The sequence below is a fragment of the Macrotis lagotis genome, chromosome X (genome assembly GCF_037893015.1).
Source record: "Macrotis lagotis isolate mMagLag1 chromosome X, bilby.v1.9.chrom.fasta, whole genome shotgun sequence".
NCBI classification, from domain to species: Eukaryota; Metazoa; Chordata; class Mammalia; order Peramelemorphia; family Peramelidae; genus Macrotis; species Macrotis lagotis.
Window position 1 is genome coordinate 5,695,427 of NC_133666.1, and position 72,089 is coordinate 5,767,515.

The 72,089-nt window shown below is 38.9% G+C and overlaps 2 protein-coding genes across 2 annotated transcripts in view; one reads left to right on the forward strand and one right to left on the reverse strand.

Moving 5' to 3' along the window:
• Window positions 1-900: 900 nt before the first annotated feature.
• On the reverse strand, window positions 901-55,078 carry LOC141498588 (uncharacterized; the record flags this gene model as incomplete). Its single annotated transcript, XM_074201794.1, has 10 exons — window positions 54,980-55,078; window positions 7,029-7,265; window positions 6,700-6,810; window positions 6,012-6,093; window positions 5,392-5,760; window positions 4,158-4,298; window positions 3,754-3,801; window positions 2,716-3,381; window positions 2,594-2,637; window positions 901-1,650 (listed from the first exon to the last, which is right to left on the reverse strand). Coding segments are annotated over exons 1-10 (2,547 nt in total), but the record flags the coding sequence as incomplete, so codon positions are not given.
• An 11,748-nt stretch (window positions 55,079-66,826) lies between these two features.
• The window catches only part of LOC141498589 (mediator of DNA damage checkpoint protein 1-like), a 7,182-nt gene continuing 1,919 nt past the window's right edge, over window positions 66,827-72,089 (forward strand). The window contains exons 1-5 of the mRNA XM_074201795.1: window positions 66,827-66,992; window positions 67,549-67,635; window positions 67,857-68,243; window positions 71,244-71,378; window positions 71,970-72,089. The exon at window positions 71,970-72,089 is cut by the window's right edge and continues 1,919 nt beyond it. Of these exons, the coding sequence (XP_074057896.1) occupies window positions 66,827-66,992; window positions 67,549-67,635; window positions 67,857-68,243; window positions 71,244-71,350 (747 nt within the window). The 3' untranslated portion in view covers window positions 71,351-71,378; window positions 71,970-72,089. The remainder of the gene's footprint in view (window positions 66,993-67,548; window positions 67,636-67,856; window positions 68,244-71,243; window positions 71,379-71,969) is intronic.

Sequence of the window (72,089 nt, forward strand, 5' to 3'; positions counted from 1 at the left end):
ATCATGGCAGAATCTTAGACCTAGAGAGGACAAGATCTGGAAAGGATTTAAAATACAAGTAGCTAAACCATAAGACAACCAACAAATAAGCAGAAAAAATTTTCAGTTTTATAAACAATGGTTGATCTTTATTATGTAGATTACTTGTAATGGAAATTTCTTCTCATATTACACTATCTTTTATCATATTCAGAGTACATGGCAAAGGATTTCTCTTTTCTCCACTTCTATTTCCATTTAAAATTTTAAAAAAAATTCACAAAAAACTCACACAAGACCATCCTGTGATTTTAAAGCAAACTGAAGTGCAGGGATGTTAAAGGACATTTTTGTGATTTCCTGTAGGCTTTTCGAGCTGACAAAATTTGTAGAGGCCTAAGAAGACAAGCCCCTATAATGACTATAAAGGGACCTAGTTTAAGCAGTTAGTTGCAATGACAGGCCCACTGTTGACACGTTTCTGAAACTGGGCTCCATGATCATTACTCTATGCCAGGTTCCTTATTCAAGGTCCAAATCCTCTCAATCTGTCACCACGTTGGAAGCTTCTGGCACAGAACTAACCAGACTTCCATCCAGTGCCATCACAGTGTGTTCTCCTTCTGCCTCCACCTGTGAAGAGCACCTGGAGGAAAAGAAGTCATCATTCACTGAAGCCCAGCAAGCCCCCATCTCTCCATGGTCTCCTCTTAAAGGCTTCTACCTTACAAAGGATCTATTCCCATTACTTACAAAAACCCTCTGCTTTTCCTTCCAATTCTTCTCTCTAACCGGAGAGCTTTTTCTTCTTCACTGAGTCTAGGGCGTCCCACACCCCGGCGAGGCTTGCCCCTGACTGCTATATCTGCAACCCGCACAGGGGCCTGTGTGTTGGCCTGGGAGGAAGAAAGATCCCAATGAGTTCTCAGTGTGGTCACCTCCTGCTGAGTTAATGCCAATTTTTCTCCCACATCTTACCTTGAAGTCATTTGGCTTATCTTCCTCTTTCCTGCTGGCTGCTTGTTTTCTGGGCCGCCCCCTCCCCCTTGTCTTGAGGCATGAAAATGGTTCCTTGGAAGTTGGAGCCTGATTCCAGCCTTGGAACTCAGGCTGGGCCTTCCCAGTAGACCCAGTCATACACACTGTCCCTACCCAGGGGTTCCAGGAAGCTCCAGGGGCAGGTGACTCAGCTGTTAGAGAAGCAGAGGGCTCTGGGGTGGTTATGGGGGGCCCCCATTTCCAGCTTTGAAGAAACGGAATTTGGGGATTGCCCATTATGGGCAAATCATTGAGTATGAACTGAGGGGCCAAGTGGGTAGCTGGTACAGAGGAGAAACTGAAAGGCTTCTGTGTGTCCTTTTGGACAGAAGATTCTGATTTGCCTCTAGAATCCTGAGGGAGGAGACATTCCATATTTGGGGCCCTAATGATCCCCTGCTGACTTGCTCTTCCCCTTCCCCTGCCCCTTGGCCTGCCTCTGCCCCTTCCCTTTCCCCTTCCAAAGACAGGTGATGGCTGAGGAGCTGGAGAGGAAGACAAATAGAACGGATTGTATGTTCTCCTCTTTCCACTCTGGGTGATTCTGGAACTCCATTCCGGGGGTGAGGCTTCAGGGACTGCAGCTTTAGGGGCTAAAATAGGTACATCTGAGGAATGCGGATAAAATGGATCCTGCAGAAAAAGGGGATCCTGATTAAGGACAACAGGATTAATGTATTCAAGCTCATACTCTCATAATTTGCATTTGATCCTGTTTGGTCTTTCCCTCATCATACTGACAGCTCTTCAAAGGAAAGAACTACCCAAAGTTGTCAGAGAGAATGTACCCTCCTTCCTCATGACAGAAAGCAAAAACTTGACAACTTGTGTGGCTGCGCTCCCCAAATCATTGTTCCAGGTTCTGCTCTAGCCACGGACTGGAAATTCTGCTTCAGTGGATGAGACTAGACTTCCCAACAATTCCAAATGACCGCTACCCCAGCCAAGCTAACCCTAACCCCACCCCCACAAGAAAGGCAAGCCACCTCTTCTGAAGCAACAAATTAAGTCACCCCTTGAGGGTAAGTTGAGAGACAGACTGGTTTAGTCTGTGAAACCATCAACTCTACTTTGATTGGTACCTCCCATCAGAACTGATGGAGACAGTCAAGCACCCCCAGACCCAAAGAGTCTCAGGAGCAGTAATTCCAGTCTAGTAGCAAATGATTTGCCCTCAGAAACCATTATTTGATCCATGGCAATGATTTTTAAGAAGAGGCATGGCCATCTACCTTTGCTGCTGCCCCCTTAGGACCATAGGAACATTCCATCTGACTGAAAAATGAAATCTTACACATATGACTTTCATTTCCTGAGACAGCCTGAGGTAGAAAGACAGTCATAACCAATGAGACTGTGAAATTGGGGGAGCCCGCTAACTGGAAATTAGAGGATGGGGAATAACCAAAGAGAGTAGGGGAATGGGAATGCCGGAAATGACAAGGGGAAAGAGAGAAATGGATGAAAGGACTATAGAGAGCATCAGGAGCTCAGGGTGGGGACAAATTAAAGATTTTCTAGAAATGCGTGGTGGACAAGAAAGCAGAGGTAGGGAGCAGAGAGGAGGAGCTCTTACCATTGACACGTCCACATGAGGCAGTACTTTTCTGTCATGGAGGCCTGGGGAAGAAGAGTTTATCAGTTTGCGCTCTTGGGAACTTTACAGGCAATGAAATTAAGGTTTCCTCTATCACTCACCTCTCTGATGTCTGCTATCACTGAGGATTTGGGGGTTTCTGGGAAACCCCTGCAGGGCTTCTTCCTCCTGGTCATACTCTTCTGATAGCTGTCCCTCTGCCTCTTGCTGAAGCGTTTTTCTGGGGGCCTTTGTTTCCATGGCCTGTGCTTGGGTCCTTTTTCCTGGCGCCCAAAACTCAAATGTGTCTTCGTCAGTGATTTGTCTCTCCATTCCCTTCTTTTCTGTCTTTGTTTTACCACAGCCTTTTACGATGTTTCTCTCTGGGATAATTTTCTGCTTCTCTCTACCTGCTATCCATATCTGTCCTCTTTCTGGTATCTCTCTGTGTGCCCCTGGACTCACACATTTTCTCTTGGATCTCTTTGCCTCATTTGCCAGTGTCTTTCTCTTCAAGGTCCCCATTTCCCTTTTTCCCCACTCTGGTGCTATTCTAGGTGTTTCTATTTGTATCACCTGGTTCTCCATGTCATTTTTCATACATTGTGCCTGGATCTCTTCATTTCGCTTCTCTGTGTCTCGCCTACTCGAGAATGCTGCTTTTCTGGAGCTCCCAGGCTGTAGATCCAAGGATGTCCAAGGTGGCGAGTGGCAAGCTTCATGGTTTACAATGCAGAAGTCATTGGGTTGAGCTCCTGATGGCTCTGACTGCTCTGAGCAGAAAGGCCCTGAGAGATGTTACAGAAACAAAATATAATAAGCTTTATAGAGTCTTCATTAAAACACAAGATAATGCAGAGGAGGGAGGGGAGAAATTAATGGCTTCAGATTTGGGGAGGCCCAGATACTTGGGTGCACCAGATTCTAAGTGAAGTCTTAAACCCAGGGTAAACTGGAGAGTTCCTGGGCTCCTCTTTCAAATACTACTCTTGTCCAAAGAAAGAGAGCCTTACCATCTCCCAGGAACTAAGGTTCAGCCACAAGAGCCCTACCCTCACCCTGGGGCACTTTCCCTTCCAGGTCATCCCCCCTAGGCATACAATGAGAGATCTCTTATTCCGTATAGGGATCCGGGGACCTGTTTCCAGTGTGGGTCTCACCTTCACGGTTGTAATTCACTCTGACAAGGCACTGGGCATTTTGCAAATCTAGATATGAAGAATTTGAAAAGAAGTTGAAAAAACTCTTAGTCCAGCAACGGCCACTCAATTCCACCTTTTTGTTTTCTAAAGAAGGTTGGGCTTGGAGGGAAAGAGAGGGGAAAACTCCCAATCCCTTTTATTCTGACTGTCTTCAGCACCTCCCACATCTGGATCACAATCCCCTTCCAAATAATTCTGGGGTCCTTCGCAAAGTACAGGGTCTGACATGTCTAATGGTCTTGTTTCCACCACTGTGCTTACTGTGGTATCCTTTGGGAAGGTTGATAAGCTCGTTTCTAGATTGGTTATATGTCCCTTACCCTGGCTATTCATTTTCACAATGGTCAGCTCCATTTGCTCACCTCCTGGGACCCACTCTTGCACACTGTTGGCTTCAGCTGAAAGGTGACTGCTCTTCATCCATGTCAGAGATTCAGTGCCATGTGCACCTGTATCGTGGCTTCCATCTCCATCAATGGGGTGTTGATCCTTCTCAAGATGTACTGTGAAGAGAATAAGGTGGGGGGCTCCTCCTCTTTTAGAGCTGCATTGTTTTTTCCAACTAAGGGTATTACCTCATCTGTCCCCACATTAAATTTAGGTGGTGCCACTGGAATAGATTTCTTCACTGGCGGTAGCACTGCTAGTGGTTTTAGACTGGCACGTGTACAAATGTATTTTAGCCTTTCGCACTAAAAGACTCTCCTCCTTCAAATATGTGCCTGTGTCTTTCCAGGATAAAAGGTTGAGTCCAAAAGAAAGCTGCTACAACTGAGGTCCTATTGAGACCTACAGTCACCTGTTTCACTGATGACTTATATTTCTTCTTCACTTTTGAAGAATAACATGACATCAGGGAGGCAATGCCATGCCATGCAGAAGTAGATTTCAGAGAGTGAAACTCTGCAAAGTGACCAGTCACCCTTTGTCCTCAGAACCATCTGCGACCAGTATTCAGATAGAAATTAGAATGTGTGGAGACAGCCCTGGAGGCAGTGAGAGACCTTAGACTTTTTAAGCGAGGGCTTTTCTAGATCACTTTTGACTGAGGCACTTTCTATTCAGTGCTATACGTGCGGTAAGAGAGAGTTCAGGAAAAGGGGACAAGAAGGACCACGTCCCCTTCTTCCCCACACCCTGAAAAAACTGAAGTTGAGAGCGTAAGATATTTACGCTTTCTCAATGATTAAAGCAGGGAAAAAGAAAAGAACCACGAAGAGACAGTTGCATATTCAAAAAAAATCAATCTATGAGGGGATGACCCATAGGACTTATGGAAACATAGCAAAAACTGACTATTTATCTTCATGTCGAACCAATCAGGGTCAAACATGGACTAAATGACTTTTACCAATAAAAGAGAGTCTGAGTGATTTGGAGGTTTGTAAATGTCAAGATATCTTAGCAGGTGTTTGTATAGCATCCCCTCCCAGCACAAGAAGAAAAGAATAAGAAAGAGCAAGGAAGGAAGGAAGGAAGGAAGGAAGGAAGGAAGGAAGGAAGGAAGGCAGGAAGGAACTTAGGGAGAAATGACCTTTGTTCCTATTATGTAGGCTCTTTTCCCAATCGACCCACTTCGTGCCACCTAATATTTACCTCTTTCCTTGTTTGAATCTTCGTCCAATAAAGTCCCCTGTAACAGAGCCCTTCCCCCCACAGGAACAAGAAGCTTCTCTTGGGGAACTGGAAGGAGGGGAGCATTCAGTTGGTGATACTTGCAAAGCAGGTCAGCAAAGAGTACCAAGTCTCCATCTCTCAACTGGTAGTTCACCTGAGGCCTGAGACGTCTGTGAGGTCTGAAGAGGTATGTACCATTGAGGCTATTACAGTCTCGAAGGACAGGTGCCCCACGTGCAGGGGGAATCTCAATTACTGCATGTAGTCTGGAGATGGATGGGAAAGGCAGCACCACAGTAAACTGTGTTATTCGACTGATCACATTCTCCCCAGGGTACAGCAGGAAACCTGGAGGCACAAATTGGCAGAGTTATCACTTCCAGGTCAGAGATCTGCCCCATTCCTGCTCTTTACTGAGTTTTCTCTTTGTCTTCCTTCATTATGCATTTATGTCTTGTCTGGGAAAACCACTGAGGAAGATCAAGTATTTTCGTTGGAAAAGACAGAGAATGTGCACTCTCTGGGGGAGGGTGGCTATCGGGGCCCACAGAGTCATGAAAAGGAAGGCTGCCCCCCGCCCTGCCTGTGCCGTCACTGACTTGTGTCAGGGCCTCGGTCGTCGTTGAACAGATGCAGCAGTCCCACAGGCTCCTTGTCCACCCATGGTGGGGCCGGCATGACCTGAGTTGGGGGAAGGGGAGGAGAACACAAGGTCAGCACGAGCTGGTCAGACATGGAATGCTCTAGAATGGGGGGGGTGGAACGTGGCGCCTTTCAGAAAGGAGGGCACCTAGCACAGAAGCTGGGCCCGGGATTCCCTCCTTGGGAGATCTGGGCCGAGGCCAGGGAGGAGAGACCCCCGGGGCGGACGGCCCCAGGGCTGGCTCTGCCACCTACACGCCCGTGACCTTGATCCAGTGTGTCGGCTTCTGTGGGTCTGCAGAAGCCCCAGGGCACGAGAGCAGGGCGAGGGGTCGCCCCCAGCCCGCCTCTTCCACGATGTGGGGACCACCCGGTCCTGAGAGGCCGCAGGGGACCCCTCCTCTCCTTGGGGGGTGCAGGGGAAGGGAGCCCCGCGGTGGGGGCGGAGCCAGGCTGTGGCCCCGCCCCCAGCCACACCCTCTCCCGGGACTCCTCTGGGGGGGCACTGCAAGGAGCCTCCGGCCCTCAGAGCCACCACAGGGCCCAGGGGAGGCCCCGAGGGGCTCCCGGAAAGCCCCCCTCGAGGCCCGCGGCCCCTGGTCCTCCCCGGGAGACGAGGGAGCCCAGGAATCCCAGATAACTCACCCGAGGGGTCTGGCCGCGGCTTTCCCGCCCCGAGGAGGGGGAATCCCGGGGCGCCCCTAAGTAGGAGAACGCCACCGCCCCAGGCCTGGATCTGGGCGCATGCGCCCTGCACTGCTCCGGGGAGCGGAGGGGCCCTTGAAAGTCATGCTCTCATTGGCTGCTTCTGCATTCTCGCAAGGCCATGTTACACCATGATTGGCCAGCGTGGGCGCTGGGACCAATCAGGGACAGCCTGGTGTGGGTTCCCGTTGGAGCTTTCTAGAACACAGTGGGGGAGGGTGCTGATGGCGGGAAGGGAAAGCACCGCCCCCCCTGCCCCGGCCTCAGACGGCCCTCTCTGATTGGTGCAGCGTCCGGGCTGTAACCGTGCTGGGGGTCAGCTGACACACGGCCCAGAGCACCCGGGCTCGGACCACCCCCGTGAGCCCCGCTGCTGCTGCCAGAGAAACAGGGCGGACCAGAGACTGTTGTCGGGGGAGAATAAACTCAGAAAGCTCCTCCTCCCTCTGTGACCGTAAGGGAAACTGAGGCCCGGGGCTCTGCAAGGGCTGCTGGGAGCGCACCCACTAGCATTGCACCATTGAGCCAACAGGGTCTTCAGTCATCTGAGAAGCCCCAACACTGCCCCTCACCCCCGCAGTGACTGCAAGGGAAACAGGTCTAGGGAACAGAAGTGACTTGTGGGAGCTCACCCACAATGTTTGAGGAATGGGGTGACAGGACCTTTTCTAATACAAGAACTTCTGATTACTACAGGGGAAACTGAGGCCTAGGGAACTGACAAGACCTGTGGGAAGTCACCCACTCACTCTGAGGTATTGTTCTAACAGGGCCAAGAAAGTGCAGAGACCTGTGTGAGATAAGCCACAGATGCTTGGAGATATGTATACAGAGAGAGAGCTGGAAAGGCTCGCACAAATAGGAGAAGTTGAGTCACCCCTCCCCACTAACTCCATTGTGACTGCAAACTGCGGCCTAGACATGACAACTCCTTCACAGACCTTAGTCTGCAAAACCCTCATCCCTATTAGGACTGCTGGAGAAACTGCGGTTCAATGAACTGACGAGTCCTGTGGGAGATCACCTACAGGCTCTTAGGTAGAGAGGGGACTAGACTGATGTTTTCAGAGGTTTGGAACAAAAAATCCTGATGTTTCCTAAAAGGGACACTGAGGCCTAGGGAACTGAAGAGACCTATGTGAGATCATCAACACTTTCCTAAGTATCTGCCTGAAAAAGGCTCCAGAAGTTTTGGAGTGGTAGTCCTTCTAATTACTACAGGGGACACTGAGTCCTAGGGAGCTGATGTGACTTGCTTGAGGTCACCCATAGGGTCCTAGGCCAAGACCTGAAAAGATCTTCAGAGCCCTTAGAGTCCACGTCTCTTGTGTGACTTTAAGGTAAACACAACCCAAGGTAGCTGAGTGACTATTGTCTCATTACCTCAGGCTTTTAGGTACAGAGTTGACAAAACCTTCAGAGATGGAAAAGGAAATTGAGGCCTAGGAAAGTGAAAAGACCTGAGTGAAGTCACCAATAGGCTTTTAGGCACTGAGCAGAAAAGGCCTTAGGATGTTTTAGCGTCCAAGAGAAACCCTCCTCCTGCACACACACACATTAAGGGAAACTCAGGTCTAGGAAGATGAAGAAACCTGGTGAGATCATTTCAGGCTCCTTGACCTAGAGCTCACAAAACTTCAGAAAGATCTAAAATACAAGTTGCAAAAAAAGCATCTCAACTTTGAAAACAATGGTTGTCTTTATTATATAGATTACTTGACACCGAAATTTATTGTTTTATATTAAATTCTTTCTTATAGTTTTCTGTGGACATGGGAAACTTCTTTCCTCTATGTGCATTTAAGTTAAAATACAATTTTTTTAACAAAAAAAGACAAATCCTTCCTGTGACTTTAAGGTAAACTAAGGCCTAAGAATATTAAAAGACTGGTTAAGATATCACCCATAGACTCTGAGCTATATAACGGACAAGGTTTTCAGAGGTTTTAGAGTCTAAGATACCATCCTCTCAGTCACTAATGGAAACTGAGGGAGCTGAAAGGACCTGGGTGAGTTCACCAACAAGTTCATTAGAACTAGAGCTGACAAAGCCTTACAAGACTTTAATCTACAAGCTGCTATTCTACGGAAAAACCAACAAGCAAGGAAGGCACAAAAAGCTGTTCAGTTGTAAAAACAATGGATAGACATTATTGTATAGATGTCTTGTAACTGAAATTTATTGCTTCCTCTTAAAACCTCTCTTATGTGTGCACATGGTATGTATGTGGCAAAATTTTTTTTCTTTTCAAATTTTTAAGTTTTTATTTTTTCCAATTACATATAAAGCTAGTTTTCAACATTCATTCCTTGTATGATTTTGATCTCCATATTTTCTGCTTCCCTCCTTTCCCTCCTCCTTCTCCTGCACTATGAATAATCTGATATAGTAATACATATACAATCAAGTTAAACATATTTCCATATTAGTTATGTTGTGAAAGCACAATCAGAACAAAAGGAAAAAAAAAACATGAGCAAGGAAACATAAAAACAATTTTAAAAAGTGAAAATAGTATGCTTTGGTCTGCATTCACTCCATAATTCTTTTTGTTTTGTGAAAATATTTTTAATTTAGTATTTTAAAAACAATTTAGTATTTTAAAAACAATTGTAAAAACAATTTAAAAAATTAATTTTACTTTATCCCCCCCAGTTATATGCAAAAACAAGTTTCAAAATTTACTTCTGAAACCTTGAGTTCCAATTTCTCTCCCTTCCTCCCACCCCATTCCTCCTGTTGAGAAAGGACCTTAGTTAGCATAGGTTAACAATGTATAGTGTTTAAAAACATTGTAAAAGTAAACATAACCCACTCCCCCTAAAGAGAAACCTCAAAAAAAATAGAGTAAAAAAGCAAACTATGCTTCAGTATGTATTCAGACACCATCAACTCTGTCTTTGGGATGCATGGTATTCTTTATTATAATTCCAACAGAGAAATTGCTTCAATGTTTTTCCCACATTTGCTATTGCTAGCTGCATTTCCCTCTGTCCCATTCCTCCCCAGCCCCATGTACTCTATTGTCTCTCCTTTCACCCTGTCCCTCCTCAAAACTATGTTGTATCTGACTACCTTCTCCCATGATCTTCCCTTTCTTCTATCACTTACATTCACCCTCCCCTCTTCCTGTCCCCTTTCTCCCATCCCTTTCCTCTCCTCCTTTCCTCTATGTTAAGATAAATTTCTATACCCAATTGAGTGTGTATGTTATTCCCTCTCTGAGCACTTCTGAAGAGAATGAAAGCTCACTCATTCTCTTCACCTACCCTGTCTTTCACTCCATTGCAAAAACTTTTCCTTGCCTCTTTTATGTGAAATAACTTTACTTTCCCTTTCTCCTAGTACATTCCTTTCTCACCCATTAACTCCATCTTTATAATATATTATACCCTCATGTTCAGTTCCCTCTCGTGCCTTGTATGCTCCTTCCAACTTCCCTAATAAATGAGAAGGTTCTTATGAGTTATCAGTATCTTCTTCCCATGCAGGAATATAAGCAGCTCAACATTAAATCTCTCATAATTTGCCCTTCCTGTCTACCTATGCTTCACTTGAGTCCTGTACTTTGAAGATTAAACTCTCTATTCAGCTATGCTCATTTCATCACAAAAGTTGGGAAGAACCCTGTTTCATTGAATATTCATCTTTTCCTCTGAAAGAATATATTCAGTTTTTCTGGGTGTAATCCAAGTTCTTTTGCCTTCTGGAATATCATATTCCAAGCCCTATGATGCCTTAATGTAGAAGCTGCTAAATCTTTTTTTAAGATTTTATTTGAGTCCTTGAGTTTTACAATTTTCCCCCATAATCTTACTTCCCTACACCCACCCACAGAAAGCAATTTGCCAGTCTTTACATTTTTTCCATGTTGTGGATTGATCTAAATTGAGTGTGATGAGAGAGAAATCATATCCTTAAGGAAGAAACAAAAAGAGATAACAACATCAGACTATAAGATATCCGTTTTTTTTCTAAATTAAAGGGAATAGTCCTTGAACTTTGTTCAATTTCCACAGTTGTTTCTCTGATAGAGATGGTATTCTCCATTGCAGAAAGCCCCAAATTGTCCCTGGTTGTTGCACTGATGGAATGGGCGAGTCCATCAAAGTTGATCATCACCCCCATGTTGCTGTTAGAGTGTACAGTGTTTTTCTGGTTCTGCTCATCTCACTCAGCAGCAGTTTATGCAGATCCTTCCAGGCTTCCCTGAATTCCCATCCCTCCTGGTTTCTAATAGAACAATAGTGTTCCATGACATACATATACCACAGTTAGCTAAGCAATTCCCCAATTGAAGGACATTTACTTGATTTCCCATTCTTTGCCACCACAAACAAGGCCACTATGAATATTTTTGTACAAGTGATGTTTTTATCCTTTTTCATCATCTCTTCATGGTATAGACCCAGTAGTGGTGTTGTTGGGTCAAAGGGTATGCTCATTTTTGTTGCCCTTTTGGCATAGTTCCAAATTTCTCTCCAGAAAGGTTGGATGAGTTCACAGCTCCACCAACAATTTAATAGTGTCCCAGATTTCCCACAACCCTTCCAACAATGATCATTATCCTTTTTGGTCATATTGGCCAGTCTGAGAGGTGTGAGGTGGTACCTCAGAGAAGTTTTAAGAGGCTGCTAAATCTTGTGCTATCTTGACTGTAGCTCTACAATATTTGGATTGTTTCTTTCTAGCTGCTTGCTAAATTTTCTCCTTGATTTGGGAGTATTGAAATTTGGCTATAATATTCCTCACAGTTCTCATTTGGGATCTCTTTCATGAGGTGATAGGTGAATTCTCTCAATTTTTATTTCACCCTCTGCTTCAAGGATATCAGGGCAGTTTTCCAGGATAATATTTTGAAAAATGATTTTTTTGGTCATGGCTTTCAGGTTGTCCAATATTTTTAAATTACCTCTCCTAGATTGTTTTCTAGGTCAATTGTTTTTCCAATAAAATATTTCACTTTTTCTTCTATGGTTTTTCTTCTTTTGGTTTTGTTTTGGTGTTTCTTTATTTCTCCCAAAGTCATCAGTCTCCCTTAATTCCATTCTAAGAGCTTTTGAATCTCCTTTTCCATTTGGAAAATTCTGCTTTTTAAGACATTCTTCTCCTTATTGGCCTTTTGGGCCATTTTTCCATTTGATCCAAAATTTTTAAAGATGTTATTGTCTTCATTAATTTTTATATCTGCTTCACCAAGCTGCTGATTCAATTTTCATGATTTTCCCATATAACTCTCCTTTCTCTATTTTCCTCTGGCTCCCTTACTTGATTTTTCAAAATATTTTTTAGCCTCTTCCATAGCCTGAGACCAATTCATATTTTTCTTTGAGGCTTCGGGTGCGGAAACTTGGACTTTGTCATCTTCTGAATGTTATTTGAACTTCCATAGGGCCAAAGTAATTATCTGTGGTCAGATTCTTTTCCTTCTGTTGTTTGCTCATTTCTCTAGCCTATGACTTGATTTACCTCTTTGTTAAGGTGGGGCTCTGCTTCCAGGGAGGAGAACGCATTGTCCCAAACTTTTGAGGATTTTTGCAGTTGTTTTCAGAGCTACTCCCAGGGACCTACAAGTTTTCAATTCCTCCTGGGTTTTATAACTACTCTCCTGGCATGTGCTTTGGTTCTATGGGTGATCACAAGCACTCCCCTCTGCCCTGGAATTGTGAGAAGGGTTCCTGCTCTGCTACAACAGTAAAGTCCATTGTCCTTCTACTCCTTTTCCTGAGACTGGGGCCGCAGATCTGAGTATGGTTAAAGCAACAGAGTTCTGCCTCAGTGATAGCAAAGAGACATCTGCAGTCTTACTGTCCATTCCAATTACATCATGATCATCAATATACTGTGTTTTACATGTAAACATATTGTTCTTTACATAGGGTTTCAAAGGTCCATGGCACATATTAAAAATGATTATATTGACAAGACTCATTGTATAGTGTAATAATATGCAATAAATAACAAAAGTAAAAGACAACAAAAACTTTTATAATGGAGAATGTTGTAGGCTTCAAACAAAATATTTCAGAGATGGCCAATCCTTAGAATATTGAATGTTATGGAGTACTTCCAGTTATCTCTTTTTTTTGGTAAGGCAATGGGATTAAGTGAGTTGCTCAAGGTCATACAGTTACCTCTTAATTGGGAATGTTGTAGCTAGAGCAAAATTTCTCATCTGGGATCTAAATCACACCTTTGAGAGTCCAAGTGTGAAATGAAAATGAATCCAGAAAAATCTCCTTGGGGAAAGAACTTACATTCTAGCATAGCTATACTTGAGTGGAATTTCTAATCCATTGATTTGACCTGCATTGTTCCCACTGTGAGAGACTAGAATAGAGAGTGAGCGAGATGTTTGGGATGAAAATGAAAACAGTCAAAAACTTTTAGAAGTAAACAAGGAAAAGAAAATGAGAGATGGAGAGTACTTAGAAGAAGAGATAGCAGAGTTAAGAGAGCCCTTATAACTGAAAAAGTTAGATCTTGGAATGATATGAAAATCTATGGTTAATGGCTGGGAGGGCTCTGAGAATATAAATCATTTGATCAGGAAACAGCCTGAGAATGGAAAATCTTATAAATGTCAAGGGTTTACATAAATATATATTCTTAGAGGGCCCAAATATTGAATTGTTTTAGGTAATTAAAAGCAAGAAGAAAGTAGATTTTTCCTGTGAGATAAATCATATTATGCATTGGTGATGCTTTTTAAAAAAGTCTCATAATATTTATGCACACAACCAAAAGGCTATGGTGAAAATAGTGGTGTATATTTTTGCCAGTCAAAAAATCCCCTAAACCTGAACACCAAAAGCAATGCAATTGCATGAAGATCTTTCTTTGGTAAAGACTGATATTGATGCTACTATTAATAATACTGAATGTAGTTTATTTTTTGATAAAAAAATGTGGTTTTACGGTATTAGGACTCATAATGGACAGGGAATATGCTTTGTAATCTTTGCATTAGACTTACACGCTCTGTAATAAATCACTAAAAAATACAAACATAAAATATTTTTAATAATAGGAGGGTGTTTTTCAGATTTAAAAATGTCATATGTTGGATGGTCCTGAGAACACTGAGTGTCTAGGCTTCTAGTCATTATTTAAGGATGAGAGTTGGAGATGACTGGGAGCATAGAATACAGAATTTCCTAGCTGGGAAATAAGGCCTGCTTCTGTAAGTCCCATTTGGGAAGGGTGAATCTTGAATTTTAGATCTGTAAAGACATTTAGAAGCTAGAATGTCTGAGCTTGAAGGAAATTTTTTTTCTCATTTCTCATTTATTTATCTATTCTTATTTTGTACAAATAATTTTTTATACATTACTAAAATATTCTTGTTTAAGAGTAAACATAATACCCCCTCCCCCCCAAAAATAGACCTGCATGAGTGATAAAGTAAAAGGGAGAGGAAAAAAATAAAAATAAAAATAAAAAATAATAATGGTAGCTATGGCCAGGTGGTGCAGTGGATGGAGCAACAACCTTGGAACCAGGAGCACCCGAACCCAAATCCAGCCCCAGACACCCAACAATCACCCACTGTGTGACCCTGTGCAAGCCACCCCAATCCCATTGCACTGCAAAAACCGAAAAGAACAAAAGACCCAAAATAAAATAAAACAGTAATAATAATAGTAGGGGCAGCTGGGTGGTGAACAGAGCACTGGCACTTGAGTCAGGAGCACCCAGGTCCAAATCTGGCCTCAGACATCCAACAATCACCCAGCTGTGCAGCCCTAGGCAGGCCACCTAGCCCCATTTGCCCTGTAACTCCCCACCCCCAAATAATAATAATAATAATAATAATACAGAAATGTTGTAGATTTATGAAGGTTTATTTTATATCTTGCTACTTTGCCAAAGTTGCTAATTATTTCTACTAGTTTTTTGGATGCCTTTTTGGAATTCTCTAGGTATACCATCATGCCATCTGCAAAGAGTGAGAGTTTTGTCTCCTCCTTCCCTATTCTAATTCCTTCCATTTCTTTTTCTTCTCTTATTGCTGAGGCTGCCATTTCTAATATGATATTAAATAGTAGTGGTGATAATGGGCACCCTTTTTCATCCCTGATTTCATTAGGAATACCTCAAGCCTATCCCCATTGCATATAATATAGAATATTTTTAATCACAAAAACAGCATTTTGCATATAGAAGACTTGTAAGGTATAGACCTAAGTTTCAAAATCCTTATAATCATAAGACACATGTGTATTGTAATAATCAATAAATCAAAAACTGAGTAAACATGCATTTAGATCACAGTAGTTGTGACCTTCGTACCAAAAACATAGCATCTTGTCCTTAGAAAACTGAATGTCCGTTCTTCCAGGTACCATTCATGGGGGAAAATGGGAGGTGCTTGAGAATATAGGATACAGAATTTTCTATTTTGATTGTATGTCCTGACTATAAAATTCCCAATTTGGTTTAGAAAATGAAACCATAACTTTACATTGGGAAGGACATTTAAAAGTAGAATTTCTGAGATGAAAGAATGTTTGAATCCAGAATTCTGAGCTTGGATGAGTTTATAGATGCTAGCTTGTCAGAGTTGGGGAAGACTCCTAAAGAAGACAGTGGGAGATATACCAAGGATAAATATGTAAATTATCAGAAGCAGTGAGATATTTACAGACAGAACGTCAGACCTGGGAGCAGCAAAGAAGGCATTGTGAGAATTAATAGAGCACTGATAAGAAAGACCATCAGAGCAAGGTGAGTCCTTAAAACATAAAAGGACAGGGGCAGCTAGATGATGCAGTGGATAGAGCACCAGCCCTGCAGTAAGGAGGACCTGATTTCAAATCTGATCTCAGGCACTTGATATTTACTGAGCTGTGTGACTTTGAGCAAACCACTTAACCCCATTGCCTTAAATAATTAAAATATTAAAAAAAACATAAAAGTACACAGTGTCCTATAGACTACAGCATGTGATAGCTAAGAGGGATTTAGGAACATAAATTATCTGCTCTGGGAGTGGTCTTAGAATGCCAAATCTCATACATAGCAAAGATTGGATTCATGTATATATTCTTAGGGGGTCAAAATATTTGCTGATTTTAAGAAAAACACAGTCTCAATCCCACAGTCACAGGTCTTTCTTTAGTGTAGTTTGCTAATGAATATAAATTATTTTTCCATAAAACAAAGTGTTATATACTAAGGATTCATAAAGGAGACAACTTATATTTCAAAATCATTAATTGGTAATTTAAAACCATTATAATAGTCAATATGTTTGTATTTTATTTATAATTTATTAATAAAAACTGAAAAAAATAGATTATAGGAGTATATGATATCAGAATCAAAATGGCCAGACCTGGGAAGGTTCTTACTACACTGGATGTGTGTTGTTCTAGGTACCACATAAGAAAGAGATTTGAGATGAGACTGAGAACTCAAAATATTGAATTTCCTAGCTAAGAGATGAATCTCTCCTTTGAATTTTAGTTTGGAAAATGAGGCACATATACTATTTTGGAGTAGTTACATTGAACCTAGAACATATGAGCCTGAAGCAAATTTCTAATTCAGAATCCTGAGCTGGATGAGACTGTAGAATTTGGAATGTCAGTGTTGAGAGGGACAGAAAGCATGGGAAATCTTCAAGGGCTGAGGGAAATTCTGAGAAGTAGTGGGGTTTTAGGACACAGAATCTCAGACCTGGTACTATCCATGGAGAAAAGAGTGAGACACCTAGATGGAATATCAGATCAAGGAGAACTTTCAGAACACAAAGGGTAAGACCAGGAATGAATGTCCTAGAACCATCTCTACATTATAGCAGGGAGGGCTCTGAAAATATAAATCCTCTCCTCTACATGGGGCCTTAGAGAGGAAAATGTCATAATTGTCAAAGATGTATTCCATATATATTCTTAGTTGTCAAAATATTGACCAGTTTTAGGAAGTTAAAAAAAGCCCAAGATATATATTTTTATAACATCATTCATTTATTTAAATTTAATTTCTAAAAAAAAAGTTGTGAAGCTTTAAAAAATTTCACTTTCACTTGCATGAATTGCTGCTGAGATGAGTAGAAGCAGAAGAACACTGTACACCCTACCAACATGGGATGATGATCAATCATGATGGGCTTTCTTATTCCATCAGTGTAGTAATCAGGGACAAGTTTAGGGGATTTGTGATGGAGAATAACATCCACATCCAGAGAAGGAACTGTGGAGCTTAAATGAAGACCAAAGCTTATTATCTTCAATTTTTAAAAGTTGTCTTATGTAATATGTAATTTTGCTAAATCTAATGTTTTCTTTCATCCTTTTGGATTTGATTCTTTTCTCACCAGTTCAAGTTGGATCTTTGCTTATCTTGGATGCAAATTAAAGCCTATATCAGATTGCCTTCTGTTGGGGGGGGGGAGGAAGGGGGAAGGGAGAGAGGGAGAAAAATTGTAAAACTCAAAACCTCACAAAAAAAATGATTGGTAGAAGCTACCATTGTATGTAATTGGAAAACAAATAAAATATTTATAGAAAATTTTTTTCACTTTCTCAACCACAAACAATTTATTGGGTAATAAAAATGATGTCCCTACAACATAAAAGGCTTCCACATAATCATTATAAAGACATTTTAGCAAAATTATGACGTTCCAATGGAGTATTTAAATCAGACAAAACATCAAAAACATCTTATTAGCAAGACCCATTTGCATTACAATAATATCTAAATCAATGAACACTGACATTCAAATGGAGCTACTTGACCTTGCTTTTAAAACCAAATCAATGTGGCTCTCACTAATTGGTCACTAATAAGTCCCAACCTAAATCTCAACTGGGATAAAGACTAGGTGGACTTGATGGAAACTTTGAATCCAGAATTCTAAGCTTGATTCTGCCTTAGAACCAGGGAGGTCAGTTTTGGGAGGAGGAGATGTTCAGTGTCTGAAGTTAAAAATGCTCACAAGCAGGAAGATTTTAGCTTACAAAATGTCAAACTTGGAAGGAGCCATGGAGAAGAGAGAGTTGAGAGAGCACTTAGAAGAAGGGACCTACAGCAAGTATAGCTCCTAGAACACAAAGGGTCAGACATTGAATGTCCTAAAGACTGCCATAGGTTATTGCTGGGAGACTCTAAGATTAAAAAAAATATCATCTCTCTTCCAGAAGGATCCTTAAAAAGAAAATATCATAAATGTCAAGGAATTATGTTCATTTATATTTTTATTGGGTAAAAATATCAACCCGTTTAGGGTAATTTAAAAGGGTAAGAAGGGGGCAGCTAGGTAGTGCAGTGGATAGAACACTGGCCCTGGAGTCAGATGGACCAGAGTTCAAATCCAGTCTCAGACACTGAATATTTACTTAGCTGTGTGACCTTGGATAAGTCACTTAATCCCATTGCCTTGCAAAAGCCCCTCCAAAAGAGATCTAAATTGTTCTTTTGAGAATAAACATTTATTCAAATCATGCAGCTAGGCAATTATTGAGTGTCTAAGGCCGGATTTGAACTCACACCCTCCTGAGTCCAGGGCTTGTGCTCTATGCACTGTATCACCTAACTGCCCTAATGGATTTTTGATTAGTGCAGTCATGATGCTTTTTTAAAAAAATCTCACATTATCTACCACAAATAATAGAAAATATAAAAACTGATTAATTTTTTGCCAGTTAAAAAATGAGACGCACAAACTCAAAACACTAGCACATTGTAAAAATATACTGCCTTGCATTTATTTCTTTGGTAAAGTCTGCTATTGCTATTAATATTGAGATTGACAAATCCATAGTCTTTTTTCCAAAATTTGAAATTCAGATCATAATAGGGTGTTTCTTTCAATCCAAAAAATGCCATATCTTGGAGGATCTTAGAACTCTGAATTCCAGATAACCATACTAGAGGTAAATTTGGAGTTGACTGGGAGCTTAAAATAAAGATTTTTCATGTTAGGCAGTTATTCCCACATCTAAACATTTTAATTGAGAATGGTAAGTGAAGCCAGAATTTGAGATCTAGGGCAATTAAAATTTAGAATGTCTATGCTTGAAGGAAGAACTGAACCCACAATTCTTAATGATTGAAGAAGTACAAGCTGGAGTGTCAGTGTTTGGAGGGACTAGAACAGAAAGAAATGGAGTTGGTCAGAGGCTGAGACTGAGAATGGAAATTGTCAGAAACAGGAGGATGTGACTGAACTGAACTGATAAGGACTACAAATAACCATGGAGAAGAGAATGAGCTAGGCAGGAATGCGATGAGAAATAAGATATTAGACTGAATAGAGTCTTGGAGTGTCCTAAAAACAACCGCAATCGGATAGCTGGGAGCATCAATCATTCATTCTAGAAAGAAACCAAGAATGAAAAATCTCACAAATAACAAGGATTTATTTTCTCATAAATTCTCAGTGGCTCCAAATATTGGTCATTTTAAAATAGTTTTTTTTAAAAATAAAGAGAATAATTTTTCTTATGAGATTGAAAATTTATTTCAGTTTAATATAAAATAATGCAGTGGTGATTCTTTAAAAACAGAAAAACCTCACAATTTCAAAACATACCTCCAAAAAGATATTGTGAAAGTACTGATTTATTTTTGGCCAGCAAAAACCCACCCAAGAAGGGGGAAAAAAGTGATACAATCATAACAAAGACAATTTCAGGAAGTTCCTTCTTTGATGAAGTCTACAAATGAAATCCTTTTAAAGAAAATGTATAATGAATATTTTGGGACAAAAAACCCAAGGTATTTCATTCTGTGGACTTATAAGAGACATGATTTATATTTCAAAATTGTCATATCAATCAAGACTAGGGACAATGTAGGAAAAATACAAGTTTTAAAACTTGAAGAAACAACTTGATAACTCAAAGGAGGGTAATTCTTTAGATCTAAAACTCTCATGTCTTGGAAATTCCTCAGAATAGTATATGTTTGAGCTTCCAAGTGATATTGAAGATGGAATGTTGGAGGTGGCTGAAACCTTAGAATCTAGAACTTCTGAGCTAGGAAATGGACAGTGGTAGACAATGAAGACTGCATACTACAAGAGGGAGGACACTTAGAACCTAGAATTTATGAGCATGAAGGAAATATCAGATCCTGAAACCAGAACTGAAGGAGGTTTTAGAACCTAGAATGGTAGTGCTTGGAGGGAGTATAACAGAAAGAATAGGAGATGTTGAGAGGTTAGGGTTGTTTTGTTGCTGCTGCTTTTGGTGGTGGTGGTGTTGTTGATAGTACAGGAGGCTTTGGACAGAATATCTGGGAAGAATATCTTCATGAAGAAAAGAATGAGGAGGTAGGAGAGCACTTAGTAGAAAAAGTGGGCATATCAATATAAGGAGCAGTCTCAGACTCCAAAGGTTCAGGACTGGATTGTCCACATAGCAGAGAGGGCTCTGAGCATATGCATCATCTGTTCTGAAGGGACCTTGGAATGGAAGACATCATAAAGGACCAGGATTTATTTTCATATGCATTCTTCATACAAATTTAAAGCCAATTCTAATTGAGATGAAAAATAAAAGGGAAGTTCATATGACTAACAATTTATTCCACTTTTATATAGATTCTCTTAGTGGTGATGGCTTAAAAAAATTCACATCTTCAATCATTCAAAAAGAGTATGGTTAAACCATTTCTGTTTCCTAACTATCTAAAGAATTTTCCCCATATCAAAACAACTGAATTTGAAATTGAGTGCAATTTTATGTAGTTCCTTCTTTGATAATGATAACTACTTACATAACTATAATGATAGCAAATGAAGAGTAATTTTTGAATACAAAAACAAACTGTTACATGCAGATAGATGACTTATAAAATTTTAAGTCATTATATAAGCAATATTCATTTGCTTTTTAATATTAATCCAAAAATTTTTTAATTGGGAAAAAGTCATATACTTTCCAGGAGGGTATAGGTTCTTGGAGGTCCTCAGATGACTGAGTGTCTTAATTTCTAGTGACCAGTCAAGGCAAGACTGGAGATGGATGAGAGTTCAGATTGCTCAGATTACATATTTCTCAACTAAAAGTTAAATCCTGCTTCTGAATGTCCCAATTTGAATTGATAAGCAAAACTGAAATATTGGAATGGATAAGACATATATGGGCAGCCAAGTGGTACAGTGGACAGAGTATAAAACCTGGAGTCAGGAAGACTTACCTTCCTGAGTTGAAATTTGGCTTCAGACACTTGCCAGCTATGTGGCCTTTGGCAAGTCACTTGAAGCTGTTTGCCTCAGTTTCCTCATCTGTAAATTGAAATGGAGAAGGAAATGGTAAACCACTCCAATGTCTCTGTTCAGAAAACCTCAATGAGGTCACTAAGGGTCCAATAGAACTGAAGCCATTGAACAACAACAAAAACAATAGATAGTCTTTGTCTATCTAAGTTTGAAGGAAATTTCAAATCCAGAATCCGGGGATGGCTGGGGATAGAGAGACTGGAATGTCAATTCTGAGAGGGACTATAACAGAGTGGGTGATGTTCAGGAGTTGAGAATGGAAATTGTCAGAAGCAGTGGAATAGAATGACATAGAATGACAGAAATTGTGGTGGTCATGGAAAAGACAATCAAAGAGGTAGGGGAACCTTTAGAAGATGAGATAACAGAGCAAAGATCCCTAAGATCAACAAAAATCAGAACCTGAATTGTCTTAAAAACTACCATTTATACTATACTTGGAAGGGTTCTGAGAACATTAATCATCTGTTCTGTAAGAGGCCTAGATTGGGAAAGATCCTAAATGACAAAGGTTAATTTTTCTATGTCTTCTTTTTTTTGCAAGGCAATGAAGCTAAGTGACTTGCCCAAGGCCACACAGCTAAGTAAGTATTATGTCTGAGGGCAAATTTGAGCTCAGGTCCTCCTGACTCCAGGGCTGGTGCTCTATTCACTGTGCCACCTAGCTGCCCCATATATATTCTTTTTTTTAGGATTTTTCAAGGCAAATGGGGTTAAGTGGCTTGCCCAAAGCCACACAGCTAGGTAATTATTAAGTGTCTGAGCCCAGATTTGAACCCAGGTACTCCTGACTCCAGGGCTGGTGCTTTATCCACTATGCCACCTAGCTGCCCCCCCCCATATATTCTTAATGAACCAAGATATTTGCCTGTTTTAAGTAAATTAAAAATAGGGAGCTAGATTTTTTTTTTATGACAGCAATCATTTATTACACTTAATTTATATGTAACAGTTGTGAAACTTAAAATACCAACCAACAGACAAAAATCCCCCAAATCTCACATCCTGAAGCACACAGGCAACAGGGAATTCTCAAAGGACTGAGTAACTAAAAAATGCTCTAAACCCCCAAAATATTGGTCCATTGAAACAGGTACAATTCCATGCTTTTTCTTCTTTGCTAAAGACTTTTATTGATAATATAATTAATGATAACAAGTGTGAAATCTTTTTGGATGCAGTTCTTTTTCAAAAGCAATATATCAGCAAAACCTAGATATTACTACAATAGTCCAATAAATATAAAAAGTAGGGGGAAAACACATTTAAATCATAGGAAAGTTTGATCGTAGACCCAAGATGCCAGACAGGGAAGCTCAAGGTGTCAAAAAAACTTATAGATGCAATAAAAAAGATAAATGGAGATATAATGTCTTCTTTTAGAAGGTCTTTTAAAAATGAATATTTAGACTTCTAGATTTCAGTGAAGGGGGAAACTTGGAGATGTTGAAGAATTCCCCAGGTAAGTTCTCACCCTCTCCTCTGAAGATTCCAGTTTATAGTAGGAAGTGGGGCTAGAAGGACAGAGAGAATAGGTAGAACTGAGACTATCTATGTTGGATGAAGCTGTAGAATCTGCACTGTCAGACTTGGGAGGGTAGAGAACAGAGAAAGTGAAATAAGTTCAAGGGCTGAGATCAACATAATCAGAGGTGATGGAATTCAAGCACACAAAATGACAGGTTTAGAGAAGAGCCATGGGGAAGAGACTGAGAGGTCAGAAAGCAAAGAAATTCATAACAACACAGAGGTCAGATTTCAGAAGGCCTAAAAAACTAAGATACTGGACAAATTGGAGTCTTTGAAATCACAAATCATGGTTCTAAAGGTGTTATAGGAATGGAAAATTTCACATATGACAAGGATTTATTTTCATGCACACAGACATTTATACATACACTGAATAGTAGATAAGAACATTGACCATTGCTAGGTAATTTAAACAAATTTTTCATATGAGATCCATAGGTTATTCCAATTTATTTATATTGCACATTAGCAATGCTTTAAAAAATGCCCTATCTATAAACACACTGTGAGAAGTGCATACTGAGAGCATTGTCTATTTTTCTTTAACCTAAAGAACTGCCAACAAGGCCCAAAACTTGCACATTGAAACAGATGAAATTCCCTGCATTTGTTTGTTTGGTAAAGGCAGCTATTGATATGACTATTATGTTACTGAATATGGAATATTTTTGGACAATAAAACAAAATTTTACAAAGTGAAGACATGGAAGGGAAAAGGCAAAAGGTTCAAAATCAGATATCAGTTAAGTACAAACATATATAAAGTATAATTGTGTGCATTGTATGGATAATCAAATTAATAAGAAATTTTAAAAATTCAACCATTTTTTCTTAGAATTAGAAACAAAAATCAACTTAGAACCAAAATTTTCAGTTCTTGGTAGCTCCACGGAACACTGATTATCAGGGCTGCTCCTAGGATCTTTCAAGGTTGTATGTTGGAGAGTGGAGAATACAGAACTTTCAAACCTGGCGATCTCTTCCCTCTGAATGTCCAGATTTTGAGTGAAAAGTTTGGAAAGTCTGAGATATGGGGTGTCTTATGGTACACCAAAAGTATAAACTTGAAGGAATCTGGAATGGAGGATCATCAGTTGAAAGAGACTCTTGAATCTACAAGGTCAAAATTGTGAGGGTGAGAGAAGAGAGACTGGGGGTTGGGGGTTGGGAAGAAACATTTTTAGAAAGAGGAGGATGTGAGTATACACAAGTTCCAGGCCTGAGAGTTGCCATGGAAACAAAATGAGAAAGGGAAAAGTGCTCTAAGAAGAGGGAAATGGGAAAAAAAGAGTCTTTTTGTGTAGAAAAGATCTAAAGTGCTGTCTGCTAGAATGGGAAGGATTCAGGCAATAGAAATCATCTGTGGGGGAAAGAAATCTTAGAGATGTAAATCTCATAAATGGTAAGGATTTATTTTCAGATAAATACTGAGTAGGACTAAATATTACCTATTAAGAACTAATTTTTAAGATAAGTCAATATTTCATATAATATTCATAAAATAATTCCGGTTCAAGTTATAATATTATGGCAGTGACATTTATTTATTTTTTCCCCACATTCTCAACCACAGCTCCAAAAGAATAAGGTGAAAGTCCTATTTACTTTTGGTTAGACCTCAAAAAATAAAAAACACTCCCCAATCTGTACTCGAAACAAATACAATTTCATACCATTTCTTCTTTAGTAAAAATTGAGACAGATACTACTATTAATGTTCATGAATATGGAGCAGAGAGGGAGATGCAGAATTAGTAATCTTAACTGTAAATCTGAATGGGATGAGCTCTCCTATTAAAAGGAAACTAATAGTAGAATGGATTAAAAATCAGAATCCTACAATATATTGTTTACAGGAAACATATTTGAAGCAGAGATATACACACACAGGATAAAGGCAAAAGACTAGAGCAAAATACATAATGCTTCAGGTGAAGTAAAAACTATCAGGGATAGTGATCCTGATCTCAGGCAAAGCTGAAGCAAAAATCAATCTCATTAAAAGGAATAAGGAAGGATGTTACATCTTCTTAAAAGGCACCATAAGGAATGAAGCTATAGCATTATTAAAGATGTATGCATCTAGTGGTATAGCATTCAAATTCCTAGAGGAAAAACTGAATGAATTACAAGGACACATAGACAATAAAACTTTAATAATGGGGGACCTCAACCTCCCTCTCTCAGAACTAGATAAATCTAACCACAAAATAAAGAAGTTAAGAAGGTGAATCAAATCTTAAAAAACTTAGTTATGATAGACCTCTGGAGAAAAGACACCTTTCAGAGCAGATGGTTTATTTCTCAGAACTCTTTCAGTCATCAAACAAGGTGATTTTTAAGACACTCCAAGTGCTTCCCTTTTTTTTTTAGATTGTTTTTTGCAAGGCAAATGGGGTTAACTGGCTTGCCCAAGGCCACACGGCTAGGTAATTATTAAGTGTCTGAGACCAGATTTGAACCCAGGTACTCCTGACTCCAGGGCTGGTGCTTTATCCACTGTGCTACCTAGGCACCCCAGGAGCTTCCCTTTTGACTTCTCAGGGCTCTATTTGCTTTGATATCCCTTCTTCTGAGTGCCCTCTGATCCATAGCTATCTTTTCTCCATGGCTACTCCTAAGACTGACATTCCAAGAGCTAAAATCCACTTATTATTGACTTATTATTTCTATTTTCATCACCTGGTCATCTCTAATCCCTAAAACAATTGACATTAACTCTCCTAGAGCCCCATGCAACACTTCCTTCAAACTCAGATATTTTACATTCTCAGCAGCCACACTGATCTAATATTCTGTCTTCAATTTCCACTCCACTTTGGGATATTTAAGGGAAGATGCCCAGGTATGACATTTTGTATTCTGAGCTCATGGACATCTCCCATTTTCTCCACAGAGAGGTTTTTGTTTTGAGGTTTTACTTAAATAGAATATTGATACAATGCTCATAGATTTTACTGGTAGAATGATTTTGAAACATAAGGGAAGTAGTAAAACCTTGTGTTTTTTGGATAGAAAATACTCTATATTCTTTATCATAACATATTTAATAGTAATGGCAATAGCATTTTTAACATGGAAAGACATTCATGGATTTGCATATGTTTTGGTGTGCTGATGTTATGGGCTTTTTAGTTAATAAAACAGTCCTTTGAACCTACCTTTATTGACTGAGTGGTTGAAAAGCTGAATTTTGTTTTTAAACTTCAGGACTGTGTAGCATGAATTCAATTAGGATAGATGACTGGGATAACAGGAAAAATCAAGATTTTTTTTGAAACAAAATGTACCTGGAAGTGGTTGTTATTTTGTCTCCCTAAGCATATCTATGGAAATTAACCTATGCCATTTATGATGATTCCTCCTGTGAGGCACCTTCCAGAATAGGGGTTTATGTTTCCTGAATCCTCCCAGCAATGGATTAGGGAAGGGTGTTGAACACTCCAGGTTTTCCCTTTTGAGTTCTAAGATCTTTATTCTTTCTGATATGCCTTTCTCTAAGCGCTCTCTTTCCTCTCTTGTTCTCTTCTTCAGGGCAGCTCCCAGGTCTGACATCCCTTTCTTTGCTGAATCCTTTCCCTCTAGACAAGTTCCACTCTCAACCTCTGAAGTATCTCCCACTTTCTCTGATACAGTTCCTTTCAACACTGACCTATGTTCTACAGTCAAATAACTCTTTGTGACCCCAATGTGAGGCTTTCATGGCAAAGATACTAAAGTTGTTTGCTATTTCCTTCTCCAGATCATTTTACAGATGAAGAAACTGAGACAAGTAGAGAAAGTGATATGTCCAAGATCACACACCTGGTAAGTGCCTGAGACCATATTTGAATTCCTAATTTCTTCCTGAATTCAGACCCATCACATTATTTTAGCTAACAAATATAATAAAAATAAAGACTGCTGTCAAATTATTCTTTTGGAGCTATGGTTGAGGATGTGACAAAAATGAAACATCACTAACTATATATTATAAATCAATTTGGAATAAATGATTAATCTTATAGGAAAAATCATATTTTAAAAATTAGTTATAAATGGACAATATTTGGATCCAGTCAGTGTGTGTATATGTATGGATTTGTATCCTTGCATAAATATGTATATATGTGTCCTTGTGTATGCATATATACCTCTATATTTATATTTTTCTATTCCTTTGGCATTTCTGAGGTATTCCACAGTGAGCACCTAGCCCAGCAGATAATTTCTATTTTTGAGGGTTCAGAAAAGAGAAATCATCTGCTGGGCAAGGCGCCTTATTGTGGAGTACATTGTAAAATCTGACTTTTTCTGTCTTAAGGGCCCCTCTTTGCTCTCACTCTTCTAAGGACATTGCCAACTCTCTCATTTTCCTTTCCATGGTTTGTTTTGCAATTATATTTATTTCAAATAAAATGTAATTACTCTTTTAAATCCTCGATACTGAACACATTTTTATAAACCAAAAGAATCTATATTGTTCATTAGAAATATAATAACCATTGTGGTCATTACTGAAGAATGAAATGTATGAAATTGACTTTCTTTTGGAATGCAGATTTTTGGTTTCTAGGTATTTTTGGCTAGCCATTAAATAGGCAGTACTTTCATTATATTTTTTTTGAGGTGTGGCTCAGAATGTTTTATATGCATCTAAACACAAACACACACATATGTATCTATTTGTATATATATATATATATATATATATATATATGAATATACGATCTATGAATTCCCACATACATGTATGTGGACACTCCTGTTTCTGATATGTTAGACTTGAAAGACTCTACTTGTTTTAATTTCTTTTTCTAAGGCCTCTCCTCAATCTCTCACATTCCCTTCTCCAAGGCTAGACTAGAGCTCACATGTTATGCGCCACGATTCTGCTGCTTCTGACAATTTTCATTCTTAGTCTCTGGACATCTCTCAGGCTCTGTGTTCTAGATCCTCCCAACATTGACATTCTACCTTCTACAACCTCATCCAGCTCTGGATATTAAATTCCAAATTGACTTCAAGCTTAGAAGTAAATTCTAAGTGCCCTCCCTGATCCAATACTATGACTTCACTTTCCACTGCTCTTTGGCACAGTCAGAGGCAGGATGAACTTCTAGCTAGGAAAATCTGTGTTCTAAGATTGAGGCTACCTCCAATGTATCTCTTTGAAGGGCATCTGAAAATCTACGCATTTGGTGTTCTAGAGACCATCTAATTGACATTTTTGTTCCTAAAGGATCAGTTTTCAATCATCAATAAGAGTTTAACAATTTTTTTAATAGTTCATTAACATAATGTGTGGATCTTATTGATATGATTTCACAACCTATGTTATATGCTTTATAAGTCCTCAAAATATAACACCTTGTTTTTAAGTGTTAAAAATACTTGATAGGCATCATTATTAATAGTAATATCAATACCAGTGTGAATCAAAATACAGCAGGGTATTTGTTTCATTGTGCAGGGTTTATTTTGTTTTTTGTTTTTAGGTTTTTGCAAGGCAAATGGAGTTAAGTGGCTTGCCCAAGGCCACACAGCTAGGTAATTATTAAGTGTCTGAGGTTGGATTTGAACTCAGGTCCTCCTGACTCCAGGGCTGGTGCTCTATCCACTGCGCCACCTAGCTGCCCCCATTGTGCAGGTTTTTGAGAATTCTGGGAACCCCTTTGGGCAAACAAAAAATAGTCAGCCCTTTCGTCAAACTCTTCTAGCTCTGTTGGTAAAGATGTAAGTTTTTGTCTTATTAAGCTTTACCACTGTATAATATTAATTATATTGGAATAAATGACTGAAATGACCTAGATTCTTCCAGTTTCTAATTTACCTAGAACTAGTCAATAGGGTGACTCAACCAAATATACAAGAACATTGAACTGGCCATTTGGTTTTTTTTTTTCTATTCTAAGGCCCCTTCCAAAAAATTAAAATTCTCAGAGTCCTCTTTGCAATGGCATCTGGAAGTCTTCAGGATGCCCCATGTCTGACATTCCTTGTTCTAAGAGTACTCCTTGTCCTAACATCCTTCTTTGGAAAGGCTTGACTTAATTCTGTATACTTTTTTTCCATGACACTCCCAAGTCAGAACTTATCTGTGTTAAAATCCTCCAGCTTCTGACAATTTCCATTTTTAACCTCTTATCATTTCCTATTGTCCTGGATCCAGTCTCTCCCCAACACTGTCAATATTCTATAGCCTCCTCCAGCTCCAAGTTCAAGATTAGAAATTTCCATCTAGATCAGATATTCTATGTTCTAGGTGCCTTCCCCATTTAATTAGGAAAGATTCATTTTACATTTCAAATGGGGATATTTAAAGGCAGAACTTCCCACTTTGGGGGAAATTTTGGTAGTCTGTTCAGAGCAACCAACTCTTCCCCCTTAAATGGTCCTTGGAAGGCCAAGATATTCCTTTATTCCAAAGATGTTTCCAGCTTAGAGGTTTCTGGTTCTAAAACCACGCTCATCTAGGATCTAAAAGGGGTTTTTGTCAGTTTATTTTTAAATTAGATTATAATCATGACACATATGTCTCTTTCTGAACTAATGATTTCAAAACCAAAACCTTCGCCCTTATTCATCCTCACTACTTAACTTCTTGGAGTTTTGGGGGGTTTTCTTTTGGTCAAACTGTTGATATTCATTATGATTAAAATTAGTATCAATATCAATTCATTACAAAGGAAGTTAAATTTTTTATTTGGATATTATTATAATGGTTTGAAATATAAGTTGCATCCCTTTACAATCCTCTGTACTGGATACAATGATTATTTGCCAAAAAGAATCCCTCCAGGGCATAATGAATAGTAATAACAATAAATCTATTTGTCAAAACATAAGGCATTACATGGATTTGCATGGTCTGATCTGAAGGCTTTTTTTCCAGGGGTTTTGGAAAGTCAAACAATACACAACACATTCTGCAGATCCTTTAAAATATGAGGCTGAGATTTCTTTTTATTTGTATGCCTAAACACTTTGGGATATGATTTAATTGATAATTGATCTCCTATGAAAATGTATACTCTTCTTCTTTGTTTAATTAACAACAACTGGTCAGATTTTTGCCTACTAAGAATATATAGGATTCTAAATCCTTGGCATTCATGGTATTTTCCAACCTAAGGTTAATCCATAGCAGATGATAAGAGTGGGACAGGTAGAATCCACCCTTACATCCTCTCTTGGAAATTCTGTATTCTCAGTTCTGAGTAACCTCCAATTTTCCTTCATCATTAGCAAATAGAAGCCCAAATATTCAGTGTCCTAAGATCTTTCCAAGACCAGATATTTGGGGGGATAAAGAAACACCTTCTTATGATCAGTAAGACTAAAACATAGTGTAATATCAGTTGGAACACATGAATTATCTCATATGACAAAGTGACCTTGTTCTTTTTTAATTTGCTGAGAACTACCAAAAATTTGAAACAATAGAAATGTTGTTGTCATTATTGTTTGATTGTTTCAGTTATATGTGATCCTTTCTGACCCCATTTGGGCTTTCTTTGCAAAGACACTGCAGTGATTTGCCATTTTCTTCTCCAATTTTACAAATAAGGAAACTGAGACAAACAGTTAAGTGACTTGCCCAATGATTGACATAGCTAATAACTTCATAATTGGCCCAATTTGAACTCAGGAGGATGATTCCAGACTTTACCTCTACTGTAGCATCACCTAGGTGGCCCATAAGAAAATAAATCCTTGTCATTAAGAATATTTTCCAAAACAAGCCAGTCCCCAATTGACAAATGGTCAAAAGATATGCAAAGGCAATTTACAGATGAGGAAATCAAAGAAATACATAGTCATAAGAATAATTGCTCCACATCTTTACTTATTAGAGAAAAGCAAATTAAAGCATCTCTGAGATACCACCTCATACCTCTCAGACTGGCCAATATGACCAGAAAGGACAATGATCATTGTTGGAAGGGTTGTGGGAAATCTTGGACACTAATACACTGTTGGTGGAGCTGTGAACTCATCCAACCTTTCTGGAGAGCAATTTGGAACTATGCCCAAAGGGCAACAAAAATGTGCATACCCTTTGATACAGCAATACCACTATTGGGAGGGTGGGAGGAGGGAAGCAAGAATGGGAGAAAAACTGTAAAAGTCAAATAAAATCTTTCTTAAAAAAAAGAATATTTTCCATTCTAAGGCCCCTCCAGAGCAGATGATTTATTGTTCTCAAAGGCCCTCTTAGCTAAGACATAGCTATATTTTTAGAATTCTCCTGTTCTGACCTTGGATTTTCTCTCCCGGTTCTGATATCCCTTGTTCTCTATGCTTTCCTAATTCTCTCTTCTCCAGGGCCACTTTCAGACATGATATTTCTATCTAACCAAAAAACTGCTTTTGATGCTTTCTGAACACCACGAACTCTCCCTCCATTCTAGCCTTTCTTACTGACATTCCAGAAAACTCCTCCCTCTGGTGCTACATCTGAAGTATCAGTCCAGATCCAACATTTTGGTTCTAAAATCACATTATCCTATGATGTATTCAATTTTAATTTTTGAATTATCAATAAATTATTATTAAAGTATGTGTAGGCCTGGGGGATATAATTATTTTGAAATATATTTTATGTCTCTTTTGAGCCTCAGGATGCAATACTGTTTTTTTCAGGTCAAAATTACTTTCTACTTATTATCATTAAAATTCATGGTAATTACAGGCTTTACTCTAGAAAAAAGTGAATGGATTCCCTTTTTTAAAACAAATTCTTCTCAGGTTTTAGGTCTTTTGAGTTTGTTTAGCTGACTAAAAATTAAAAATAGTCAATACTTTTTCTAATCTCTTCTGCCTATGAGGTTAAAGTTTTTTTTTTTTAAAAACACTGCACTTTGTCACTTTATTATATAAATTAAATTGGAATGAATTTCTGGTATTATTGAAAAAATAATTTTTTTTTTGTTTTTTACTTTGCCTAGAATTTTTCAAGATTTTGTATTACACTGAATATATATGAAAGAATATAAGAATATACACTAAGAATGTATTTGGAAATAAATTGTATCATTTATGATATTTTCCTTCCAGAAGAAATAAAGTATATTTTCTGAACCCTCCCATCTGTGGCATTTGAAATTTTTTAGGAAACTCTAGGTTATCATTTTGAATCTTTCTTTCTTTCTTTCTTTCTTTCTTTCTTTCTTTCTTTCTTTCTTTCTTTCTTTCTTTCTTTCTTTCTTTCTTTCTAGAGCTCTCCTAACTCTCTCATTCTATTTTTCATGGCAAATCTGGAACCTGATATTGTTTGTGCAAAAATCTCACATTTTTTGGCAATTTCCTTCTCAGTTCCTGAACATCCCTCACTTTCTTAAGTTCTAAACTCTTTCCTACTCTGATATTATAGTCTAGAAGGACTCATCCACATTAGGATCCAAGCTTTCCCTAAGGTTTAGACTTCTAGGGTCTTCCAAATCTATCTTTCTGAGTACTCTGTCCCATCTACCTTGGACATTCACAGTTTCAACTTCTGTCTAATATTGCAGAGTCTGTATTCTAAGTTCTTGGTGATGTCCAATATTCTTCCCTGAAAATCATCTTGAAGCCCTGACATGCCAGGGTTACTTGGCATGTCTGAAGTCACGTGGAGACATGGACTTTCTACTAAGGTTCTCACACCTAAATCTCCTCACATCTTCAAGGATTTGTTTGTTTTCTGCATTTTTCAATTCTATTGATTTCAATACATATTACTTCTGATTGATCATTACACTGATTTCAAAGCACAATCATTTTCCTTTTAATTTCATGAATACAACAATTACATTTTATCCAAGAGTTTTCCACAATCATTGTTATGGGAGGAACATCAATTTTTTTCTTATCCAATGGAGTATAGAATTTAAAATCTTTTTTTCTCTATATAGTTTTCAGCTAAACAAGGTACTGTTCTCTCATCTCGACCCTGGGATGATCTGAATTTGCATTCCAAGCATCACTGCTGTGCTGCTATAACTGATATTGAGGCAAATGTTCCATCTCTTCATCTTACCCTTTTGGGACTGTGGTTCAGTATGTGAGATGTTTTTAGCATCATATTGAGTATACAAATTAGGTTTAATTAAATGTTTAGTCTCAAAAAAATAACTTCTATATCTTTCTTGTTCTTTTAAAATACCCAGAACTGACTGATATTTTAGCCCATTTAAATAGAAATGAATAGAAATCCTCGATGTTTATGATTTTTTTTGGTAAGACTCTTCTGGTACAGAAGATTTTTGTTCTTAGAGGCCTCTCAGCAATGGCCTATGGCAACTTTTAACAATATTCCATCACTGAACCTTTGTTCTAGGAGCTGTCCTTGCTCTGAGATTCCTTCTTCAAAGTATTCTCCCAAGTCTCCTTCATGGCTCCTTCCAAGCCTGAGCTTCTGCAAATCATTAATTAATTTACATGTGACAAAAGAGTTAATTATCCCAGTTTTTTTTGAGGAAAATATTGATAGAACAAATAAGTAGAGAAGAGAAAAAAAATCTAGCCCCTATATCCCATGATATTTTCTGAGTTTTAAGTGATTCAAATGTATATTCCTTTAAAGAAATCACCCACTTGTAAAAAGTCTGAGTCCTCATGTGGACAGAGGGAAAAGAGGGAAGGATGATGGATGGAATGAAGGAAGGAGCAATGTTATCAATAAGAAAAATAAATCTGCTGAAGTGAGGGAAGAATTAATTTTTTATTAAAGGATGCCCCCTAGTGTAAGGCACACCAAGGTACAGTAGTATCTAGTATAAAGTTTTAGAAGACCTCCCCCCCCCCTTGAGTTCTCAGAGGCTCTCATCATTAGAGTTACAAACTAAGAGATCTGCCCGTCCCATGAAATATCTCCAATATGTCCCCCCCTTGATCATAGGATGTGTGTTATGTTAATGAACTCCAATCATCACAGGGGACATGTAGTTTACGAAGCATGACTCTACTTGTGTTAGGTCAGAAGCTCTAAGTCAGCCTGGGCCAATTGGAGTAAAATTCATTATAATCTTGGGATCCACATCTTCGGGTGAGATTAGAAGATCACTCCCAGTTCTGTGATTGACTGTGATTAGTCTTCCTTCCTAATGTATATCTTAGTCAGCCTCCTCCCCGTGGAACCCCAAACACCCTAAATTATCGCAAGCAAAGAAGAAATGAAGGGTGTTAATAGTAGCCTAGACCAACTGGAACTGACCTGTCATCAGTAGGGTAGCTACTGCTACTCACAGATTGTTCTTGGTCCTTAGTTGTGGAAGGGGATCAGTGACTTCAGGAAGATGGCATTTTGACTTGCAAGTGAATTGACTTTCAGTGAGGCAGGGCTGTACAAAGTCATCATTTTCACTGTTGACTGCAGATTCATCTGAGTCCAGTAGGAAGACATAGGGCAGGAAGACTGGAGTAGACCCTAGATGCTATAGGGGTCCTTGGCCTTAAAGTTAAGATTTTTCTCAGATCTCACTTTATCTGAGACAACATTTATTCAGTGATTTATGGGTAGGTAAGATTGAACCAATAGGACCAAATTTGAATTCTCAAAAGAATCAATCTGGGAGGGGAAGACCGTTGAGATTTTTTCTAGAAAAGAACAAATTGCTACTTACACTCACTCTGGAACTTATTGAGCAATCAGTAAGAACCAGTAGTAATTTGACATGAAAAGTATAGTCAAATAGCTCCATTTGAATCCCATTGGGCTATATCAAAGCTTCATTTTCCAGAGCTTAATTTCAAGAAATCAAAAATTCACCTACCTGAGACAAAAGTGTTCATTGTCCCAGTTTTCTGTAGGAATAAATGATAGAATAAAGCAGTAGGGAAGAGAAAAACATCTAACCCCCAAACCCAAAAATCTCTTGCAAGTAGCCTAAATCTTGGTGCTCTGAGCACCATCTAAGACTTTATAATTTTAGTTCTAAACCCAAGTTTATATTGTGATTTATAATGCTTGGTTTGAATATTTTTATGAATTGGATTATTATTACAATATACATTGTTATAGCCAGTATACTGACTTGAAACATTGCTTTTTTATTACAATGACTCAATACTCAATATTGTCAATAATAATGATAACAGCAGTCTTTACCAAGGAGAGAATTGCAGGGCGTGGCTTTTGTTTTGATTACCTACTTTTGTGTTTTTTTTCTTTATTGGCTAGCCAAAGAAGTGATAGTAATCTCAATAACGCTCCAATGAAGCTGAAGAAGTGAGGTTTTTGTTTGCTTGCTTTATGCATCACTGATAAGCAATATAAATTATATTAGAATAAATGAGCTCATAGAAAAAAAATCTTTTTATTTTAAAAATGAATTAAAAATAGCCAATATTTGGGTCCCCTCAGTACATACACACATATACACATATATAATTGTATATGTCTGTATACATGTATAAGTATATGAAAGTAAATACTTCCATCTGTGAGATTTTGAATTCTAAGATCTCTCGCAGAACAGAAGTTTGATGTTTTGAGAATCCTCCCAGTAGTCACATAGAAGACTTTCTAGGACACTGCAAGATCTGACCTATTCTGAGGACTCTCTTCATTCCCATCCCAAGTCTCTCCCAACACTGACAATACTACTTCTATAGCCTTATCCAATTCTAGATTATGGATTTGAAATTTCCTTCCAGGTCAGATCTTCAAAGATGTAAGTACCCTCTTCAATAAGATATTCTGTATCCTTCCATTTTCTCCTTTGAGGGTTACCTGGAAGGCCAGGCATTCAGGCAGCTACGCAACTTATCAAGCATGACAGGTATTGTTCAAAAACCACACTATCCTATGATGCACCAAGTTTATTTTTGTCCTTTCTTCCAATGGATTGGATTATTATTGACAAGGTATGTGGAATTTACCCACATACTGATTTAGAAACAGAATATGTGAAACCTTTCTGTTTGTTAACAAATACTCTATTTCCATTATCATTAATAGTAACATCAATAGTCATCTTTACCAAAGAAGGATCTACAGGGAACTAATTTGTTTCAATCTGCAGATATTGGGAGTTTGGGATATTTTTTTTTATCTTTTTTTGTTTGTTTTTTGTTAGTCAAAAAGTAGACAGGCCTTTTTGGTAGTTGGTTTGAAAATGTGAGATTTGTTTGTTGGATTTTTTAAGTATCATTGATTGTTATAAACGAATGAAAAGAAAAACCTGCTAGAATGAGAGAAAATTGTACATTTTATTCACAAACCTTGCAAGATACGTCTTACAAGATAAGGGTACCTCACTCCTAGGCGTGAGGCATGAATTAGTCTTCAAAGTCAGGTAATTTATGGTCTTCAGAAACTCTTTCCCCTCCCTCTTGGATGTTCATAGGCTCTCAGACTTTGAGTTACAATCTAAGAGGTCTACCCATTCCATGACATGCCCCTAATTTGATCCCCCCAACATCATCTGATGTAATGGATTCCCTAAGGGATCCCCTCCATACCCTGTGAATACCATCGCCCTACATTTCTCACAACTCCCCCCTTTCCTTTTTAATAACAACTTGGTCTTCACACTTCACCAGCAGTGTCTTCCTCAGATTAATTCACAATCCTCATCCTCAATAGGACTACTGACTTTCCCTATCAATATCTTTACCTTTTCCTTATTAGAGCCATACACTAGTCCTAATTTGCTGATGGAATCTTGTACTATTTGAGTTATTAACTGGATCATACATGAGAGACACACACATGGCTAATAAGATTATCACACTTAGGGTCAATAGTGAGATACTCAGTAACTGTTTCTACCATGAACCAGAAAACAAATTCATGCAAGAGGTACTAAATGGGCCTGTCCAGGTTTGGACTGTAACATGTGCCAACTTTCTAATATCTCTGGTTATCTTCTTTAACACCTGCCCATTGTCCTCTGTCTTTAGGCAGCAGCTTGACAAGTTCAGTTTACCACAGTCTCCTCCTTCCTCAGCCAACAGGTAGTCTATTACCAATCTAGGTTGAATACTCGCCTCTCTTGTTTGCGTGACTTGAGTAGCCAGCAGGTCCAAGACCCTAGCTGTTTGATTGGTAATTATTTCAACTATAGCTTGGAGTCTTATTAGCCTATTCAGGATATAAACTGGGGTTCTATAGCCCCAAGCCCCATCCTGTGCCCAGGTAGTAGGCCCTTAAGTCTAGATAAATCCCTGACCAACTCTTTGGACAACTTGGTCTAGGCAGTAGTCCTACAAATCCAATAATGTCCCTCTAGTGCTAGTTGGTCTTCCAGGAATATAGTTTCCAACAAATGGATAATACTGTTCCTCTTCTTTACTTCCAAGGGGCCCTCTTAAATAGGCCATATAATCATCATGATAATAGGTACATTTCCAAAGTTGCTGTATCTCCGTCCACTGCAAGTTTTTATACCAAATATCTTTAGAAATGTCTTACTGGCTCCAAAACTAATCAAACCAAATTCCTGATTTTGTGCCATTGGATCAACTCCAAGAATCGCTAATATACCTAATGATGTTCCTTAAATTATCTTTCTTGCAAATGGCTATTTCAGTACTTTTCTTGCAAGCCCATACTAACTCATAATCAGTTTCCCTTAACAAATGCCCCAGTTTGCACATCTTTATAAGGAATCCAGGTACCATCATTCATCTCACATAAGTCTGAGGCCACCTATCTTGTTGTTGAGTCCTGAATATATTTACCCTGCTTCTGCACACGTCCAGACATTTGCTGCTACCCAGGAAAATATCCTGACCAGTCACTTATAAACAGTAGTCACCCTGAACTGACTCAGTCATATGCCACTGGCATCTCTCTCCTCTGGATCAGAATCCTGTGCCACCATGCACCTCTGACCAGGGACTGAGAATCTAGGCCAGACCCAGGGGTACCGAAGGCCAATTCTCAAACCGCTGTGAACTATGGCAAGTCCAACAGCCACACCAAAAGACTGGGCATTGACTTCTGCCAGCTAGACTCTCCTCCCACCTTTACTAACACCCTGTTGTCTAAATCAGAGATAGGATTCATTCCCTATACAGTCTCACATAGCTCTAATAATGCCACCCAATAATCTCCCTCTTTCTTTCTCAATGGAGAAAATTTTCACCCTGCCTGCCCTTCTCTTTTCCATAAGGAGAAGGGCATAAGTACAGAGGCAAGGGGAAGCTACAGATAAACAATGTACAGATAGGTGAGAGATGGTGGAGTTAACTGGTCCAGTGTCTCGTTTCTTCTCTTCTCTTCTCTTCTCTTCTCTTCTCTTCTCTTCTCTTCTCTTCTCTTCTCTTCTCTTCTCTTCTCTTCTCTCCTCTCCTCCACTCTCCTCCCTTCCCCTCCCCTCCCCTCTCCTCCCCTCCCCTCTCCTCCCCTCCCCTCCTTTCTTCTCTTCTCTTCTCCATTGAAGACATCCAATGTCCTTCTGCATCTTTTGAATCTATTCCAAAAAGTCCTTTCCAGCTCTGGTGACTAGTAGAGACCTTGTCTTCTGGTAAAGAAACTGTTTAACATATTATTCAGAACAAAACACATGCTTCCATCACTAAACAATGAGATTCTGGAACTTATAACAATTTACATTTTGCCTTATTGCCATATTGACACACATAGTTCACTTTTAACACAAACTTCCATTAATATTTTGCTACATGAGCAAACTCACAAGCTTGAGTCAATGTGATCATTCTCCTTGGGAGCTTGCTCCATATACACACATTCAACAGTCACCTTTGTTCTAAGAGTACCCAGCATCTGGCTTAAAATAAAACAATTTTAACCTTTTCTCTCATTACAGTAACAACTCAAGCATCCTTACCCAAAATGAATTTGTTTCCCAAATATTCCCATATTTTCCTTTTCCTGGTATACTTATCTAACACATTCGTTTCCTCAAACTAGAACTTGAAACTGTAATTATGCTAAGAATTTCCCATTCTTCTTACCTCAATATCCACTCTAACACAAAAACTAAGGAAACTTAATTCCTATCTTAGCCATGTAGCTGATAGCAGGTGTCAGAGCCAGACACCTAACCCATCTCTGGGGGAGGAGATCTAATTTACCTAAAACTTTCCAGGACATTAGAGGAAATTTCCTTTATGAGTATTGCATGTCAGTGTCCAGGCAGAGTTCACATGGGTAAGTCAAATGTCTTAGGCCATATTTATTCTTTCAGGTGAGATATTATCCAAATGTCATTTTGGGGAAGTCAAGTCAAAGGGGTCTAACCTCCGCCATACTGAGAAGCCGCCCCTTTGGCTGCCCATCCCTGTTACCTGACATCCTTGGCCCATTGGCTTCCTTGGCTCCAAGAACATGACATTTTCCCAGTAGCATTTCTTTTTGTTGACCATCCTGGTATCTGACATAAGCGAAAATTAAAAGTCCCATGATCTGAAATAGTTGTTTTACCTAATTAGAACTACCAGTGAATACAATTCACTAAATTCCAATTATAATCTTAATGGAGTCGCAATTAATGAAACCCCTACCTCTATTATCCTTCCTGGGTCTTTGCCTAAAACCTGGTATTCTAACTATGACTGGCCTTACAGGCCTGTCCCCTACTTCTTACTAGACACATCCCTTTGTCTGAAATCACATCTACTCCATTTCTATATAAAGATGGCATATCAGATTCCCCTTGGCTAGAGAAACCTCCTTCTAGTCTGTTGCTATCTTACCTCCTTTGTCCAGGAGATTGCACAGAGAAACATCAAATTATCTTGCGTTTATCTTTCCTATATTATATATTGCTTTTACTTCAAAGCAAACAACCACTGCTTTGGAATATACATATATAGATCCAAAATATTCCCAATTAACATACATAGCTAGAAACTTCTATACATAAACTTATTTACCTATTAAACATCAAACATACAAATGGTTAGTTTTTCCCAAGGCATTAAATGATTTGTCCAGGGTCACACAGCTAAGCAATCATTAAGTATCTGAGGCCTGACCTGAACCCAGGTCTCCTGATTCTGGGGCCGGTGCTCTATCCACTGAGCCACCTAGCTGCCCCCAACATACAGATTACTTTTCAGAGTTCTTTAAAACCATTAAAACATCTTAGGTAGCCTGAAATTTCCAACATGCATTATTATTAATTTCATTATAACAGAACAGCAATAAGAGTAACAGAATAACACACAAATTACTAGACTGTACAAAGCAATCCTTCCATTATTATTACATTATTCATGAACCCACATATCTATCCCAGAAAGGGTCATATTTTTTCACATTTTCCTTATTGCCCTTCAAAGCAATCACCTTAATCCCAGGCTTTAACAATACAGTATTTAAATAACATATTCACAATAGATAGCTAAATATTTCAAATATAATCTCTTTGCAGATACAAAATATCACATAACTGATAAAAGCAACAAAAAAAGAAAATCATCATCAAAGTCAGACAGATTGGTTTCATTTTGAAAATATTTTTATTTGTTTTTCCAACAACATACAATGGTAATTTTCTACAATCATTTTTGCAAGGTTTAGAGTATTACATTTTCTCCCTCCCTCCCTGCTCCCCTACCCCTGACAGAAAGCATTCTAATATGAACTCTACAGGTGGAATTATGCTAAACACAAATCCTTGTTAAACATGTTGTGAAAGAAGTATCAGATCAAAACAGATGACAAAAAAGACATTAGAGAGAAAAAAAACAGCAGTGCATAAGACAATTTTTAAAAATTGAAGACTCTAATCTATGGTCTTTACTTAAATTCCTCAGTTCCTTCTCTTGATATAGATGATATTTTCTATCACAAGTCTTTTAGAATTGTCTGTGATTGTTGCACTGCTGAAATGAAGAAGTCAATAACAATTGATCATCACCCACTACTGCTGTTAGTGTGTACAATATTCTGGTTTTCCTTGTTTCACTCAGGATCAATTCATGGACACTTTTCCAAGTTTTTCTGAAGCCCCATCCCTCATGATTTCTTATAGAATAGTAGTGGGTTCCATCTCATTCACATACCACCATTTATTCTGTCATTCCCCATTTGATGGACATTCCCTCAATTTCCAAATCTTTACTACCACAAAAAGACAGTTTTGCTCTAAATATTTTTGTACATGTGGGTCTTTTCCCCTTTCATGTCCCAGTGTTGTGTGTTTGGGTGCTTTACCCTCTAAAGACCTCTGAAGCCCTTGTCAGTTTTAGGCTTGGGGACCTGTATGTGATCTTACACCTTCATTTTTCTAGGTCTCAGTTGTTCCTGTAGTAATTCAAAGAACTCATAGTCTAAAAATCTCTTTGGGATTTTTCAGATAAATGCCTAAGAATCTGTTGCTTTTTTCCACCTAGGTTCCTTCAGCTCCCTAAGTCTCAGTTTTCCCTCTAGTCATTGAATGTTGGGATCTTGGTCCCTAAACCATTGAAGGTCTTGGCAGTTCTAGTCCTGATTCCCCATAGATCATCTCAGACATGTCTCATCGGGTCCTTTGGCCTCAATTTACTTTTTATTTTATTTAATAATATTTTAGTTATCTTTACAGTCACATGCAAATATTTTTTTCACTGATTATTTTTCCCAATGTTTTAAGTTTCACATTTTTCTCCCTTTCTTCCCTCCACTCACCCCTGACAGAAAGCAATCTAAATATAGCTTATAGAGGTATGACCATGCTAAACACATATCAAAATTATCTTGTAAAAGAAGAATCAAAAAGGGAAATAAAAAAGAATATCAGAGGGAAAAAACAAACATGATACATAAGACAATTTTTAAAATTTTATGAAAACAAGCTTTGGACTACATTTAAAAACCATAGTTCCCTCTCTGTATATGGATGGTATTTTCCATCACAAGTCTTTTAAAATTGTTTTTAATTATTTGCTGCTGAAATGAACAAGTCTATAATAGTTATGATCATCCAATGTTGGAGTGTATAGTAATCTTTTGTTTCTGCTCACATCATTCAGCATCAGTTCATGTAAGTCTTTCCTGGCTTTTCTGAAATCCCTTCCCTAATGATAACTTATAGAACAATAGTGCTCCCTCACATTTATATGCCACAATTTATTCAGCCATTTCTCCCAATTGACAGGAATTCCCTCAATTTCCAATTCTTTGACCCTACAAAAAGCTGCTATGAATATTTTTATACATATATGTGTGTGTGTGTGTGTGTGTGTGTGTGTGTGTGTGTGTGTGTTTGTGTGTGTTTACCATTTTTGGTGATCTCTTTGGGATACAGATTCAGTAATGGGATTGCTAGATCAAAGAGTATGAACAAGTCTATTGCCCTTTGGACATAGTTACAAATTGCTCTCCAGAAAGGTTGAATTAGTTCACAACTCCACCAAAAATGTATTAGTGTCCCAGTTTTCCCACATCTCCTTCAACAGTGATCATTTTTCTTTTTAGTTATATTAGCCAATCTGACAGATGTAAGGTGGTTCCTCAGAATTGCTGTATTTGTATTTCTCAGATGAATAATAATATAGAGAATTTTTTCATATGACTACAGATAGTTTTAATTTCTTCATCTGAGAAATGACTTTTCATATCTTTTTTGGCCATTTATCAATTGCAGAAGACTGCTTTTCTTATAAATTTGACTCAACTCTCTGTTTTTGAAATGAGCCGCTTATCAGGCACAATAGCTATAAATTTTTCCACCAATTTACTTCATTCCTCTAAATCACGTTTGCATTGTGAAAAAGCTTTCTTATTTAGTCCAATCAAAATTATTTATTTTGTCTTTTATAATGTGCACTATCTCTTCTTTGATCATAAACTCCTCCCCTTTTGATAGATCTGACAGATAAACTATGCCTTGTTCTTCTAATGGCTAAATCCTGTACCCAATTTTATGTTATCTTGGTTTAGGGTATGAGATTTTGGTCTATGCCTAATTTCTGCCATACTGTCTTTCAGTCTTCCCAGCAGTTTTTATCAAAGATAAAATCTTTACCCAGAATTTGGATTCTTTGGATTTATCAAAGAGTAGATTGCTATAATCATTTACAACTTTTTTTTTGCAACTAGTCAATTTCACTGGTCCACCACTCTATTTCTTAGCCAGTACTAACAATTTTGCTGACTGATGCTTTATAATTGAACTTTAGATCTAGTATGGCTAAGCCATACATTTCTTTTCATTAATTTCTTTGATATTCTTGACTTTTTGTTCTTCCATATGAATTCGGGTACCATTTTTCTAGTCTAATAAAATAATTTTTGGGTAGTTTAATTGGTATAGCATTGAATAAGTAATTTCATTTAGGTAGAATTGTCATTTTTATTATATTAGCTTGACCTACACAAGAGCAATTTGCATTCTCTCAACTATTTAGCTCTGATATTATTTGTGAGAAAAGTGTTTTATAGTTTTCATCCTATAGATTCTAAGTTTCCCTTGAGAGGTTGACTCCCAAATATTTTATGTTTACTTTAAATGGAATTTTTCTTTCTCTTGTACTATGTCGTTTGGGCAATATATAGAAATGATGATTTGTGAGAATTTATTTTATATCCTGCAACTTTGCTAAAGTTGCTAATTGTCTCTAGTAGTTTTTAGATGATTTTCTAGAATTCTTTCAGTAACCATCACATCATTTGCATCGAGTGAGAGTTTAGTTTCTTCATTATCTGTCTTCTAATTCCTTTACTGTTTTCTTCTCTTTTGACTAAAGCCAACATTTCTAACACAATACTGAATAATAGTGTTGATAATGGGCATCCTTAATTCATTCCTAATCTTTCTGTGAGTGCATCTAGCTTATTTCCACTACATAAAATGCTTGTTGTTCATTTTTGATAGATGCTGCTTATCATTTGAAGGAACACTATATTCATTCCTATATTCTCTAGTGTTTTTTTAATAGGAATGGATGTTGCATATTGTCAAAAGCTATTGCAGCATCTATTGAAATAATCATAAGATTTCTGATAGGTTTGTTATTGATGTGGTCAATTATTCTGATAGTTTTCCTACCATAAAACAAACATAGCATTCCTGGTTTATATCCTCCTTGATCATACTGCACTATCCAAATGATAATTTGCAGCAATCTCTTTGAAGATATTTTAATTAAAATTTTTGCATCAATATATATATATATATATATATATATATATATATATATATATATATATATATATTAGGGAAATTGATCTATAATTTTCTTTTCTCTGTTTTGCCTCTTCTGATTTAGATATCACTACCATATTGTTGTAATAGAAGGTATTTGGTAGAATCCCTTCTTCAACTATTTTTTCAAGTAGTTTATATAGAATTTGAATTAATTATTTTTTTAAATGTTTGGGAGAATTCACTTGTGAATCCATCTGATCTTGGAGATTTCTTTTTTTAGGGAATTCATTAATGGTTTGTTTAATTTCTTTTAACGAAATGGGGTTATTTAAGTATTTCATTTCTTCTTTTCTTAATCTAGGCAATTTATATTTTGGCAAATATTCATCCATTTCACTTAGTTTGTCATATTTATTGACACACAGTTGGGAAAAATAGCTCAGAATTATTGCTTTAATTTCTTCCTCACTGGTGGTTGCTCTGGACCCAGCTCTGGACCTTGGCCACCTATGGGTTAGGACACACCTGGGGGGTGTGAACCCGCCCACATGGGTGCTGGGAACGCCCCAGTAACAGGAGTGGCTCCGCCCATGAGGGAGGAACAGGGGAGGAGCTCGGGGGAGGAGCAGAGGACTAGATAAGGGAGGGGACTGGGGAAGAGGAGAGCCATTTTTCGCTGCTATGTAAGCAATAAAGACCTGCTTGTTAGACTGCCACCGGGTGTTCTGTCCAGTTATTGCCCTCCTTCCCCAAAGGAGGGTCCGTGCGTCCGAAGACCGACGGGTCCGTGATGTCCAAAGACCGGGGAAAGGTGTGTATCCAGGCGAAGGCTCGGGATAGGTCCCCGAGCAGGTGGTGAATTCAACTGTTTCATTTTATACAGGAAATTCGGTTTTCTTCTCTTTTTAAATCAAATTAATCTACTATTTATCTATTCCATTGTTTTATTCATAAAATTAACTCTTTTATTTATTGATATTTTATGTTATTTTAAAATTATGTTATGAAAGCTTTTCAACATTCATTCATTCATTTGCATGTGTATTAGTTATACAATGTTCTTCTACTTTCCCTTCCCACATCTCCAACCCCAGTGGCAAAAAGTCTAGTGAACATTGTACATGTGCATTTGTGTTTAACATGTTTACATATTAGTAATTTTCTGAATGAGGAATTATGACTAAGGGAAAAGAAAGGAAACCATGGAATAGGAAGGAAAAATATAAAAGAAAATTTTAAAAAGTGAACATAGTGTAGATTCATATTATGTAGTTTATTGCTTTTTTTTTAAGTTCATCTGGGTGTGGATGGCTTTGCCCATAACAGGTCTCCCTGGGTTGTCTGATCTGTTGAGAGGAACTGCATTCATCACAGTTGATCAACCCACGGTGTTGTTGTTGTTAATGTGTACAATGTTCTCTTGGTTCTCCTCCCTTCGCTCAGCATCAGTCCATGAAATTCATTGCACGTTTCTCAAGAATTTGACCATTCATGGTTTCTTACAAAACAATTGTACTCTTTGACATTTACATACCATAACTAGTTCAACCTCTCCCCAATTAATGGGTATACCCTCAATTTCTAATTCTTTGTCCAAGAGCTGCCGGGAATATTTTGGAACATGAGGAACTTTTTTCATTTTTAATGACATTCTGGATATAGGCCTAGTATTGTATTTCTGTGTCAAAGGATATGATCAATTTTATTGCTTTTTGGGCATAGATCCATATTACTGTCCAGAATAGATGGATTAGTTCACAAGTCCACCAGCAGTGCATTAATGATAAATGTCACTATTCAGTTGGCTTTTATTGCTCTGGCACATTGATTTGGGAGACATGTTGGGCATCAGCTTTCTGGCTCTTCCTTCAGATGGCTACTGTGTTGATTGCTGTAAGCCACTTGAGACTGTTCTTGATGGCATAACAATCACTTGGGTTGCCAGTCAGTGATAATAAACAAGAGCTACCATCTATTCACTTGGATCCTTTGGAATAATTTTATTCTACAGTGTGATCATTACAGCATCACAGGAATAAGAAATGGAAAATACTCAACTCATCCTTGGCATCATGTTTTTCACTGAATGAGGTCATTTTAGTGATTTCATATGACACAGAAAGCCTATTAAAATTGACAGCTTGCTGAGCTGCAGTTTGCAGACCAGTCATCAGGTAAGAAATCATACCTCCTCTAACATGTAAATCTTTGGAACGTTGGTAGTCCCATTTATGGTCTTCCTGAGGGACAACCAACCTACAGGACTGTTTGTGAGATTCGTCTGTTCAAAAAATCTGTATGGTCCTGTGCTGCTTTCTAGACCCTTTCCTTCTCATCAGCAGTCATACAAGTGGAAAAAATAACTTAAAAGATCTCTCTAGGTTCATTCATAGGATACAGTAAGATAAGGAAATTCTTTAGAAACCTGGGAGGGATCAGTAGAATAGGAACCAAAGTGTTTTTCAGTCTCACTGAGATTGACAAAAGAGAAAGGGACATGAGCCATGATGGGTTCGCCCTCAGGACCTGCCACTTCATGAAGAGGGAGGACAGGACAGGGGTGAAAGGGAGCCTGAAGAAGAGGTGAAAGAGGGGGAGAAGTTGTGGTGGTTGAAGAAGGTAAATTATCTGAGGCAGTAGGAGGAAGAAGAGATGTTGGGGCCACACTCAGTGAAAGACGTGAGGTAGAATCAGGTGGAGGAGGAAGACTGTAAGGAGCGAGAAAGTGAAGTGGGCTGAGAGGAAGGCATCTTCCAGAGGATCATCTGGAGGAGTGGTGAAAGGGGCTGAGGGATCTGATGTGCCAGTTTTGGGAGGTTCTGGTTGATTGAGAAGAAGAATTTGGATAGTGAAGGTGGATTTACATAGGGAGGGGTGAAAAACAGCTGAACAAATGGAATCTTACGCCATTTCCCTTGCCTCTGACACAGGTTTAGGTCAGTGAGAGTGGCATAATCAAAAATTTCCTTAGGTGGCCATGCCTCCCCAATATCCAGTTTATATTGAGGCCACTGTATGGTGGAAAGAAAGACAAGTTGTGTAGGCTTAAGTAAGGGATCTGTTTTAGATTTTTGTAGGCTCATCCCAGTGGAGTGTTTAGAGTATTTTTAGAATTTAAGATGCCCATGAAGGCAGGTTCTAGGAGAATTGAAGATTCACAGAATAGTCCAGTGGCTATTACTTAGACCCTACACAAGGGATGTCGCCACCTGCTGAGTCATTTAGTTTAGTTTCAACAGAGAAAGACAGTGGCATCTCAATTCCATTTCTCTGTTTTGAGGCAGTTCCCCACCTATCTGGGATTTTGGAAAGGAGCACCCTGGGTATCCTGGAATGGCATAAGGGGAGTGCTTGGGTACCCTACCTCTCAAATTAGCCTCGTCTTCTGAAGTGACTTAGGTGAGGTGGGAGGACTGGCAGCAGTCGTCCTTGAACACCAAGGGTTCAGTGGGTCCAGGAGAGGGTTGCAGGGTTCCCTTAGGCAAGATCAGGAAGTTAGCTGACTTACCTGATAGTGAGCCTTCAGGATTTCCTACTATTCCTCTCCCGGGTTTCAGCATCAAATTTAAGGTAAAAAGGTAAACTCTTGGTAAAAAGGACAATGGCGCTATAAATGGAAGTGAATGCAAAGCTGTTTATTGAAGGAAGGGACAGTGGCAGGCTGGGTCCAAGCAGATTCCAGCTGTGGGTAGTGGGAGAGCAAGTCTTTTTATAGGGTATTGGACATAGGAGGCAGGATGGTATGGTTTCTCTAGGGACTGGGAGCTGTTGGGGTCTCCTTGGAGGATTTATTTTGTTTAGAGGCTCACCAAGGTGAGATTATGCATTGTGTGGAGTTTCTATGGAGGTTGATTCATGTCCTTAGGAAAGGATAATCAATAGAGGATTAATAGGCAATAATGAAACTTACACCTGGATCCATTATCCCTCATAGTTGATCACCACACAGTGTTGCTGTTAGGGTATCCAGAGTTCTTCTGGTTCTACTCACTTCACTCAGCATGAGTTCTTACAAGTCTTTCCAGACTATTCTGAAGTCCTGTCCATTAGGATTTTATTGTAGCCTAATAATGTTTGTTCTGCAATTTGTTCAGTCATTTCTCAATTGATAGGGATCCCTTTAATTTCCAGTCCTTTGCCACTACCAAAAAAGACGCTATGAATATTTTGTACATGTGGGTATTTTATCTGTTTTTGTGACGTCATTGAGATAGAGACCTAATAGTGATATTCCTGAATCAAAGAATATGCAGTTTTATTGCCCTTTGGGCATAATTCTATAAAGGTTGGATCAGTTTGCACCTCCATCAGCAATACATCAGTATCTTAATTTTCCCACATCCTCTCCAACATTGATCATTTTCCTTTTTTAATCATATTAGCCAATCTGATAAGTGAGAGGTTGTTTCTTAGATTTCTTTTAATTTGCATTTCTCTAGTCAAAAGTGACTTAGAGGGCAGCTAGGTGGTGCAGTAGATGGAGCACCAGCCCTGGAGTCAGGAGGACCTGAGTTCAAATCCGGCCTCAGATGCTTAATAATTGCCTGTGTGACCTTGGACGAGTCACTTAATCCCATCTCCTTAAATAAATAATTTTTAAAAAGTGATTTAGAATGTTTTTTTCATATGATTATAGAGAGTTTTAATTTTTTCATTTGAGAAATACCTTTAAATAACTTTTGACCATTTATCAATTGAGTAATGACTTCTGTTTTTATAAATTTGATTCAGTTCTCTCTATATTTTAGAAATGAATGCTTATCAGAAACACGAGCTGTAAAAATTTTCCCAACTTACTTCATTCCTTTTAATCTTGGTTGCATTGGTTTTATCTGTGCAAAAACTTTTCAATTTATTGTAATCAACATTATTGATTTTGAATTTTATAATATTATCTAACTCTTCTTTGATCATAAACTGTTCCTCTTTCCATGGCTCTGAAAGATAAGATATTCCTTATTCACCTTTCTTATGAAATCACCTTTTATGTCTAAATCTTATACCTATTTCGACTTTATCTTTATGTAAGATATGAGATGTTGTTCTATGCCTAGTTTCTGCCATGCTATCCTCCAGATTTATCAGCAGGTTTCTCTTTCTTTTTTTTTTTTATCAGAGTTCTTTTCACAGCAGTTGGAGTCTTTGGATTTATCATTTATCATTTATTTATTTCTATTTTTTATTATTTCTATATTATTTATCAACTATTGTCATTTACTAGTGTTTCTTTTGTAGCTAATCAGTCCCACTGACAGTTCCAAACAGTTTTGATGAAGGATGGTTTATAATTACAATTTAAGAACTGGTACAGATAGGCCCCATTACTTTGCATTTCTTCTTCATTAATTCCCTTGATATTCTTGACCTTTTTTCCTCCATATGAATTTAATTGCTATTTTTCTAAATGAAGAAAGTAATTTTTAGTCCTTTGATTAGTATGACACGTAATAAATAATTTAACTTAAGTAGAATAACTAATTTTATTTTATTAGCTTGGGCTACACATGAGCAACTGATATTTTATCAATTATTTTTTCTGATTTTATTTGTGTGAAAAGGGCTTTGCAGTTTACTTCATATAGTTTCTGAATTTGCCTTGACAGGTTGCCTCCCAGGTATTTTATGCTATCTACAATTTAAATGTAATTTCTCTTTATATCTCTTGTTGCTCCATCTTGCTGGGAATATATAGAAATGATGATAATTTGTGTGGGTTTATTTTACATACTGCAACATTGCTAAAGTTGCCAATGGTTTCAAGCAGGTTTTTAGATGTTTTTCTAGGGTTCTCTAAGTATACCATCATAATAAGTGCAATGAGTGAGTTTTATTTCTTAATTATCTATTCTAGTTCCTTCAATTTCTTTTTCTTCTCTTAAAAGCTAACATTTCTAATACAAAACTGAAAAATAGTGATGATAATGGGCATCCATGTTTCACCCCTGATCTTATCAGGAATTTTCCTAACTTATCTTCATTATATATATAATGCTTGTTGATGATTTTAGATAGATATTGCTTATCATTTTAAGGAACACTTAATTGATTCCTTTGCTCTCTCTAGTGTTTTTTTTAGGTAGGAATACCTGCTCAATTTTGTTAAAAGTTTTTTCAGCAACTATTGAAAGAATCATATAATTTCTGTAAGGTTTGTTATTGATATAGTCAATTATGCTGATAGTTTTCCTAATATTGAGTTGACCCTACTTTCCTGGTATAAATCCTGCTTGATCAAAGTGGATTGTTCTAATTATAATTTTCTCTGATTGCTTTGGTAATATTTAATTTACAATTTTTTCATCAATATTCATTAGCAAAATTGATCTATAATTTTCTTTGTCTCTTCTTGATTTAGGTATCATTACCATATTGTTGTCATAGAAAGAATTTGGTAGAAGATGCTTCCTCATCTATTTATTCAATTATTTATATAGAATTGAAATCAATTGGTTTTTAAATGATAGGTAGAATTCATTTGTCAATACTCCTGACCCAGGAGATTTTTTTTTCCTTAGGAAGTTAATTAATGGCTTGTTCAATGTTTTTTATCTGAAATAGGGTTATTTACATATTTAATTTGCTCTTATTTTAATATGAACATTTATATTTTTGTAAAAATTCATCCATTTCACTAAGATTGTCAAATTTATTGACACATAATTGGACAAAATAGCTCTGAATTATTTCTTCAGTTTTTTGATCATTGTGAATTCATCTTTTTAAAATTTTAATACTGCTAATTTGGTTTTCTTCTTTCTGCTTTTGATCAAATTAACGAAAGAGTTATCTATTTTTGTTGCTTTTTCCCTAAAACTAACTCTTATTTTTTATTAGTTCAATAGTTGTATTGCTTTCAATTTTTATTAATTTCTTCTTTGATTTTTCAGAAGTTCTAATTTAGATTTTTATTGGGGATTTTAAATTTGTGCTTTCTCTAGCTTTTTTAGTTGCATGCTCAAAAGAACTGGAAAATGAGGAGCTGTCTATCAAGTTGGGGAATGACTGAACATATTTTTTTTTGTTTTGTTTTTAGGTTTTTGCAAGGCAAATGGGGTTAAGTGGCTTGCCCAAGGCCACACAGCAACATAATTATCAAGTGTCTGAGACCGAATTTGAACCCAGGTACTCCTGACTGCAGGGCCAGTGCTTCATCCACTGCGCCACTTAGCTCCCCCACTGAACATATTTTTGTATATGTATGTGATGGAACACTATTGTTCTATAAGAAACCATGAGGGACTGGATTTCAGAAAAACCTGGGAAGATTTGCATGACTTGATGCTAAGTGAAATGAGCAGAACCAGAAGGACATCACACACACTAACAACAACACCTGGATCTCTCATTGAGCAAAGCCTTGTTCCAGGTTCTTCACAGGTCCTTATTTGACCTCTTTTGACTAAGGCTGCATTGCATCCCCTCTTGTGTCTGATTCTAGATGATTCCATGTCCGACCAGCTGTTGGTGGTGGCAATGTGTATTTCCTTCCCTTTCCCTCACCCCAGGTTATGGGGTTTCCACAGGGAAGGAAGGCTGTGTGGGGGGAGTGTAAAACTCAAAACCTTACCAAAAATGATAAGTAGAAACTACTATTGTATATAACTGGTAAACAAATAAAAATATTTATACAATAAAAACCATTTTCTCCTTAACTTGAGGGTTTGAGAATTTAGCTTTGATATTCTTGTCAGTTTTCCCCCTGAGCTTTCTTTCAGGTGATTATTGGTGAATTTTTTTCCCTATTTACTTACCATCGTGTTCTAATTGTTTCTTGTATTATTAAATCAAGACTCTTTTTTAAATCATAGCTTTCAGGTAGTCCAAGTATTCTTATGTTATCTCTTCTTCAGCTTTTCTCCAGAGTGCTTGTTTGTCATTTGTCCTTTCACATTCTCTCTTATTTTTTCTTTCCTTATATTCTGTTTTATTTTTTATTATTTATATTATTCTTTATTTTTTCTTGGCTTCCTTTAATTTCTCTGAATTTCCCATGCCGGAATCTAATTTTCAAAGAGTTGATTTCTTCCTTAAGATTCTGGATCTCTGTTTTCAATTAGTGGATTTTCATTCATAATCTTGTTTTTCTTGGTTTATTCTTATTTTCTTTTATAATTTTTTTCCAATCTCTCTACCAGTTATCAAGGAAATATCTCCTCACACCAAAGAAATTCCAGTAAGGATGGACCTGAATAGGCATTAGCACAGGAGCATGAAATCACACCAAGAACTCATTGGAATCTTTCCTATTCTCAGACTGCAGCAAAGACCCTGTGGAGGTTGTAGAACTAGCAGTCTAATCAAAGGGGAGTTCAAGGGAAAGTCTAGCTGGAGTGTGGGGAAAACTAGATGTAGTAGAGAAGAGAATTCCCTAGGGAACTCTCTAGGTATAGAGAGGAATTTGTAGGAAAGGCAGACTGTTCTGGTATGTACTAGGAAAGGATCCTGCAGGGGCAGGTGGGTGGCTCAGTGCATAGAGCACTGGCCCTGGAGTCAGGAGGACCTGAGTTCAAATCTGACCTCAGACACTTAATGATTGCCTAGCTTTGGTGACCTTGGGCAAGTCACTTAACCTCACTGCCTTGCAAAAATCAAAAACCAAAAACCAAAAAAAAGAAGAAATGTAATGGATTCAGTGAATGATGACTTCTCTTCCTTCAGGTGCTCTTCATAGTTGGAGGCACAAGCAGAACTTGTGATGTAACTGGCTGAAAGCCTGGCTTGGTCCATGCCAGAAGCCTTAGTGAAAGATGGATAGGATCTTCACCTAGAATAAGAAGTTCCTAACTTGTAGAAAAATGCACAACTCAAAAGCTTTCGGGAGAAAGATTGAAAACTATCTTTGTATGTAATTGGGAAAAAAAGAAAACAAATATTTTTTAAAAGTTTATCTATTCTAGATTGTAAATCCTTTTGCCAAACACATTTTCTGGATTCTTTTCCATTCCACATTTGACAATTCAGAGGTGTGACTTTTATCCTAGATAAGAAATTTTGAATATTGAGGTCTCATCCATGCAAGGTAACTAGAAGTACTCAGTAATGTTCAATGTTTTAAGAATTTACCAGCACTGACATATTTTGTTTGAAAGCTGGAATATGCTGTTATAAAAGTTTTGATTTTATTTTTATTTTATATTTCATATTATTACAGCTCCCAAGAGTCTTGCCAATTTAAAAATTTTCAAGAATGTATCATACACCTTTAAAATACTCTTTTAAGGGACACCATGTTTACTTGTCAAAGACATAGTCCCATATCAATGAGCAATCTTCTAAGGGGAAAAACATATGAAAAAGAAAGAAAAAACATAAAAGAAGTTTTGTAAAGTGAATGTATTATGTAGCGCCATCTATAGGAAAAGAAATGCTCCTATTCATTTTATTTTCCATTCTAAGGTCCTTCCCAGAACAGATGATTTCTGTCCTCAGTGTTCTTGGGAGGGGGCGGGTTAGGGCATTCCAAGATCTTATCTTGTATGTTTTAAGACCAATCCTCAATCTGATAGCCTTTTGAATGAGTTGCTTTCTCCCACTCATTCTCTTACCATTGGCAGCTTCAAAGCCGATCTTCTATATTCCGAAATTGTATTGATTCAGACAACTTCCACTCTCAGTCACAGAAGAAATCTCACTTTCTTGGTTCGTGTCTCTTCCAACATTTATATTTCAGCACCTCTAGCTGCATTCTTTCCTGGATGCTGGATTTGAAGGTTCCTTCAAGCTGAGACAAGTCCTTTGGGGGTAAGACTTACCGAAGATATTTTTATTCTAACCAGATATCTTCAGCTTTCGCCCAGAATTGTATCACAAAGCCCAGATATTCAATATGCTAACAAACTTCCAGGAAATGACACTTTAACATGTAAATAAGCATCCACATATCATCTGGAAGTTTATGATGAATAAGAGACATTTTTAATATCAAATAACACTATTGATTACCTGCCCCTCTTCTTTGAAATTCCACTAATGTCAGAAATTTAAATAATGTCAGACAATGCTTTTGCATCCCTACTATTAAGACATTTATTCTTCTTCAGGTTGAGTTGAACTGTACCATAAGTCCCCACTTCGGGATCTTCCATTGAAAAGAATCAAAGGGAGAAGGAGCAAAGATGATAGAGTGGAGACAGGAATTCCCAGTAGCTCTACCCCAGACCACTCCCAAAACTTTAAATTTACGACTCCATCCAAATTCTACAGTGGCAGAACCCACAGAAAGATTGAATGAACAATTTTCTGACCCAAGAAAACTTGTGTGCTGTGTGTAAGTACCAAGCCTGGTACTTACACTGATTCTCAGAATTTGCATTCTTAATCCCTGAACATCTTTCACTCTCTCTGTTCTAGTCCCTCCCAACATGGATACTGCAACTTCTACAGTATTATCCAGTTCAAGATTCTAGATTAGAAATTTACTTCAGGCTCAGATGTTCTAAGTTATATAGGACTTCCTCAAAATAATATAGGTCCCTCACTTTCCAATCCAAAATTCAGAGATGAGACTCACCTCTAACTGGAAAATTCAGTATTCTGAGCTCTTAGCCCCATTCTAAATTTCTTCCTTATGAGGTACCTAGAACACTATACATTTAGTGTAATGAGAACTTTCCCAACTCTGATATTTTTTGGTTCTCCTATGATCTATAACATTTTTTTTATTTTTTGTTATTGAATTATAAAGAAAATACAGACATAATGACTTTCAAATCACTAATATAATGATTTGGAAATATAAATTGTCTCCTTTATTAATCCTTACTAACACATTATTTTGTGAAAAAATATTTTATATCCATTATTATTAAAAGTAATATCAATAGCAGACCTTAACAGACAAGGACATGTAGCGAATTGCACTTCTTTCAGTGTATACAAGCTTTGAGGTTTTTTTAGGTTTTTGCAAGGCAAATGGGGTTAAGTGGCTTGCCCAAGGCCACACAGCTAGGTAATTATTAAGTGTCTGAGACCGGATTTGAACCCAGGTACTCCTGACTCCAAGGCCGGTGCTTTGTCCACTACGCCACCTAGCCGTCCCCAAGCTTTGAGTTTTTAAGGGTTTTTTTTTTTTTTGGCTAATTAGAAATTAAGAGTACTTCTGCCATATACACATTGCTGTGGGGTTGAGAATGTGAGAATTGTTTTTTAATGAATGGCAACTAGGCTAATAAATTAAATTCAAATAAATTATTAATGCCATATGCAAAATCCTTTATTTTGTTTTTTAATAACTTAAAACTAGGCAGTATCTTGGCCCACTAAGAATATAGATGAATTCAACCTTTGCCAAGTATGAGATTTTGCATTATAAGACCATGTCCAGAACAGATGATTTGGATTTAGCTATGATATGGTGTAGTTTTTAGGACACTCCAAGATCTGCCCTACTTATGTTCTAAGGATGCTTCTTGCTCTGATGGTCTTTCTTCTCAGTGTTCTACTAATTCTTACCCGGTCTTCTACTTTGCCACTCCCAGGTCTGATATTCGGTTTGTGTAAACCCCACTGCTTCTGATAATTTCCATACTTGTCCTTGGCATACTTGCCCATACTTGTCTTTTCCCACTGTCTTCTTTTGGAGTCCTTTCCAACTCGGACATGCCAGTTTCTACAAGCTCATCCTATGCAGGATTCTGGATTCAAAATTTTTTCATTCCAGACATCCTAGTTTCTTCTAAGTGCCCTTTGAAATATACAATTAGGGTTCCACTTTCCAAGCTAAATTGGAATTGTTCGTGTCAGAACAAATAATTAAACTAGGAAATTTTGTATCCTACATTCTCAAGCACCTCCCATTTTCACCTTGAATGGGACCTGATAGAATGGGCATTCAGTATTCTAAGGATACTCCAAGATGCTACGTTTTTGGTATTAAGGGCACAACTACTATCATCTAAATGATTATTTGTTCAGTTTTTTTTCCAGTATTATAATGCACATGTGTCTTATTACTATAAGGAATTAGAAATCTGAATTTACTCCCTTATAATTCCTCTGTATGGATCACTTTGCTCTTCTGGCTAAAATTATTCTACATTCATTATCATGTATAGTTCTGCCAATAAAAGTCTTCACCAGAGAAGAAACTCTATGGAATTGCATTTGTATTCTTGTATGTGTTTTGTGGATTTTCAGTTTATTTTGATTGCTCAAAAAGTCAGCCATATAGTAACTATTCCCTGGTGGTTGTGTGGATGAAGATGTAATTTTGTTTCAAAGCAGCAGCCGTGGACAAGTTACATTGTAAGAAACGTCCTCTTGTTGAAAATCTAGATTCTTTGTGTTTTTCAAATCCCCAAGGCTGGTCAATATTTGACTGACTCAGAATATACAGTCTGGCCTTTGATGGCATTTTCCATTCTGGGGACCCCTCAAAGGTGATGATTTACTTTGTCAAAGCCCTTGCAGCGATCCCCTTCTCTGTTACTGTGAACACTCTTCTTTCTCTATGCTGGATTCTAAGGCCCAAGGGGCTTTGATATTCCTTCTTCTAAGGACTCTTGCACGCCCTCCATTGTCTTATAGGGGAATTACTTTGACTCACCAAAAAGTAGACAATACACTCACTATTATAGTCCTTTGGCAGTGTGGTGGAAAAATGTGAAAATTTCTAAGGCTAACCAAAGGTATTCTCTATAAATGAAATTGTTATAAATGATCTACTTCATATGAAAAATCAAACTTCTCATTTCTTGAATTCCCTGAAACTGTTCAATATTTTGGACACTAGGACTATACATGTATACACATGTCTTGTAAATGTAGGCACATGTACACATATACATATGTATATATGCACATATATGTATGTGTTTATATACATATATTTGTATATAGATATGGATATATAAATATACACATGCACACACACACACACACACACACACACACATACAAAGCTGACCTTTGCTTCTGAGAGCTCTCTTTGCTCAGATATCCCAAACTCTCTTTTCTTTTCCCAATACTGTTACCAGATCTGATATTCTGTTTGCCACAATCCTACTACTTCTAACAATTCCCATTCTTAGCCCCAGACCTTTGCCCAATCACTCTGTTCTAATACTTCCAAACATTGGCATGCTTGCTGTACAATCTCATCTGTCTCAGCATTCTGGATTTGACATTTCTTTCAAGTTCAGACATTCTAGGTTCAAAGTACCATGGCAGATTTTATATTCTGGTGTTACTATCCTCTCCAAATTGAGACAATTAGAATTTGGATTTACCACTGACCTAAAATGGCTCTATAATCTCAGTTTTCAGTCAACTTTTTCTTCCTTGAATGGTACTTGGAAGTTCATGAACTTCCCAAGACTGGCTATTTTTGGTTCTAAGGTTGTACCCTCATATAATATATAAGGTCCTTTTGCTTAATTGGATTATTATTTCAATGTATATGAGTCTTGCAAATATACTGATTTCAAAACTAATTGTGTCCCCTGTAAGTCAGACACTATAACTTCTTTTTTTTTGTTTTATTGTCATAAAATAATCCCCATTCATTGGCATTAACAGTAATCTTAATCACAGCCAGTGTCAAAGAAGGAATTGCACGTAACTGCACTTGGTGTGCCTCTGGTTTTCATGTTTTTTTTATGTATCCAAAAAATAGTCAGTACTTTCAGCCTACACTTTGGGCTATGTGGCCAAGGAAGTGAGACGTTTTAAAGCTTCACAGTGGTGAAGATAGTTCTCACTACACTATAAATTAAATTGAAATAAATGACTCATCTCCTGTGATTATTGAAATTCTTCTGTTTTTTTCAATGTATCAAGCATTTGCCCAATTAAGAAAATATTTGAAGAAATATTCTTGAAATATATGATATTTTGCATTCTGAAACCCATTCCAGAGCAGATGGTTGATATTCTCCCAGACCTTCCAGCTATGGCCTCTGGGAATTTGGAGGACTCTTTTGTATTCTCTTGTTTATTTGACTTCTAAATGTTCCATTCTAAAAGCTTTGCTTTTAAATGTTCTCTTAACTCTCTCACTCCCCTTTGCAAGGCTCCTCCTAGACCTCCCATTCTTTATGTTAAAATCTCACTGTTTCTCTTCATTTCCATTCTCAGTCTCTGCACATCTCCTTTTCTCTCCCTCTGGTCCTTTCCAACACTGACATTCCAAATCCTACATCTGGATTCTGAATTAGAAATGTCTTTCAAGCTCCAAAATTACAGCTCTTCTCATCAGTTCTGAGCTCTAGGACAACCCTCAGAGACCTGTTAAGGGCCACACTATCCATTAACCGGGGGAAAAATAAAAAAAAACACAAAACCACAGAATCTCAATGGATACTATGTCCATCTCTCTCAAATTTTTCTTCCCAACCCATGGTTTTCTTTCTTTTCCCTTAGTTCTAATTCCTCATCAATAAAGTGACCAATATGTGAGAATAATAAACAAAAATATATATGCACAACTTTGATCAGACTTCTTACCCCTGAGAGGAGTATGAAGGGAGAGTGGTGAAAAAATGTGTAGTTTATAAATATGCAAGTGAGTGAATGTTGAAAAACTACCATAACATGTAATTGAGGGGAATTAAGAGTTCTGTGTCTGTGTCCCTGAGAATAAGATTTGGAAGAAGTGCTCCTGGGTGGGGCATGGAGGGGTTGAACCCCTGAGGTAGAAGCTTTCATTCAGAGTAGATTTTAAGGTCCTCTTTCCTTGAATAATGAATAGTGAGCAGGATAAAGTCTGAGATTTCTTCAGTAGAATATTATAGATTGGAGAATAGTTAACTATGTGTCTCTCGTCCCTTGACAAAGCAAGCTCTGGGATATTGGTAAAGAGCCAACTGACGCTACTTTATCTGTTGAAGTCTGGATGACCATCCAATCCCTGGGGCTGAAGAGAGAATCTGATTTCCGTTTGAATTTTATGCTCTTTTCCCTAGAGTGGGGGGGGGCGGGAACTGAGTTAGGATAAATGTGATTCTTGGGTCTTTTGCTTTTGCCTCAATCTCTGTAATTGATTGTGGCCCGTTCCTCAAGAAACGAATAAAGCTTTCTCTTCATATCTTGAGAGATCAACGAAATTTATTTAAGTGGCATTTGTCCCACACATTATGGCAGAGAGAGTCATCAAGAGGTGTGGAAAAACAGAGGCACAAGAGAAGGAAATGGAGAGGCTAACCCCTGAGAAATACCTATTTGAGATACAGGCCCCAGGAACAAAAACAAAAGTTGGATGGTAGAAGTGAAGGTACTAAGAGAAATGCTGCCAAGAGAGGCAGAGGGACAGATGTCAGAAGAATATGACAGAGGTCCAGAATCCAGCTTCTGTACCAAAGACGGAAGATAGGGAAGGGGACCTGCAGGAATTAGGCTCAAACCCCCAAATCCTCAATGATAGCAGACATCATACAGGTGAATGGCAGAGGAAATTTTTATTCCAAGTTCTATAAAGTTCCCAAGAACTCAGCCAAGCTGATTTTCTCTTCTTGCCCAGGCTCCCATGAGAGCTATATTCTGCCTCTGGAGGAAGAGTCAATGGTAAGAAGTCAGTCCTATTTGCCCTTCACCTTTGCTTTCTTGATTGTAACTCATTTCTACAGAATCTTTTATTTGGTCCCACTCTGAGTTCCTGAGCCTCCGCACAGTCCTTTCCCCGCCATTCCAAATGCCTTCTTGTTATTTCTGGCATTCCCATTCATCTCCTCTCTTCTGTTCTGCCCCATCCTCTGATTTCCAGATAGCTGGCTACCCCATTGTCACAGTATCATTATTTATGGCTGTCTATTTGAATGTCTTAGGAAATCAGGGCCTTTCTTCCTCTTTTCTTTTTAATCCATGCCTTTGTTCATCCTCTGGACTACTTCTTTTTGTAGAGCCTTGTTTTGATCATTATTGTGGTGGGACCCAGGAAGGTCCTTCTGGAAGGAATGGAAGAATCAATTCTTCCTTCAGAGTTTACTCCTGCAAAATGTGCTAAGTAAGCTAGGGTTGCAGAGAAAAAAGTCAGAGAGGTCCTGTTCTTCAGGAACTTCTATTCTGTTGAGAGAGGGAGAAACACCTGGAAGATTTCAGGAACAAGTTAGATGGAAAGAACCTGTAGGCCTCAGGTTGTAGAGGCAAAGGCAGATGGCTATGCTTCTTCTTGAGTGTCATTCTCACTGATCAAATAGTGGTTTTTGATGGCAAAGCATTACTGCTCCTGATACTCTTGGGTTCAAGGTCTAAATGGAGGTGCATTCAAAGTAGGAGTAATGGTTTAACTTGCCTAGTCTAAGCTGCCTCCTAACTGTACCTCAAGGGGTGACTTAATTGTTGTTTCAGGTGGCCTGGCTTGGCAGGCTCATGAGGAGGGGCAGTGGTAGTTTGTAGTTGGTACGAAATCTAGTCTTATCCATTGGGGTTAACTTTCCAGATAGTGGTTATGAGGGCTAGTTCAGAAGCTGGACCAATGATTTCTGGAGGAATGCCACACAAGTGGCCGGTAGTTGTTGCTGCCAGTCACAAGGAAGGGGGACCCTTCTGTCTGATAATTTCTGAGAGTTCTCTCCTTTGAATAACTATCAGTTTGATGGGGAAGAAAATACAGAAGAGCAAATGCAAATTCATCGGTAGAACCTTGACTATATTAATGCTCTCTTTTCTTTGATCACTCTGCACTTTGTCTGCAGGAAGGCCAAGATTCCTCAGATGTACCTCTTGTAGCCTCTAAAGTTCCAGTCCCTGAAGCCCCTGCCCCATCTTAAACTCCCAGAATCAGCCAGTCAGAAGAGTAGAACATCCAAACCACTTCATTCTTCTTCCTCTCCAGCTCCCTAGGAGTCATCTGACTGGGGAAGGGGAAGGGGAAGAGGAAAAGGAAACAGACAGGGCATCCCCCAGGTCCCAATATTGAACCTCTTCTTCTAAACAGTGGTGTCAGGATTAGAACTGCCTGTCTTTCTGTAGCATCCCCTTTAAGCTTTAGAGGGGCTTGTCTTCTTAAGCCTCTGAAATCCTTGTCAGTTCGAACCCTAAGAGTCTGTGCGTGATCTAACACAAGTCTTGTATGTTCCCTGTGCCTCAGTTTGAAATCACGGAAGGGATTTGTTCATTTTTTGTTCATTGTTTTGAATTTTAAACAAAAATACAAGAGGAGAAAAAATAAACTTTGCCATATATATATATGATATATGATAAAAGAATATTTAAAATATAAGAATAAATTTCCATTGTAATAAATCTTTATAATAAAGACTATCCATTGTTTTCAAAATGGAATGGGTTTTTTTCTGATTATTTTTGGTTGTTTTGTAGTTTAAATTCCTTTAAGGCCTTGTCAGATTTAGATCAAAGAAGCTGAGGTGATTTCACCAGTTTTCTTCAGCTTCCTAGGCCACTGTTCCCCCTCCAGTCATAGAAGTAGAGGTTTCTTGGACTCTAAAATCTAATAAGGTTTCATCAACCCTGAGATTGTTTTCATTCAGCTCCCCATTTCCTTCCTGGTCTCAGTTTTCCCCAGACATTAGTGTGTGGCTTGTCTTCTTAAGCATCAGAACTCTTTGTCAGCTCTATCACTAAAAGCCTGTGAGTAATCTCATACAAGGTTCCTCAACTTGTAAGCCTTAGTTTCCCCTACGGTGACTGAAGGCGGGTGTCTTAGGTTCTAACACTTCTTAAGACCTTGTCATTTACGGTCCCTAAAAGTCACAGGAGGGTCTTATTGGTTTGTATATTAAACTTAAATGCAAAAGTTCAAAAGAAAAACTAGAACTATGCTAAGTAAAAAGCCCACCATAGTAATTTACTCTAAAACAATAAACATCTGTTGCAAGAAACTTATAAAGAAGACTACAGGTGTTACAGTATGAGCAGTTTGGTTTTTGCTAGCTGGCTGGTTGACTCAATGGTATCTAGCAAGTTATAGTTTAAATTCTTTTAAAGCCAGGTCAATTCTATGGCTCAGAGTCTGGAGTTGATCTCACACAGGACCCTTCAGTTCCCTGGGCCTCAGTTTTCCCTGTAGGCACTGGGGAAGGAACGGCAGCCTCCAAACCCTCTGGAGGCCTTTTCGCCTCTATACTTAATAGAGCCTGTTAGTGCTCTTGCTAAGTTCCGTTCCCTAAGTCTTAGTTCTCCTTTAGTAATCAGATTTTTGATTCAAAACCTCTGAAGTACTTGCCACTTCTAGACCTAAGAAACTGGGGGTGATCTCTCCTAGGTCCGTTCAATTCTCTAAGCCTCACCTCTCCCCCCCCCAAAATCATGGTTTGGGGGTGGGAGAATGGACTCTATGACCTCTAAAGGCCTGTTCAACTCTAGTCTTAGAATCCTGTAGGTGATCTCACACAGGTCCTTTATGTTCCCTAAACCTCAGTTTCATTTATAGTAATTAGAAAGTCTTGTAGTTCAACAGCTCTTGCAAGTCCCCTCAATTCCATTTATAAGAGCTTATGGGTGATTGCAAACAGGTCCCTTCAGGTCCCTAGGTCTCAATTTCTACTACAGTAGAGTGGGTGGGTGCTATGGACGGATTAATATAAAATTAGCCCTCTCCTCTCAGACCTTCCACCTTTGAATTGTGAGCTACTCATCAGTTGGGTAAGATATTATTGACAACAGTTTTAACACTAGGACAATGTCAATTTGCCATTCATAGGGCGATACAGTCCAGCTCTTAGTCTTCCCTAGAGCTCTATCTCATGGAAAATTGTCAGAACTGCCAACTGACGGACCTATGTTTAACTGTTGTTCATAGAGAATCATTCTCTTTGCCTTCAAAGTTCTCATTTGAATATAAAATCTGGTCCCACTAAGAATATATATACATATATATATGTATATGTATATACATATATATACATATGTATATATGTATATATGTGTATATGTATATACATATACATATATATATGTATATATGTATATATGTATGTATATATATATATATATATATATATATATATATATATATATACAGGAATACTTGACATTTATGAGATTTCCCGTTCTTTCCTGACCAAATGATATATGTTCTCAGAACTCTCCCTACCATGAAACATGGATTTTTACAACATTCCAAGATCTGACCTTTTAATTCTAAGGGCTCTCTTTTTTTTCCGATGTCTCTTTTCAGAGTACTCTCCTTTTTCTCTGATTTTCTTCTCCTTGGCTTCTCCAAAGGCTCCCGTTCTACATGCTATAATTCCCCCATTTCCAACAGCTTCCATTTTCTGATCCTGAAACTCTTTTTCTTCTATCCTCTCACAATATGGATGTTGCAGCTCCTTAAGACTAATCCAGGTAAAATTTCTGGATTAGAAATTTCCTTGAAAGTTAGGTATTCTTTACAAGTCATTTTCCAGGTGGTAAATGGTCAAAGGATGTGAGCAGGCAATTCTCAAATGAAGAAATTAAAGCTATCTGTAGTCTTATGAAAAAATACGTCCCTGATTAGACATCGCTCCAGATGACAGGCTTGCTCCCTTGTTACCTAGATCAAAGACACTTTATTCCTCCACTTTTGTGCTTGGTTTTTTGCAGGATGTGATATGAACTGCCCAGGTATGAGACTGTTGGTTTTAAACTTAAACCCTCCTATGATTAATCACATTTCCCCTGCTTAATTTTTACTAATTGTATTATTTTTACAATATACAATTGGATTTTGGATATACTGATACTGAACCATAAATACTGTCTTTTTTAAATTCCTCTTTATGTAATACATTGTTTCTTTGATCAAAAGCTTTGGCCAAAAGCTTCTCAAAGCTTTCCTATCTCTCTCATTCACTTTCCCCCTGGCTACTCCCAGGATGGATATTTTCAGTGTACCAAAATCGACTGCTTCTGAGAATTTCCATTCTCAGTCTCAGAACATCTGCAACTTTCTCAGTTCTAGTCCCTCGCAATTTTGTCATTTCAGTATCAAAAGCCCAATCCAGGTCAGGATTCTGGTTTCACCGTTTCTTTCAAGCCCAGGAAGTTTAGGTTTCGAGTCTTTTTTTTTCCTTCTCTGATATTGTGGATTCACTTTCCATTCTACCCTGCGACATTCAGAACTGTGAGTTCTGGCATGAGGGCTATGGCATCCGTCTTTAAGACTGCTTTCTACCTTTGGTGTCCACCTGCCACCCAATTCTCCCCTCTGACTCTGAGCTGTTTAAGCTCATTGGCTATGTTCATTTTCACCAACATTTTCAGCAGCTGGCTGAACCAAGTTGAAGATAACTGAAGGGCATCAAACCCATTGGTGAGTATGGTAGGTGTCCACCCTGAGCATGTGTAGACTCCTCCAGCAGATGTGAACAATTAGTTCCAAGGGGCCATGAAGGTGACCCACCAGCACTATACCATCCATATGTAGAAATTCTGATTGCTGTGGAAAAGTTCACTTTCCCTGTCAGGATACTGTCCAGGGAAGTACACAGAGATGATGAGACTGAGGCACATATGGCCAGAGCTAGAGCAGTGTTTGGGAGACTCAGAAGGAAAGTGTGGGAGAGAAGAGGTATACTAGGGAAACCAGAGGTCTACAGAGCTCTTCTGCTGACCTCATTGTGGTATGTCTGTGAAACCTGAACCATCTGCCAGGAAACATGCAGAAAAACTTGGAAAGACTTACAGGATCTGATGCAAGGTGAAATATACTGTATAAAAAGTAGCAGCAATACTGTAGGATGATCAACTGTGATCAGCAACCCAAGACAACTCTGAAGGACTTATGAGAAGAATACCATTCATCCCCCAGAGAAAGAACTGATGATGGATGAATGCAGAGTGAAACAGACTGGTATTTTACTTTATTTTTTATTAAGATTTCTTTGGCAGAGTGGTGGGGAGGTCTATGGTTTCTTTCACATGTCAATTAGGCAAATGCTTTGCATGCTAGCACATTCATGAGCTATGTCGCATTGCTTACTATCTCAATGGAGGTGGGAGGAATGGGGCAGCAAATAGGAAATGAATGTACAAGTCAAACTTTTAAAAATGTTTCTTGAAATGTTTTTCATGTAACAGGGAAAGAATAAAGTACTAAAAAAGTAAACTATAATATTTTAAGTTTTATAAAACTTTTATTCTTTTTTCTTTATGGTTTTTCCCCTTTTTTCTTACTCTTCTTTCACAGCATGAGTAATAAGGAAATAAGCTTGACTTGATTGTCCATGCATTACCTATAGCAGATTATTCAGGGTCAAGGAGATTAGGGTGGGATGGGAGGGAAGTAGAAAAAGTTTAAATTGAAAATTAGACAAAATAATGAATGTTGAAAACTGCCTTTAAACGTAATTGGAAAAAAAAATTAAAAGAAAAAAATTGGAAAGAAAAAACCCAAGGTTTGTCATGGACAGAGCAGAATGTAAGAGATAATTTTAAGTGAAACACATTTCAATTGCAAGATACCTTTATAATATAATCTGATCATTGCTTTTAAAGCTGAAAAATCCTTTTTATTTGGAATACTTGGCTTTCTGATAGAATAACAACTTGATTAAATTTTTTTAAACGTCTTCTCATTTTTAGGCCTAAGACTGTGTTGGTGATGTCACACAGGTCCCTTCAGCTCTATAGGTCTCAGTTTCCCATGCTGTCTAGGAGTCTAAAACATCTGAAAGGCTTGTCAGTTTTATACTTAAGGGTCTGTGTGTGATCTCCTTTCAGTCCTTTAACATTCCTGAGATCTCAGTTTCCCTTAAAGTTAAAGAAAGGAATTGAAATTGATTTTTTAAAAATATTGTGTTTTAAAGCTTAAAAGAAGAAAAGAATAATAATAAAATCCTTAAGAATTAAATTTAAAGCTATCAATTTCCATTCCATATAACTATATAATAAAGACAACCCATTTTTTATAAAGCTGAACAGTTTTCTTTTTTATGTTCCTTTTCTCACAATATAGAAAGCTATATTTTAATCCTTTAAAGGTTTTGTCAGTGCTAGGTTCAGGAGTCTGAGATTATCTCACTGAGTCCCAACAACTTTCTAGGCCTCAGTTTCCCTTAAAGTTGGGGGGGAGGGTGGCAGGGTTGGGCTTGTCTAAAATTTCTAAAGACCTTTTCTGCTGCATACCTATAAGCCTGTTGGTGATCTGGACCAGGTTCCATCACTTCCCCAGGTCTCTGTTGCCTATACAATCCCAGTGGGATATGTCTTAAACTCAATGGCTTCTGAAGTTTTTGTCAAGTCTGTACCTAAGAGTCTGGGGGTGATGACACCGTGGGTCCCTTTCGCTTGGACTCAGGTTACCCTAGAGTCACTGAAGGTGGAGTACACTTCTGGCTAAAGGCACTGCAGGTTTTGTGAGCTTTAGTTTTCTTTCCCCATAGGTGATGTCACACAGATCTCTTCAGTTTCCTAGTTCTCAATTTTCTCTGTGGTCATTAGAGGGACTGATCCTTGAAAATCCTCTGAAGTCCCTTTCACCTTACATTCCGCTAAGGTCTCAGGGGCCAGGACAATCACAGGGGGTTTGTTTTGGAATTTAAGTCCTCTGCAGACCTTGCTAGCTCTAGTCTTGGGGCCCTGTGGGTGATTTCACACAGGTCCCTTAGTTTCTACAGATATCACTTATTGCGATAGTCATGCAAAGGGCTCACAGTTCGACTTCTCTGAGGATCTTTTGAGGAAAAGGCTATGAATCTGTTGCTTATCTTCCCCAGCTGCTGTCAGCTCCCTAGGCCTCGGTTTCCCTTTAGCAATCATAAGGAGATTTTGGTCCAAAGTATCTGAAGCTGTAGTCACCTCTATACTGAGAGCCTGTAGGTGATCTCCCACAGGATCCTTCTGTTCTGCAAGCCTCAGTTTCCCCAGAATCTCGGTGGGGTGGGGGTTCTGCAGTCTAAGGCCTCTTAAGGCACCTCAGGTCTGGGAGGAAGGTCCTGTGGGTGACTTCACACAGGTCCCTTCAGTTCCCCGGGCTCAGTTTCCCTTCCAGTCACAGTGTGTGTGTGTGGGGGGGGGCGGTGCTTTTTACTACTTCTGAAGCCCCTGTTACTCAGGAGCTCCGAGCCAGGGGCTGATCTCCCAGCAGCCCTTGCCGAGCTCCGGGCCTCAGTTTCCCTTAGGATCACAGAGGGAGGAGGATTGTATTGATCCTCGCAGACAGGCCTGTTTCCTATTTCCGAGGCAGCAGCATCCCGTGGAGCGCCTTGCCTCAGCTGACCCCCAGCAAGGTTAGGGTGGGGATGCCGCACCAGTGGGAGGAGGCCGTCTAGGGCCGGCGGCGCGGTGCCCCCCCAGCCCCCCCCCAGGGCCCCCCCCCGAGCCAGGTAAGGGAGCACAAGTCAGGCCCTGCCGGATTGGTCCCAGTTCCCAAGCTTGGCCAATCAGGGTGCACAGCGCCTGGAAGGGCAGCAGAGGGAGCCAATGGAAGCGTCAGCCCTCGAGCTGGCCTTCCCCCTGGTGCGTCCCGTGAGGCGCCTGCGCGCACACCCAATCGGGGAGGTCTGGAGCTCTCCAATTCCGCTGGCCCCGGAGCCATTTGCATCCCTTCTCCTCGGGCTGGGAAGGCCCAGGCGGGAGCTCTTCGCAGGTTTGCTTCCTGGGATTGCTGGCGGCCTCACGCCCTGGGCCTGGCCCGAGGCCCGCGGGCCTCCGGGGAGGCTCTCGGCGTGCTCCTGCCGCGGCCCTTGCGGGCGGGAGGAAGGGAGCCCGGCGTCTCCGTGGAGACGCGGCCGGGGCCCAGGGTGTGGCCGGGTGGGAGGGGCCGCGTGCCTGGCTCCAGCCGGCCCGGTGCGGTGCGGCCTCCCCGCATCCGGCTCAGGGCAGGAGGGCCACCTGCGGCCCCCCAGGAGCGGGCCGCTTCGCAGCGGGCGGACGTGGGGGGGAGGGCTGCCAGAGAAGCAGAGCGACTTGGTCACGGTCACTGGGGTATCAGTGGCAGAGGGCGCGTTGGGGCCCCAGGGCTCTCTCCTTCCCCGCCCTTAGTCCAGGCTCTTCTAGGCCCTCCTTGGATCCCGTTCCTCACCTTTCCTCTTGCCCCATCTCCCTCCTCCCACCTCCTGTGTGATTCCTGTGTGATGCTGCATGATGCCATGTCTGACCAGCCGGCGGTGCTGGTATTGTGTGTTCCCCTCCCCTCCTCCCAGCTCAGATCATGGAATCGCCAGGATTGGTGGACTTGCAGCCTGTGGGGCGCCTGCACCTCTTTCGGAGTGATCGAGGTCCTGAGAAAGGTCAGCTGCCATTGGGTACCAAGGGGGGGGGGCGGTCAGGATAGGGTGCAGGTTTCCGCCCGCAGTCCCCACTCCCAAGACACTGAATTTTCCTATGGAGAATTCTTTACCTTATGCTTTTTCCTAGCGAAAATATAAATCCATGATGAGGAAAATTGCGTAACCACAGTGGGGCAGATCTTTGACTTTGGAAGTAATACTTCATCGGATTTTGTCCCCAGATTTCCTGTTGTACCCAGGAAGGAATGTGGTGGGCAGAAGACCAGGCTGTGCTGTGGCTCTGTCTTTTCCAATCATCTCCAAAATACATGCGATAATTGAGATTCCAGGTGAAAGCAGGGCACCTTTCCTTCGAGATTGCGGTAGCCACAATGGTACACTCCTTGTGAAACCGCTGGGGCGCCTAAACCCTGGGGTGAACTACCAGTTGAGAGATCGAGATTTTGTCATCTTTGCTGACCTGACTTGCCAATATCACCATCTGGGTGCCCCCCTACTTCCGGGCCCCCAGGGTGCTCCAAATGCGGAAGAGACAACCAGTGCGCCTCTGACAGGAAGACCCAAGGACCAGGAGACTTTATTGAATAAAGATTCAAAGGAGAAGGAAGGTAAATCTAGATATCAGGAAGGTGGAGGGTTGGGAGAAGACCTTGGGGGATATATACAGAGTTAATTCTTTGCCCCAGATTTCTTTCTTCTTTTTCCCTTCATTTTTCCTTCCTTCTTCCTATCTCTATCTTTCCCTCTTTCATGCTTCTTTTCTCCCGGGTGGAGGGTGGCTCTGCTCAAATACCAGGTACGATTTCTTGGGTTTACATGCACTTTCCTTCATAGCACAAAAATAGGTGTCAGGATAAGCCCACTTGCTTACTTTTTGGGGCCCTGATTGGTTCACAGAACAATGTAAATAACCATTTTTTTCTCCTTTGGCCAGAAAACCTGAAAGACTTCCCTTCACATATTGCTTTATTTTTTATTTTGACTTTGCAAAAGAAGTTCTTGCTTCTTTTCTTTCTTACTACCCTGAATCACTGAGAAGCCCTGAGTGTCTCAACTTCCCAAATTAATTTTTTTCCTGCTGAGGGGGGGAGGGGGAAGTGGAAATCCTTGACCTCTTTTCCTCATTTCTCTCTTACCTAACCTTGATCAAGGAATGGAAATTGCCTCAGTCAAACTGTGACCTAAGAAGGACCTAGTTTAATAAAAAGCAAGAGCTCCCATTGTTTCCAGGACTATCTCAGGCCATCCTACCTTCTGTGGCCACTAGACATTGATGGCTCTGTGAACAAAGTGAGGGCGGTGACTGCACTGCACCCATACCTTAAATCTACTTCATTTGCATTGTCGTGGCATCACCTCCCTGATGTCACGGTCTTCTTCAACACAAGCATCAGTCATCAATGATACACATGTCAATTATGAAGTAAGTCTCCAAAGGACCTCAGTTGTAGCCCCTTTGGTAGGGACTCTGCTTTCTTCTTTGGAAGATAGAGGCACAGATTTGTAAAATTTCCTTTCAGTGAGATCGACACTAAGAAACGAGCCAGTCTGATATGGGGAATAGTGATCCAACTAGTGAAAAACACTCTTTCCCAGTAGTGCTTCTTATCTGAGGGATTATCAGTCCCTATAGGTGGGTACTGATTTTGAGAAGGACCAGCACCCCATTGGTAGAGATGGGAACAGTGATACCGATGAAGATGATAGTTGATCTGTGTCACATAGGAAGAAGAGGCAACTTCCAGCTGAATATGTCAGTGGGGTAGAGTGAGTCCAAAGTGGTGCTCAAATGGAACAGACTATTTAAGAAAATGATGACCTGGGGTAAGGTTCATATAACAACACTGGTGCAAGGCCTATCAACCTACCCAGGTAGGCACGGTGCTCAGTAGGTACAGTGGTAGAAATAAGAACCCTAGAGATGTTAACCCCTGTACTTTGAGAAGGAACCCAGAATTATTTGGAAGAAGATTGTGATCAGATATGGAAGATACTGGAGACTATCAGAACAAGAGTGATGGTAAGTTTGGTGCCTCTTTCCTTTAGTGCCCAGCCTTGTATAGAAAACACGAAGGATGAATTGAGTGGCCAGTCCTGAGCCAAGCATCTTTTTTCAACTCCTTTTCAGGTACTTCAGATCTGGAGTTAGAAGATATTCAGTGTTTTGTAGGACTGAATCAGAACCATGGAACCATGGACAGGAGACATATCCTGGAATCAGATACAGTAGAACCTCAGTTACGAATTTAATTCGTTCTGAGATTCTGTTTGTCATGTGATTTGTTCATAGTAAAAAGCAAATTTTCCTGTAGGAAATAGTGTGAAGTCAGATGATTAGTTACACATCCCCCAAAATACTCATAAAAATAATTATTTATAATTTTAAGTAAGTTTTTTATCCCTAAAGCATCTGAAATACAATAGCAATGATTAGAACACAATATAAACCAAAAATAAAACAAATTAACCTGCACTTCACCTTTGAGAAGAGTCTTGGCTGGCATTAGTGAGATGAGAGGGAAGAGGAGGAAGGGTTATTGCTTGAAGGAGAATCTCCCATGAAAATGTTGGAAATTTCAATGTGCGAAGTATTCTCTCCTTTTCACTCAAAGCAAGACTAACACTACTGCCTTCACTTATTTTTTGTTTTTTAGAATCACTTTCATATTTTGATTCACTGAATTTTTTTAAAGTTTGCTTCTGAGAGAAATGGAGAGGGGAGGTACTTGAAACAGGTAGACCAATTATGAGGAGGCCGTGCAACAGTCCAGGTAATAGGTTAAGATGGCATGAGCTAAGGGTATGATTGTGAATAGTGAGAAAGGGCTGTCCATGGACATAGCATTGAAGTAGAAATGGACAATGTGTGTTGTCAGGTTCTTTTATTTAACATGTGAAAGCAAAAATAAAATAAAACGTTGCCCAGTTGAACATCATCCCTTTGTATACCATTCACATGGAGTCATGATGTTCATACTGTGAATTTTCATTCATTCTGCAAGACATTTTCCAGAAAAATTTTCCTTATCCACCTAAGCATACATTACTCATAAACCAAGGTTCTATGGTAGCTGAGTCCCTAATGGGAATAAGAACTTTGTTACTATGTCCCTAAGAGGGACTAAGACTTATTAGGAGAAGTACCCAGGGTGGGTAGGACTAATGAGGCAGAAGCTTTGATCTAGACTAGGTATTAAGGCCCTCTTTCCTTGGTCAACGAGAAGTAAGAATCTCAAAGAGAAGCCCACGCACTCTCCTGTTCACCAGGATTAAGTCTAGACTCATAATCTCTGATCTACATGTATTTGGGACCTCTCCATATCTGCAGTCATTTATTTCTCCCCTCCCCACCCACTCTTTGTCTTTTGTTTTGCTCAACAAAGAGACTGAGAGGTGTTAGAGAATCCAAACAGAAATGAGTTTTATAGTTTGCTCAACAGACTATGAAACTTATTTCTATTTGGATTCTCTAACACCTCTCAGTCTCTTTCTCTCCCATGACTCCCTCTGGATGGTCTAGATGAGCCATGGGGCATCTTGGCCACAAAGCCATTCTGCTTAGAGCTGTCAGTCATCAGGAACTCAGCCCAGCCACTCTTGCTTTGCAGCCCATGGAGCTTGCCTCTCCCCACCTAGGACAGCCTCAGATCTACAGTCTGGGAGCCCAGAAAAAGCAACATCCTCGAGGAACCAAGACTCAGAGGTTCAAGGATAATCCTGTGGATAGTGATATCAAGAACCAGGTAATAGAAATAGAGACACCTAGAATAAGACCAGAGAGAGAAAAATAGAAAAGGGGACCTTGAAGAGAAAGTCATTGGCAAATAAAGCAAAGAGATCTAAGAGAAAAAGAGCAAGGCCAGTGGTATAGAGAGATACTAGAAAGAGGACATAAATGCTGCAGGAAGAAGGAGGCAGAATGTTATGATAGAGACATAGTGAAAACTGTGGAGAAAACAAAGACACTAGAGAAGGAAATGGAGAGGAAAATCCCTGGGAAAAACATATTTAAGAGACTGACAGCAGGTAGTTTGTAGTTGGGGGTGTTTAGCTTTATTCACTGAAGTTGACTTCTCAGACAGTGGCTCTGAGGGCTAGACCAGAAGCTGGAACAATGCTTTGGGATGCACTGCCACTCATGTGGTCAGTAGTTGTTTTGGGCCTTCATGAGAAAGGTAGGTCCTTGTTTGATGATTTTTTGATAGTTTTCTCCTTTGGAGAATTGTCAGTTTGATGGAGAAAAGAATAGAAAAGAGCAAATGCAAATTAATAGATTACAAACTGGAATATATTAATTCTATCTTCTCTTTCATCATCATCCATTTTATCTGCAGGAAGACCAGGATTCTTCAGATGCACCTCTTGTAGCCTCTAAAGTTCCAGTTCCTGAAGTCTCACACCCTCATCGAAACCCTGAAATCACACAGAGCCAAAAGAAGAGAATATCCAAACTC